Consider the following 72,089-nt stretch of genomic DNA (forward strand, 5'->3'; position numbering starts at 1 on the left):
GGAAAGGAAAATTGCCTGCGGAGTGCAGCTGAGGCACGAGCACAGTCGAGTGGCTCAAGAATAGCCACCATGCTCACTAACTTGCTATCCAATAGGCCTGCATATGGTTTTATCTGGCAGAAAATGCACTGGTACCTTGAGGTAGCTCATCCATCAAGAAAAGAGGTGGAGATGGGACTGCAGTCAAAAATATTTTATTAAACTACTGTTCTCTTTTCAGCAGATGGAGTTCCTGACTCTTGACTATAGAGTATGCCCCTGTCCCACCCCGGACACATCCACACACATGTATGCAGACGGTGTGTCAGACCCTTGCTAGGGCTTGAATGGCAGCAAGAACAGGATTTAGTTTCTGCGAGATTTTGTTGAACACAAGCTGAAGGTTCTGTGCTTTCCCTCCTGGGGAAGGGAATATTGTCTGTCTAGTCATGCGATGAGCAATGCTGCCCTCCTAACACATGACAGTCAGGAGCACTGTTTAGTTAAGCCTCTTCTGAGGATGAGGGCAAAGGGGAACTGAAAGAGTAAAACTAATAATAAAAAATGCTTCTTTCTCAAGGCTTTTGTGAAAAATCACAGGAATGCTCTTCTTACGGTCTGAAGAGGACTGTCAAGGAACTGACTGACATTCCCAAGGCTTCTCTCCTTACTGTGGTTAAATTTAATTCTCTTGGAATGGAACAGAAGAATTTAGGTTGGACAGGACCTCTGGAGGCCGTCTAGTCCAACCCTTGCTCATGGCACAACTAATCTCAAAGCAAGGTGAGGCTGCTCAGGCTCTTGTCCAGTTGAAGCACAGAGAGCCAACCTCCTCCCTCAGCAGCCTATTGCAGTGTTTCTCCACTCTCCACTCTTCCTGTGAGCAATTCAAGTCAATGTGGTGCTATTGCCTTTGGGCTTTCCAGCCTCAGACCAGCAGGCTTACATTTGGTTTAGGTTAACCAAAAGGTAGTGCTTCCCCTGTGAGATGCAAATTTAATTACGGCTCAACTATTAGGCTACTGCAAATAGGTTTTGTTTGTTTGACTAGGTTTTCTGATGAAGGTCACCTGGAAGCTCTATGTAGCAATATGCAGTTACCTGGGCTTCAGCAAGGTGCCCCTCAGCAGTGGATGCTAGTGCTGGCAACATACAATGTCATAACATGCCACCCCGCTACCTGCCCACCTTCTGACCCAGTGGCTACACCAGCGCTATCTGGCTGCATGCTGTATGGTTCTCTGCAAAGCGACCTGGCTAGAGGCTGCGGCATCAAATATTACTGTAGGATTTTAACATACCTCAAAGAAAGGAATTGGGATGTGGCTTTATTGAAACATACCTCATTTTTTTTTTTTCTTCTCCCTCCACTCCTTACAAATAAGAAACAGTTAGGACAGTTGGACTGATTAAAATTAGTTACATTCTAGTTAATGGGATTAGGAGTTGGTTATTGCCAGAAGCCCTATTTCTACAGGGGAGAAAAGTACTAAGGAGAAAAATGTTCTGCTACAAATATTCCCTGGTGATTTAGTGTGGTGGAACCAGCAGGCACAGCCCCAAACTACCTGTGCTGAGTGAGGACAGTACCAGACAAGATGGAGCATCCTATGCCCCAGCGTTGCTAGGCCTTCGTTTGACCACAACAGCCAGCAGAAAAAACACAGAGCAAGCTGAAAGGTGCTCAAACACCTCTTGTGGCTTTGCCACAAAGGGAGATAGTGTCATCTATTTCCCATATTATGAATTAAGTTAAAGATTTCTTGCCCAGCTTGTGTCCTGAGCCTTACTTTCGAAGGCATATAGTGTTCACTTCAGATCTTACTTGGCTGGCTGCAAATGAAAACAGATAGGGAGACCTAGGCATGCAAGTTAATTGTGCTTTCTTCTGTAAAGAGGATTATTATGAACTTTCTGTAACCCATTTTCCTAGATACCTTCTGTGGGTTCATACACAACAGGACATGAATATTTCAGGTGTAATCATCGTACCTGAAGATTAGGTAATCTTTGGTATCTATGGATACCTTCCCCATCCACAGGTGCAGGTTAAGGATTTTACAGCAGTCGGTGAAGACTCTTGCAGAAGTGCAGCACAGCAAATGACCTGCTTTATACCTGCCTGTGAGCTCTAAGAAAGGTTCGCTACAGCTCACCTCCTTTCTGTTTGTTGCACAGCCCTTCTCTTTCTGACAGTGGTTCAGCTCCTGATGGAAGAGCAAAACGTTATCACAGAGGTCCCGGCAGCCCTGAAGCGCCTGGCCAAATATATAGTGCGTGGTTTCTATGGAGTGGAGTACTCCCTGGCCCTCGACATACTGATCCGCTACCCCTGCGTGAAAGAGGATGACTTACTACAGTTGCTCAAGTATGAACGTAAGCAACTGCGTACCATCCTCAACACGCTCAAGGCAGACAAGTTTGTGAAGCTGCGTATGCGAGTTGAAACAGGGCCTAACGGGAAGAGCACAAGGCACAATTACTATTACATCAATTACAAGGTGCTTGTGGATGTGATAAAATACAAACTAGATCATGTACGCCGGAAAATAGAAGCGGATGAGCGGGATTCAACTACCAGGTCCTCTTTTAAATGTCCATCTTGCTCCAGCACTTACACAGACCTGGAAGTCAATCAGCTCTTTGATGTATTTACAGGTATGTTGCTGATACTGCTTATTTGCTCTTATCTTAAAGAGTACCTCTGATTGCACAGGAGCCAGTTTTGTGCTAACTTTGCAATAAAAGCGTGTTTGTTAGGATATACTTCTTGTTTGCTGGTGGGCAAGGGCCTGGGAGAGGAGAAGCTGGGAGGTGAGGAGGGTAAGAGAAAAAGCTGTCACTGCAGAACAGGCCAAGCAAGAGGAGTAATAATCTTGAGTATAAGAGCTGGGGTTGGGAATCGGATTCAGGCCTCAGTTTTGCTAGAAACAAGATGCTTAACCTGGTTTAAGAGTACTCATCTAAGTCTTGTGAGTCCCACTTCCTCATATGGAAATGAGAATACAGGACTATTTACTGTTTTGAATTTGTTAGTTAATCCATTTGTGTGTCCAATCCTTCTGATGGAAGAGTTGGACAAGATGGATAAAGCTGTTTGCAGCCACCTACCGCAATAAGCGTATTGCAGCTCGGCAGCAGAGGAGATGCGTTCTGTCACTCCTGTGCTGGAAACAGGGAAGTTCGGGCTCCTCCCAGGGAACATGACACATCCATAGCAGAAGTGGCATCAGAGCTTGCGGGTTTCTCTTCTCTAAAATCAAAATAACTAAATAGAGAGTATTCTGTCAAAATGAGTTAAAATGGCATCGTATTGCAACACAATGTGTTAACATCGGGGTCGTGGTATCTGCAAAGGATGCCAGAGCCAGGGAGAATGAACTTTATGTGTCTAACTTGAAATGTCAAAGGTGAAGTTGGTGTACTGTCAGTTAGCAAAAATCACCCCTTTGTTCTAAATGGAGGCACTTCATCAAGTTAGTAAAGGGCAAACATTGAGGCTGGTGATACATTTTGATAGAATATGCCTTTTTTTTTTTTTTTTGCTTAAGACATAAATATAGGTTTTTAGCATATGCTTTGACACTAAGTCTTTTTGAACTTTAGAACTCTGAACTAAAACCAGATGCTGTTTGTTTGCAAATGTCTTTTTTTCTTTTCATTATGAACTAAGAAAAAGATGAGATCAAAGAAAAAACCAAACCTTACTGTGTGATGATACTCCATGTCTAGCCAACTAAACTTCTTCTCCCAATATAGACATTTTGCTCTTGCACAGCAAGTGTGAGAACTACCAGTCCTCAAAAAAACCAAACCAACCAAAAAAAAAAAAACAACCCCAAAACTGGCTTGCTTTTATAACTTGAGTTCCCCTAGTTAGTGTGAACAAATGGATGCAGTCTAGTGAAGTCATAATGGTGCAGGCTGTGGATTTCTTAACAAGGTACTGCTCATCTTTTGCATCCTATGAACATGAGAATTTCCAATTTGGATAATGTTGCAGAGACTTTCCGCTGCACTTACTGCAACACTGAAGTAGAGGAAGATGCCTCAGCACTTCCAAAGCGCGATGCTCGAACCTTGCTAGCAAAATTCAATGAGCAGATTGAACCTATCTTTGTGCTACTGCGTGAGACTGAAGATGTTGTTCTCCCATATGACTTGCTGGAGCCTCAGCCAACAGAAATACCAGAATTATCAGAAAGGTATAAACATAACCCTAGAACTTCTGATCAATACAAAACTCCCCAACAACTTCCCTGTTGTAAAATGTTTGAAATGCTGAACTTGCAGCCTACTTTTCTACTCCATTCCGCTTTGTTCAGTAGTCAGCTGCTTAATGAAGAAGCCTGTCATATCTAAGCCATTCTATATTATTGTTATGCATTTATAGTTTTATTTTTGCTACATTTTTTAGGTAATTAATTTTCCAGACTTCTTCAGCAAATGCTCATAGCACTTTCTGTGAGAAAGTAACGTTTCTCTGTCAGTGTGCTTCATCCAGAGATGCACGACTCAACAGACCATGCAAAAATCAGTGGTTCAGAATCATTTGCCTCTGAGATGAGGTAACAGGGAATGCAAATTGTTTTCATGTAGAGCACTTGTTAAAGCCAGTCTGCTGACAAAATATGACTTTTTTTTTTTTTTTAAATGGGAACTGAGGGATTCTTGTCTGAATATGACCTGTCCAAAATTGGTGGCATTTCAGCTTTGATCAGAAGGTGGGTTCAAGGGTGCTGGAATCCTGTAGCCGACCTGAAAAATGGGCCAACAGAAGCTCCTCTTGCGGCAATATGTACACCCAAAACTTAGTTATTGATGTCCAAGACTCTGAGCCCAAGAAGAACACAAAAGAAAAAGCAACTAAAGAGCAACCTATCTGGATGTCACAGAGCACCGTGGAAGGACCAACAACAGCCACAAACGACAGCGTTGGTAAGTTTTAAACGCTGGCAAGTTTCATGCATTGGAAAATACTTTTAAGTTCAGCAGCCTTACTGTATTTAAATATAGCTTTCCTACGGAAAATGTAGCGAGTTTGGTTTAGAATATAGAGTAATGGCTCAATTCTGCACCAGTGGCTATCAGATCTTAGTTTCTAAAGACTAGTTTTTAGAAACTGACTTAGGTAGTATTCCTAAAGCCAGAGGGCAGGTACCAGGTCCTGAAATTTTTGCTCTGACACTACTGGTAATCTTTCCACTTTAAAGCTCTTGGAAATGCCTGCACTTTCAAGAGAATTCTGAAGTTGTGGGCAAAAAAGATCCAGAGTAGAAAAAATCATTTATGTAGGATGCCTGTGGTAACTGTAAGCTATTGATACTTCTAACACTTAGTATTATGTATTAGGAGTAAATGCTTCTGAAGAAACTGATGTAAGTGTTAAAGAAACTGTTGCTGATGACGAAATCATCAAGACTCTCCTCATCCATGAATCCAAGTCATCATCTAGCACAGACCAGGCTCCTGTTGTCAAAAGCAGACTACTGGAATCAGGCGGTGATACTAGTGAGTCTGAAGAAGATGCAAAGTGCTCAAGAAGAGCAGGAATGAAAGTAGCAGGCAGCAGCTTCGAACAAGAGGAGGAACAGGAAACACAAGGTCCTATTGTAATGGTAGCTGGTCAGCCTCATTCATATGGTGAAGTTAGTGAAAATCCAGAGCTGGTGTCTCTCATGACAAATGAAGAGAGAGAAACTTATATAAAAGTAGGACAAGAAATGTTCCAGTCTGTCTTTGAATAAATACAACTGTATGACTATGCAAACTTGTACTGCATGGGTGAGGGCTGCTTTTGAAATAAGACAATTTATTAGTTTAACCTGTGTTCTTCAAAGTTTACCACTGAAGGGTAAAGTTTTCTTTGAACTCCTTGCTGTTATGCAAAATAGTAATTTTGGGTTGTTTCTGCTGCAATGCTAGTATTTTCAACTGCAGTTACCTACTACAGGATTACTATGGATTTTCCATTGCCTTAATGCTTAGACTTTGTGAATGCTGTAACTAGTTTTGGAGCATGAATCATTTCAAGTTACAATGGAATACAACTGAGTAAAATAAAATTTCAAAAGCAATGATGCAATCTGTTGAAAGAAATCAACTATTCCACCTTCCTCCTAGAAGTAGCAGATACTTTCACTACTGGAAATGAGTCAAACTCCAATGTGATTTGGTTTCACTCCATACCACTGCAGTCCATTGTTTTGTTAGGTCACTCACTACACAACAGTGACAGGCAGGTCATATACAGCAACCTCCCTCTAAGGGAAGAGCTGTAACTAAATTGTGTTACAGGAGAGAACCAGCTATAGCCTCTTAACTGTCATCTTAAAAATTATCTGAATTCTTTGTACTCATGGCTCTATAGAATTGACTCTGAAGTGATGAGTTGTGCAATAGATATTGGACAGTAAAATGTAACATTAATTTTGGTCCAGATGAGTACAGAAGCAAGCACTGTATCAAGCAGAAGACTCTGCTTCTTATGTCTCATTCACACACTCTCCTGTAATCACTTTAAGCAAGATCTTCTCTACTACCATTGAAAAACACATTCTACTGGAGTAGAAGGACTGTCATCAGAATATAAGATACAGCTTAACTTCTTTCAGCAATTCTACTACTTGAGCAGTGGATAATGAAAGCAGACTACAAGGGCACAAACTGAAACACGGGAGCTTCCCTCTGAATGTTAGGAAACACTTTTTTACTGTAAGGGTGACTGAGCACTGGCACAGGTTGCCCAGAGAGGGTGTAGAGGCTCCCATGTCGGAGATGATCAAAACCCTCCTAGGCAACCAGCTCTGCATGGTCCTGCTTGAGCAGGGTGTTTGGACAAGATGACCTCTAGCAGTCCCTTCCAACCTCAACCATTCTGTGATTCTCTGAAGAAAAGGGTAGAGAGAAAGTATGGCCAAAGAAATACCATTTCAATGCATTGTTCATACACACCATTCCAGGGCAAGAATTCAGGAATGGTGTGGGCTCATGCTATTTCTTGAGCTTAGAGTTAAATGATTTACCATATAAACTAGACTTGTCTCAAATATGCACAAATCTTCTTATTCTACTTTAGGAAAATGTCCTCTGAATGATTCTTGTGTCAAGTTAGTGATTAAAAGCTTTCATTTGTTTCATTTTCACAATGTATTCCCTCTGTCCTCAAAATTCTAAGGTTTTTCCTGCATGCAGTATCACCAGGAGTTTAAAGCCTGCAGAGTAATTAAACTGTCTTCAAACCTTTTAATATACTTTTGCCTTTATGATCATACCTCTCATCTCCAATCTGCCATTTCAAAATTCACTCATAAAACCTGGACAGAGTCAAAACAACTAAAAAAAAAAAAAAAATCACAGTAGAATCACACTCTCATTTTATTCAAACTTCAGGCATATTTAGGCTTCACTGTCACTAGACTGTCTGCCACAGCATATAGCCATATTATACTAACCCCAAAATGAAGACGCTCCTGAATCTAAGATGACTTGGTGCTTTTTAACCACTTTGAGAAAAGCCTTGCCTTTTAAGGTAAACAGGACCTCTATAATGCAGCTGATATGCTGAATAAGCTATTTCTAACTCAATTTTATGACTTACTGTTATTAGCAACTCTGTTCTGAAAAAGTAAAGAAAACTTCTGGTTCAATCTACAATCCTAATTCCACCTTTGCCATGAGACTTCATTAGGTGCTGACTTTAACTGTTTTTTTTAAACATTAATTTCCTAAATTTCTCCCTTTCTACATGAAAACTCTTCAGAAAGTCAAATACTTTAGGAACACATTCTACAGGCTTTCAATTGCAGCATTCAATTTAAGTGTGAAAGGATACTAAAGTTTTCAGACAGGTTTATCCCTTTGCACATTGAAAGTGCAAACCGGAAAATGCAGAAAAATACAGGTGGTTTCTTCAGTTAACTACACAACCAGAGTATTCACTTCAGGTAAATGTGCTGACAGAAATGAATTCCACAGGCCATGAACACTTTTTTTTTTTTTTTTTAAAAACAGACTAGCTATACATAGGCTACAAAGGCAACATGTAGGTATGTACTGTGTCTACACCTCATACTGTAGGATGGAAAAGCTTAGTGGGACAAGAGTCTCTTGTCCCAGGAAAGTTAGCAGTGGTTCTCTGAAGAGGAGTAACAAACTGCTACAAGCATGCCAACACTTAAAGTCAGTTAACTTCCAACAACAAACTCTGCATACCGTTTTGTAAGTCAGAGGAAAATTTTTCAAAAGACGAATTTACAGACAAGTCAAAACTTTATTTAAAACTACAATTTTAAAATTACTAAACAAGTCACAATAAAAAATAAAAAAAGATTAAGACAGAAAAAGAACAGTGCAGCAAAACTGAATAGAAGAGGATTCAGTTCCAGCTGTTCAAACTGCCACAGGCAGAATTTAGCATACCTATCCTAAGATGCAGTGTGTCAAAAATTTTACATTTTTATACACTTCCAGAATTCTGGGAAATTAGTGCTGATCTTCTATATGCATTTGTATACATGGAGTTTATAAATGCAGATATCTTCAGGTTATTCTCATGCACTTTGAGCTCCAAAAGTTTCTGTAAAATAAGAGTATAATCATTATTGTCTAACAGCTGCAAGACGTCAAACAGCTCTCGAACACATTTCAGTTCCTTGTAAGTACCCATTAAAGCACCTTGATGAAATATTTCATCCTCACCTTTTCTTCACATGCATTTGGAGCCATGGCTTACTTGAACAGCTATGCACAGACAAAGAATGGCTTGGTTGCTAGCTACCGATTTTGTGTGCCATGGCATTCTTAGCCACTGTGCCCACACCAGGCATATGCATCAGTATTCACCAAACTGACACAACAGACTTCTGTTAACATAGCTATGACAAGCAGAATGGAGATGGGCAGTGAATGAAATGGAAGGAAAGATAGCACCTTCCTTCACACTCTACTCCGGAAAATCCTACACTGTCACTACAGCTGCATTAGAAAAAAGCATTTTCATCAGCTTATACGGTTTGAGGAATTGGAAATAGCTACACTAGCAGAAAACTACTGCCCTCAGAATACCCAGTTCATGCATTTATATATGCCATTACTATACCCTCCACTGGAGAACTATGAGCCTAACAATGGAACAGAAGCCTCTAATGTCATTACTTGTGTCACAATATCAACATTATATTAAAAAAAGGAAAGTTTCTTTGACCTGCATTAAGTTTTTGTAGCTGCATAAATACTGTTTCATGAAAGTGACAAATCTTTATTGCTGTCATACTTAAAAGTTTTTTCTACCTCATGGTATGCTTCATATGAAAAATAGTTTTCTTTTCCCTGAATAGATATTTTACTATTCTGAAAAGTCTCTTGACCTTTTCTATTACAAAACCACTGAAGAGTCTGCCAGCAAATTATATTGAGCATTATTAAATCAGCTAATAGCAATTAGAATTTACAATATCATTAAACCCAAGCTTGTGTAACAAGAAACAAAAATACTATTCCATTTTAATAAGTTTCAAAACCATTAAGTTATAACATGCATTTTACGTATGTTAACTTTTATGACTCTTAGCCACAGAAGTATATAGAAGAAACACGGAAGGCAAAAATCACTTCATATCAATACATCATTTTCAAATGCATGGTAACAAAAAAGGATATTCTTTCAGCACTGTGATAACTGCTTACTTCAGTAAGTGATAACAAGATATTTAAATTCTATGCCATTCCAGAGCATTTTCCAAGTAGGTGTAGAGGATTTAGAAAATAATCTTTACCAGGTTCTTTCAAAGTTTGGGCATCTCCTGCTAATTCTTGACCTTGAGCTCCACCTCCATCCAGTAATTCATGAGACAAACTGTTGGTTTGGGCCTCCATTGCCTTTTTCTTCATTAAATCTGCCTTTGTAACAGATAAAGCAAAACTCAAAATTCTGGATAATTCTTACTGCTGTCTAGATAATTAAGACATTTAGGGTGTGCACTTCTAAACAGCAACCCCACAAACAATAGCAAAATACCTCTGAATATACTGCAAGTTTAAGGGGCAAGTCTTCAACTTTCACAAAGTCATCTTCATCAGATTTTTGACTTACATTTCCAGAACCACCTTCCTGTTAATAAAAATAGTGACATTTAAGAGAATAATGCTACTTCAATTTATTTTCACTCCAAAACTACATTTTTTTACTATTACAATACAGTACATCATAAAACAATGCCCACATCAAATTTGCAGATGAAAACTGAACAAGACTGGAAGACAGAAATAACACTGAAATAGAACAAAGCTTCTCATTTCTCTTGCATGTATCTTAACTGAAATATACGCACATATTCATTCACTAACACAGGTGACTCCGTATCAGGGCTGCCAGCCATGGAGCTTTCAGAACTTGCAGCAGATTTGTTTCCTACACATGTTGTATCTAGTGTTTGAGTTTCATTTACTGGTAAAGATGAGCTTGATTCTTCTGTTTTCTTACTGGCTGTTGTAAAGGATTCTGGGGTACTGACTGTTAAAGGTGGTGTATTCTCCATGACATTGAGGTGATGAGGCAAAATTATGGCCACATCTTGTTCACCTAAAACCACAAAACTATTTTAGCTAGGTAAAGATAGAAAAAGATTCTGAACATAAAGCAATCCCAGATTTTTTTTTCACAAATTATGATCCAAAGCTACAAATGAACAACGCAAGTGAATTATAGTCTCTCAGATCAACACAAAGCTGATTGAAATAAAACATCAGTTATTCGTACTCTCATACACTTAAGTATCAGCAATTATCACAAGATAGTATGTGACTTAAAAATTTCTGACTTGATACAGCTTTCTTAGAAAGAAAACACCAAAAAACAACTTCCAGAACTGTATGACCTACTGTAAAATATTCATTCTAGGTATAAAGAGATATAACACAGAACAATAAATTCCTTAACATTTTGCCACGTTCTTGTGGCAACACAGGATCTACTCAACTACTGCTTTTAGACTACAAAAAATGACCAAGACCCAGTATTTGCATCAGAAAAAAAACCAGGAAGAGAAGGTGGTAACAGCATTTAGATTAGAAGTAACATTCATACCATCCGGTAGTGTTTCTGTCTTTTGACAGAACATGATTTCTCAGTTCTTAATCAGTTACAACACAGCATTACTCACAGAAATAGATCTTTAAAATATAAAGTGATTTCAATTGCTAGTAAATGGTAGTAGCAGAAAAAAAAATACTAGACAAATCTAAACATCAAAATACTGTAACAGAAAAATTAACTCTGCTACAGTTGTGTGCCAAGTGCTGCAAAAATAAACTGAAATTCATGCCATTGTCAAGCATCAAAACCACCTCTGTGTAGGTAAGATTATTCCAGGATTCCTCTTTAAAAGGTTTGCTGTGTCTGTATCAACACAGATGTTATCTAGTCAACTGACAATGGTTCCATGAAAAAAAACAGCCCAGTAAACTCTTGCAAATTTGATCATCTTCCTCTTAATTACTTATATCACAGGCACTGTCCAAGATAATTCTCACAGTATGCAAATTCATATAGAAGTGTTAATCTCTCAGTTACTGCATATGGGGCTTACCTTTAACAGATTCTTGTTCTGATGACAAAATCTCACTGCTTTTTGTCTTACTCAGTTCTTGGTTTGAAGCCTATTGGGGAAGGTGAAAACAAGTTAGAACAAATTCTACTAATCAGCTTCACAGCTTATTGCCTCATTTACTCTTCTTTGCTATACTAGAAACACACTGTACACTTGCTCCACGTCTTTGTCTTTTCACTAGTTTGAAATAAAGACAGCAAGTTCTACTCTCTATTCATCAGCTAGTTAATAAACACTTTAAGAAACTCAACACTGATATGTGTGTTTTATCTGAACATTTAATTTTCTTTTCACTATAGTAGTTCCCAGGTAAACTCTTCGGTTCCACTGAAAAGATCTGTTGTTTTAGCCTTTAAAGTAAAATGTTCTAGTTACATCTTGTGTAATGTTAATACCTGTTGAGTAAAGCAAAGTTTCAAAAGATTCAGAAGTCAATCTTATTTACTGAAATGTAAAGAACTGACAAGTCTCCAGAACCAGGTCACACCCATCCAAATGTTTGTAAGAAAACTAACAGTGACATGACAGTAGCAGCCAATAACATTTTACCATTGTTCTAGAAAAAAATATTATATGGTACAGAGGAAAGACAAATCAAAGACATTGCTAGAATACAAGAGTAAATGGCTTCTGCAAAGGAAAGCCCAATTAGAGCTCGATGTCAGCAAACAGAGGAAGAACCAGTTAACAGTTTAAAACATAATGCTTTTTTGAAAGTTTATCTTTTCTTCTGCAGCTTAACATTTTCTAATAGCAGATTTAAACATTAGTTTTGTCTGTGTCCATCCATTTTGGCATCAGCTATACCAATAATAAATTCAGGTGGGGAATGCTGCATTTTGTATGTAGCATCTATTGCTTTCATGTAATTTCTTGTATCATTCTTCTAGTTTTGTTAGTATGAAACCAGTGCAACAAGAAAAACTTAAGTACGTACAAATATCTGCTGAAAAGCTGTGCACTGGCTTAGGTTTGTTCTGCATTTACAACTGTGATGATACCTGTTCATTTTCAGTTGTTGTTTCACTGCTGGCTTGTAGTGATGTCTGCACATCAACAGGTCCTTCCTCAAATTCTATTTCTTCATCTTCATTCTCATCTTCTCCACTGCCATAGTTAGTCAGAGCTTGGGTTTCTGCTTTTGATAAACCTGAAGGCAAATCAATGTAAAACCACCTTCATATTGGATTTACATATTGACAGAAGCTGACAGAGTAAAAGTCAGGCTGCAAAATCCAAATCCCTTTTGGGAATTTACTGCAATGATCAGTTATAACTCTTATATCAAAACATTCTTTGAAATTAAGATAGAGTGATGACAACTTTCAAAGATCCATAAGCTCCACAAACTATATTATGAACAAACACCAGGGTGTTGGTATGAAATATCTAAGTTATTAAACAAGTTGGTGTGAAGAATGTAAATATAAGGGAAACCAAGCCATGAGTAGTTGGTGCAAGACAACAAACAGGACAAAAAAATTATTAAAAATTATGCAAGCTTAAGTAGAAGCATATTAAAAAAAATATCATCATTTAAATGAAAAACTGCATAAAATTTCAGCAGCTTTCACATCATTCAGGTTAAAGGTTGAGAAACTTCAAGTTTAGCTGAGACAGGGTATGTAACTTAAACAATGAATCTGATTCTAACGTGTTTTTACAGATCTACTTATTACAAAGAGAAAAAGCTCCTTTAATTGGAATGTTTAATCCTTGACACAATACTGGTAAATACTGTACTGGAAAACTTTCACTGGAAAAGACCTGTCTAGATAATCTGTGAGAGAAGGTGTTACACAGCAGTACTTCATGCAAACCCTGTTGTAAAATTAGTTGGTCAAAACTAGTGAAAGCATTGAGTAATGAGCTATATAAAAATCACTTACTTATTGCCACTGGACCGCTTTCACTTTCCTCATCTTCCTCTTGATCAGATGCATCAGACCTAATACTATCAGGAACTCCATTACCATCATACATTTCCGAGTTCTGTACTTGTTTAACAGTTTCAGTCTCATCCTTGTCCTAGGAAAACAAGGAATACTGTGCAATTCCATGTTTGTTTATCTAAAGACTAAGTTATGGTTTCTGCATCAAGGAGTCACCTTTGTTTTTCAAAAATAAAAAAAATCCACAGACTAAAAATTAATGTTTTACATAGTTCTTAAGGCCTTGAAATGAATACTGGAAAGCTACTCCTGAAACAGAGCATCAGAACCTGCTAGAAGAGATCATGCGCTGTTCAGACATAGCTATCAAGGGCATCATAACTGAGAATTTCATTATCTGAAAAGGTTCACACTGATCAGCATGCTAGCTTTAAAAAAAAAAAATTCTTTAAATGAGATTTGTTATTATTAAGAAGAAAGACACACCTGCATTATTACCTTCTAGCAACTTCCCTGCTTCTCCTAAATGATCTCTAGTAAAAATTAGGAATATTCCTAACTGCAGCTTCTCATTTCTTTAGCAATAGCTATTCAGCAGTTTCTCTGCTGAATGATTTGCTAAATACCTTGAGTGAGAAAATTCTGCTCAGTCTATATGAACACCAAGTAAAGCCCTGAGTTTGGCTCCAAATCTTGAAAGGACTCTTGTACACTACAGCAACCATAACTGATATATAGCTTCCCACTTGTACTTCCAAAGCAGTGTGACAGAAGCTCTAAGCCCTTGAACCAAGCACTGACTCTATGCCCATACATGCCTACACGTATGCCTATGCCCTTTTATGAAAGCATCCAACATTCTTAGTACATTACCTATATCTTTCCCTTGGTTGGAAAAAGCTGAACATTGCAGCAGAAAATACAAAACTTCATATACAACCCCTCTCCCCAAACACAATGATTTTAGTGGTTTTCAAAACAAAGAGAAAAGGGAGAATTTTTGGGCGCTAACATTTAACACTCAGACTTTGACTCTGAGGACCTCAAATACCATAGAATCCTAGAATCGTTTGGGTTGGAAAAGACCTGTGCCCCAACTCAGAACATCTGCCTGCTCCTTAAGATGAAAAGTAAAACAATTTACTCCATACCATTAAAAAAGAAAATCTTAATTGCTGAAATAGTTGAGCACCATCTCTATTTACTGTCCTTGTTATTTAATTCTTCAGTGTATGACTTCATTCTCAATGCTCTGAGCTGAGAATACAGGCACAGCCTCAGACCACATCCCACAAAAAATACGTTCAGAACAAGTCTTTTCTTTTTTCTTTAAAATACAGAAAACGAATACTAAAAGGAAAAGCAAGATCCTACCCTAAAGCTGCTCAGCAAGTATCACAAATTATTTCTTTTACATAAAGGTCACCAACAATAAGTAGAAAAGCATCTTTAATACTATCTTTGTTGATCTGAATGCACTTCTTGAAAGGTAACAAGATAATATTTTGTAAGAAATGCATCAAACAGTCTTTATGCTGGTAATGGCTCTGCAGTAGAAACAGGAATAAAAAACCAAGACCAACCAAGGAACTGATATCCAAGTCGTGTTTACTGAATGCATGTAATAGCAAAGACTTATTGATGAAGGCTGACTTTTTGGTAGTCATTTCCCAGACCATCAACTCAAATTGAAAAAAGGGAAATTATAATTTACTTTGTTACTTTGAGAAAGTAAATCACTGAAAATAACAAAACCCCATGATGTTTAATAAATCTATAAACATTAAGAAATGGGCTGCTTACAGATACGGGATTTATGACAGGCAACAGTAAGACTAAGTGATCTGTGAAATTATCTGAGGAGTAAAGACAGTTGAGAAGCATAAACATACTTTGTCCTCATCGACATCTTCAGCAGATGAACAAACATCCACCTGGAGACCTTTTTTTGCCTAGAAGAAACACAAACTGTCTTCAATTCTAAACTGAAGTAACTTTGAAATACTGAACCAAACTAGGGCTTCGTGAAAGCCTGGCCGAAATGCCAATCTTGCCAAGAATTGCTATCTCAAAACAGCAGTAAGCCACAGGGACTTCTATACTATAGAGGTGTTTACACAGATGTCTTCAAAATTTTAGAGATGCAAAACATTACAAAAAACTGTGCTAGCCCTTCTTATTTAAACAATTATGTTCACATGGGCTAATTCTCCAGTCTGTGGTTGAATCATATTTAACATACAGAATTAGATATACCAGCTCTGGTCAAGACAGAGCGCTATGTTTTACAGTGTGGAACCTAAAACCAGTTAGCTTACTGGACTCAAGATAGCCACAAAATCAAGCAAGATCAGATGTGCCTGCATCAGGATACCAGATCTGGAAGCTGTGAGAAGACCATAGATAATTACACGGGTCTGTACAAAGTAACCAGGACCTACCAGTTCTGGCTCATCTCTGGCTGTGTTGAACCTGAACTGATGCCACAGCAACAAGGCAAACATTGACCTTAACCCTAATTCTGTCTTCCAGGAGAAGAGAAGAAATGCCAGATCTAAGTTGGCTCCATGCATTCTCATAGCAGCATATAAACCAATCCTTTACATAACAAAGACCCAATGAGCAACTTCAGATAAAATAGGAAGTCATGTCCAAATCCTTCTGGATTCAGAGTGTTTCTCTAGACCTTTACAAGGCACTCCGCAGCCTCTCTCACACTAGCCATGTTACTGGTATATTTAAGTTGAACTATCTTGAAAATGTAGCTGATGATATGCTTAAAACTACTTACAGCACTGCACAAAGTATCTTCCATTGACATTTTAAAATAAGAATGAGTTATGGGTTTGCTTTGGTATTTATGTTTCTAAAAGAAAGCTGAAAGGACACTGAAGTCATAGCTGTACTATACAAGAAGAAACACTGAGGTAGATACTTGACCAATTTAAGTATATGAATATGATCTGGTTTAGTGTTTCTTTTGTAAACACTTCACATAACTTAAAAAAAGCTCTGTTCCTAAAAACTGCAATACTAAAATTAAAAATGGTGATGCAACATCTTTAATTATGTAAATGGTGGGAAAACCAAACAGAACTTGCTTTGTTAGAGCAGATGATGTACTACAGTCTCAAATATTCCTGAAAAGTTTATATATATTTTATACTCCAAGAAAGTAATACTTTCTACGTATGACAACAAGCCAACTATTTGATGACTTCATAGGACTTATTCAAGTTAGACAAAGATGGTGCCTAACTAAGGTACTGCAAGGAAAGCTGTAGGCATAACTGGAGAGATGATCAACTGGGACCCATGCATGTCAAAATATTTAGCTGGGATAGAGTTAAATTTCTGCACAGCAGCTGGTATGGGGCTATGTTTTGGTTTTGTGCTGACAACCCTGTTGATAATACAGGGGTGTTTTTGTTACTGCTGAGCAGTGCTTACACAGAGTCAAGGCCTTTCTGCTTCTCACACCACCCCACCAGTGAGTAGCCTGGGTGTGCACAAGAAGTTGGGAGGGGACACAGCTGGGACAGCTGACCCCAACTCACCAAAGGGATTCCATACCATATGACATCATGCTCAGCATATAAAGCTGGGGGAAGAAGAAGGAAGGCGGGGGAACATTTGGAGCGATGGCGTTTGCCTTCCCAAGTAACCATTTCACGTGATGGAGCCCTGCTTTCCTGGAGATGGCTGAACACCTGCCTGCCGATGGGAAGGTGGGAACGAATTCCTTGTTTTGCTTTGCTTGCATGTGTGGTTTTTCTTTTACCTGTTAAACTGTCTTTATCTCAACCCACGAGTTTTCTCACTTTTACCCTTCCAGTTCTCTCTCCCATCCCACTGAGGGGGAGTGAGCAAGTGGCTGTGTGGTGCTTAGCTGCTGGCTGGGGTTAAACCAAAGCAACTACTCAATGGCCCCAGATGTTAATACTGTTTCAACACTTGACTATTCTTTCCTATGTGCACATATAACCATTAAAACACATTTCCTCTGAATTACCAACATAAAGCCTACACAATTAGATATCTGTAACAGATACTCACCTTCCTGATGTCTCCCTTACTGAGGAAAACTAGTTCATGCTTCTACACAAGAAATACTGTGACTACACAGCACTAATTTATTAAAAAAAAACCCCAAACAACAAACCATATATACAACATATAACTAAGGTAATCAAAGTAGTGTAGGAAATGCAGGTATTTAGGAAACTCAGAAAAGCTACATGTTTTAAAAATAAAACAAACCTCTTTAGCGTAAGACTGTATCACTTCAGTAGTTTCTATTTTTCTTTTACATCTCTGTTTTACAGAAATACTGTTGTTGTCCAAGTCTTGCATGAGTTTAAAAAAGGCTAGTTCATTAAATAACACTTCAGAGATCTCCACAAGAAGATCCTCCCCACAATCTTTTAATTTTCTACCAGCAAATTTCGCCAGTGAATCCTGTGAAGAGAAATAGTTCTTCAGTTTTTCAAACAGGCTTTCAAACTTCCAAGACTAAGTACTTGTCATATTCCTAACAACTCAAAATTAGTTAGGTATACAATAGCTCATACTTTTTTAAAAAATATGGTTTAGTGTCTTGAACAGATTTTAAGTAGAATCTCCAGTCACACAACACAGAACTTATGAAGTTACTGATTTAAACTCTATGCTTGTAGAGAAAAAAAAAGAGGAAGAAAGAAAAGAGCAGCCTGTTGATTTTCAGGAATTTACAAAAAATGTCCACAAAGAGCACCACCAGAGCTCTCCTTGAAGACAGCCACAGGCAGGAGATACACCTCTCACTATCTGGCAGTGATGGAAACTAAGTTCTGTGTATGGTAAAGCTTTAATTTTAGGAAACAAGGTGATACCTCATTGCTGTATCAAAGCTGAAGGAGAACAGCAGCTATACTACTGAAATTGTAAAATATAACTTCAGGTAAGCTGGTTTATCTGTTGCTCATTGTTCAAGTTGCAATAGTGTTGCAAAACAACACTGAAAAACTACTAACCTGAAGTATACTGCCAAGCTGCTTATGAAAGAACTTCACAAATTCTTTACTTTCATCATTTTGTTGTGTAAGAGTCAAGACCATACGTCTTACTGATGTCAGTAATTGAGAAGAGCATACTTCATCCATGTGTTCCTAAACAAGTATCACAGAATAAGCTTAGTTACCACTTAAAATAGCCATCAACTCAAATACTGAAATTCATTTATAAAAAAATCACCTGTCCACTGAAGGAACAGCACTCCATGAACAAGTCCTAACCCACCTCGCGAAACAAACTAACACAGTTATAGCAGATACCATGCTTCATTAATGAATGATTGGCCACAACACACAAAGCTTTATCTCACTTTTCCAATACATTAGTACATGCCATCTTTTAACCTTTGGACAAACTAAGATATCTATCGTGGTTGTGTACTCAAGTGTATTAGGGTGCATGTTAAGATATCTACTGTTGTAAGCTTCCTTAAAACTGCAAACAAAACAGAAGCCTTCAGGCACTGAGACTGTGGCATGTCAACAATATACAGAGTCTTTAAAACTAGTATCAACCAAGTACCTTATTAAACAAACCTAAGCTTATATACTGGGCATACTATAAAAAGAAACAGGGAGATGACTTAAGCATCTTACAAGTCAATCTTCTCTGCTCTTTAACCTTGCAAAGAATGAACTGTGACTATTTCTCTTTCTTTAAAGTAGCACATTTCTCCTCTGTATTCACAGAAGTTTACAAGCTCTCAACAACTTTAAAGATACTTGTAAACAGGAGAAAATAATGCTAAAAATCAACAACTTGGAGCTAGTCTTCAAAAATACCTCAAGTTACATTGCATGTAACAGTTTTAATCAAAATTATCTCAGTTCTCTTTGCTGAGAGGCAGCAAATATTTCAGAAGTACATTCTCAAACATTTCTATTGGATTTGGTCAGCTCCAAAGAAAGAAATCTCTATTCTTCTTGATGTGAAGTCCCCAGCCCTATGCAATCTAGAAACCTTACCATTTTTCTCCTATTAAACTCCACAGAATCTTTCTGTTGGAGTATTTAATCCTTAGTTCATCCTCAGCAAGGTTGGCAACTTAACACATATTTATTGGCAGCTGTTGCTAAAATGCAAGTTATCCATTTTAAATAATGTTGTTCTATGCAATTATGCCGGTCCTCTCCCTATTCTCCTAATTCACACATTATTGAAAAGAGTTCTTACCTTCAGAAAAGGAATGACCTCTTTCATAATTGCTTTAATCTGCCGGTCAAGCTGCTGAGTATCTATACGAGGACATGGAACAGCAGAAACTTGATTTGACTGTGGTACAGGAAGACATTCACTAGTACTTGGACCTCATTGAAAAAAAAAAAAAAAAGACATTTAAGTCATTCAACATTACTATTAAAGAAATACCAGTTTCAAAACCATATATTTTGCTTTTTTAAAATAAAGCATATTTACTTAAGTACGTAAAGATCCTTTGTAACTTTGCTAAGTTTTCAATATAAATGAAGAGGAAAACAAGTCAGCCAATTCAGTAATTCTTGATATTTAGAATAATTATTTTCTAAAACTAAGCAAAATATGTATGTATGTGCATACCTTCTAATTTAGCAGCAGAAGCACCCTGAAAATTACTAGAGCAGCCCTCAGAGTCAAGGGTACTTTCAGCTTCAATTTTCATACGCTCATATTCCCTCATCCTAGCCAAAGCTTGATCTAAGTGAATCACTGTGTTGCCTATATTTAGAATAAAAATACCTTTTAATCTAAATAAAAAAGTTTAATTGATAGACAAGTAAACAACAATAGAAATTAATTCAAAGCCGCAAGTTTTAAAATCTACATACAACTGCAGTTGAGTTACGTTATTTTATTACACACTTTGATCAACTCAAAGTGTTTCACAAGTGGCAAATTTCCTTTAAGTGTTGTTTTACAAAACATGTGATTACGTGCTAAAAATCAAAGAATAGCATACTACTTAAGCATAGACAATTGCAGGCATTTTAGGAGGGAGGGAGTAACACTTAGAACATTGTAAATGACATGATTCTTACCAAGGTCATCAGTGGCAAAGGGTTCAAAATTTGAAGATGTAGACATAGTACTCCCATTGTCTGCATCATTTTGTTCACAATCTTGACATGCTTCTGTAGAAAAGTTCTTGCCAAAAGTTTCCTAAAAATCACCAAACAACTGAGTACAAAGCAGGAACACACCATCCTCTCAAAGATGTGTCAACAAGCCAGCAATTCTTTTCAGCCACAGGCTGTGGTATCAGGACTTGTCACCAGGCTGCCTGACTGGGGAACTACCTTACTTTCAGGATACAAATCCATCAGGTGATTCTACCATGTTTGTTTCAAATACTTCAACTATAAAACACTTAAGAAACTGTACAGAGGCATCAGTGATTCCTTACATACAAAAAAGCAAAAAATTTTGGGGAATCTTGTGATCAGTACTTGCCCTGACCTTACTCACAACATGATTTTGGCTCTTTTTGAGTATCAGTTTCCAATTTATGCCTCTCTCCATGTTCTATTCCTCCCTGACACATCACTTATTTCCAGCATCAAGAATCCTACCACATTTAATCACTTCTGCATTCTCTTGCATTTGTTTAGAAAAGTCCGTATAAATTGATATTAATTTTAGAAAATTCAGTCGCTAGTATGAATATTTCAGTACACAAGCACTCATGTAAATTGAAGAGATAGGAAAAGCTGACAGTAAGCTAGCTTCCGAACTTGAAAACTTACATCATCTGTAGAAGCAAGGCTTTCACTGGGAGTGAGTTCAGAATTTGATGCCATCCATGTTGCAGAATTCAGTGATTTTGTGCACTTCTGGTTTTCGTTGTTCTCAGATAAATGTCTGGTCACTATATCCTGGAAAAGATAGTAAATCTATACTGTAAAAAAGGATCTAAGACTTGTTTGATTCATACACAAGATCCACAATTTTGTGCATACCTGTAAAGCATATAGAGCCCGTTGCCTCAGGTAATCTGTATTTAGCAGCTGAAGCTCATGGAAAAGTTCAATAAGGAAGTGGGGACGAGACTCATTTTGAGAAATAAGAGTTGCCACTTCAGAATAAATTGTGTCTCGCAAAGTTTCAAACATAGAAAGATCACTACCGGTTTCTGCAGAAAAAAAAGGAACTTGTTAAGTTCTTGTCACGCATCCAGTTGAAAGACAGCTGCCTATTAGGTATGCAAGTTAGAGGTACACAAATTATATCTCAATCATTGTAGATTCCATTATATAGCTGGTTTTTTAAGGCTTACTAATTTTCTGAAGGGCAACAAAGATTTAAACATTCTGAAATAATACTTTATGCAATCGTTTATATATGAAATAAAATATAAAGCATTCATAGGAATAACTTTCTTTACAATTCTGAACAACACCTTTAGAAAGTGTTCTTTATTAAAGTATTGCGCACATCACAATGCTGCTTTCAGAATAGGTGTTCAATACGGAAAATGGAGTTCTAAGATATTTCAAACAAGACAGCCAGAGGTTTCAAGTTTATATAATACAAGTAGTCCACACTTTTACAACACAAGCAACAACATTAAGGAAGCTCTAGACTGAATTCAAGAAAGCAACTTCTTCCCACACAGGCATAAATCCTACATTCTCATAGATGCCTAGTATCACTTCTGAGGCTCACGGAAAACCTCTTACCCTTAAGCCCTACTACATACATATGAGAAGACAATGTGTTCCCTAATAAGTCTTCCATGCCTTTGAAAATTAAGGATTATCCTTGCATCACAACAGTTAAATTATTACATACATATTTTAGCAAGTGTTGAATGGAAAAAAAAGTTAAATTTGGAAAACTCAGCTTAGTTTAACAGATGCGTATTTGTTAGTATTCGAGTTAATGAAGTTATTAGCAATACAGCAAACGCTACTGTGCAATCTGATTATCAGCAAATAGTTTATGAGTATTTTTAAGCATACAGGCAAGCTTTTTCAACCTTTAATAAGCCACCAGAAATCGCTTCCCTCCCCCACTAGTAAAATGTAATAGTAGCTTTTAAACACACTAAAAATGCCTACTGAATTTTTTTGTGTTAGCATCTACCTGTGTATTTTCCATTTGTAACTGTGACTAGCCAAGAACATGATGAACACATCCTCCACAATTACAATTGAAAGTAGTTTGCATCATTGCACTTCATGCAAATTACAGGTAACTTCTCCTGCCTTGTTTATAGAGAAGGTGCTGCAATAGTACTAATTTTGAACATCTGTTAAACAGTCTGAGTTATAGGACCAAAGCTAAGAGAGCTAAAAAAAAATAGGACACTGTTGAAGCTAAGCAGTGAATGCATTACCTGGCGCTTCAGTGCATGCATTTCTGTTAGACTGCTGCAGAATTCTCCTAGCATGCGCTGTAGGAAAGTGGGGATAGACAGTGATAAACACAAAAATGCGCACCAGAAATAAAGACAGGGTCTATACAAAACAGCAGGAGGAAGACTGCTTAGTCATCCAAATGACATCGAAGCTGCTTATTGTGAGAACTTGACTGGTAAAAGTTTATTACATATACCAATAAACAGCTCTTAGTGTGGACACAGCTACATTGACAAAGCTGTACATCGTGCTACAATAACTAAAATTTCTGCATCTTTCAAACAAAACAAAGGTACTGGCAGAACCTAAAAAGACACAGAAGAGAATATTTTTACGATCTAGATGCAAGAAAAGCAGTGCAGATGGCAAAAATGTAAGCATTTATGTGATGTTATAAGATTGAATTTGAATGATATTTGATAGCGTTCCTTTAAGCATGACTAGAAAGAAAACATGTATGCAGTACAGGATGTAGTTTAAATGCTAAACAAAATTTCATCTGTTGTGCAGTTACTTTCCATAAAAAGACCAACAAATCAGTGAGGTTTTTGGTTGGCTAGGGTTTTTTTGTTTTACAGTAACAGGTTTGTTTCTAAATTGGTTTAATCAAGTACCTAATCTACAGAAAACACCCAAAAGCAATCAATACCTGATTTTTTACATACTTTTATGCTTACAGCATCCTTAGAAATTAAAAAGCAGAATCCACATGCTAAAAATACAGCATTGTTGTCTTGTCATAATACACTGCTTTTAAATAATACACTAGCAACTAAACATGGAGGTCCTTTACTCAGCGAAGTTCACAAAATAATTACTGACATTCAGAAAAGAATACCTGAAGACATTTCTGTAGATCTACTGTATTTAATTATTTTTTCCAATTGTTCCCGATTCCTTTTGCTGAACACCTTTGCATGAACAACCTCTTCAGAGTGTCTGCTTTTATTGCTCTTGCAGGGTTCACACACGCTAGAAGCGCTTGCACTTTCATAACCTTACGGGAGGGAATGAAAAGGAAGAAATAAAAAGAATAGCTTACAAAATGTTTTATTACTTTTAAAAATTTGAGGGCAATTGCAAAGATGCAAAACACCAGTGATGTTTCCTAGGCAAAAATTTTCCTCTGTAGACTGAATCCATACAGTAGCACTAAATCCTCTGACTGCAACAGTACTATGCAACAGTACTATACGTGCTAGTACTGTCCCTCTCTTCTCATTCAGTATTTTACTGAAGCACATCTTTCAGCAAGTCATCCACTTTGAACATGAAGACATAATGAAAAGGAAGATTCTCCTGGTGGCTCATTCCAAATCTGAGTGTATCTGCAGCCACTATCCATCCAAATCATGATGTCCTAATCAGTTATACTTTTTATTTACTGAAATACTAAAAAACCTGATGTAGTTATGTTATGTAAAATGAATTAATATTTCAATACCTTATTTTCATGATTATAGGTACTATTTATAGAGAGTAGATTCTCTGGAATGTAATGATTATAATTGAAGTTGAGTTTGCTATGGTATCTAAGAGTACTTTACAACATACCAACATTTTTAATTCTGCCTTTTAGCTGAGAAGAACTCTTCCTCTTATTCTTCGATTTGGGTGTTTTATCTTTTGATGCCAAGCTTGCTTGTGCTGATGCTTTTCTAGATTTAAATGTCTTTGTCACAGTAGTTGGGTCTACTGGATCAGGCATGCTACTAAAACTCTGCAAAGACTCTTCATCAAACTCTCTTCTCCTGCTTGTATCAGACTGATTTTTATGACCAGAAGCAACGTTTTGTACTGAAACTGCAAAACCTGCTTTCAGCTGAGACGGATCATCTTTTTTCACTTCCTGGCTATCATTAAGCCAAGTTGATCTTTTTTCCATTTCCTCTTCAGGTTGTCTATGACTTCTTCTGTCAGAAAGAAGGAAAGAAAGAAACACCACAATAGACCATAACCTAACCTCTTGGGTAGAAACAGCATGTATTACCAGGCAAATAGCTTTGTCCATAATGCAAGTTATCTGCCCTAGTTACTTAGTCATCAACATTAAAAAAACAAACATTGAAAAAAAAAAAAAATCTAGTGAGAACCCTTCCAAATGGAAAACAGAAGACGTCTGAAGAAATTTACATTTATCACTTATTTCAACCTTGATATACTTATGCAGCTATTGCTGTGCTCAAATAGTACTATAGGATAAAACATTTCTTAAAACAAAATTCAGTACAATCTACTGTAGCATAAAAAAATAAGCATTCACTGAAATTATATCCTCTAGTTATTCAAACAGCTCAGTTTCAAAAAACATAGAAATGAAATCTTCCTCCCCTTACAAAATCTATCACAAAACCACTTCAACACTGTATTTGATCTTAAAATACTCATTATATGGTACATTAATTAATATACAAAAAAGCAGAACGCTTCAGTGGAAAAAAAGTTAAAAAATTAAACTGGAAACTCCAAAAGTAAGCTCATCTTGTAATTCTGTTATTTACCTGGAAGATAAATTCCCTAAAAGAACAATGAATTCCCACAAGCCTCAGAAAAGTGAGGAGAGAGGGAGGAAAAATGATTAAAGGAGAATTGCACTGTGACATTCAATACCTTTGTTTTTCTGCTCCAGTAGAGGAACTGCTTTCAAAAGGTTTGGGGAATGCCATATACTCAGTTTTCCCAGAAGCATTATGATCTAGGGGATGTTGCTGCTGCTGCTCACTGCTGTGCGGGGAAATATTGTGTGCGAAGTCTCCAAAACCAGAAGGGAATACTGGATTATAGTTAATACCTACGAATTAAACAAGACAGTCTGAAGACACTACCTCATTTATCTGTGTGATAAAAGTCAAATTTGAGACATATTGTGTGGCAACATAACATTATGAAGCAAACATTATAACATAACATTACGAAGCAACATAACATTATGAAGCAAAAATACAGCGAGGAAGTAAACAAAAACTGTTTTGGTCTTGGAAGCACTGCAATAATCAGTATTTATCTTAAATGCAGGTTTCAAACATTACTGGATACTGCACATGCCACTACAATCCCATCAGTGGAGAGATTAATGTACTTCAAAAACCCCAGTAAAGAGCTCCTACAAGTGAAGGTAAAAAAGTTTAAAAAAAGGCAGAGTTCTGTCTGCATGAAGACTTTATCAATACTTCAACTACCAAACTGACAAGAAAATTCCAATGGTACAAGTATTCATAGGGCCAAAGTAGTCATAAATTCATAATACTTATTTTAACTTTAGAATTTTTATAGTAGTGGCAAATTGAACATAGCTATTCTTCTGTGCAGGTTCCGTAATATTTAAAATATACCCTTAAACAGAAAGAGACTTTAGAATCTGAAAGCTACAATCTCGGTCTATGCCTATTTCCTGGTTTCCTGAAAAAAATGAAATATATTATTAAGACAGCTTTAACAACTTCTAATGATACAGTAAAATACCTCCATTTTTTTCCATTTCAAATTCAATAGTAAAAGTAGATTTGGTAATGAGATTAGGAACACTTTATCCAAGTCAACAGTTACTCTGTACCTCTGATGGGAACAAAAGTTAGTAACATGCTCCATTTACAAGCATTTCAAACAAAAATGAGTGCTAGAAGTTCTAAGAAAAAGAGAAATAATTACCAAGTGCCACTTAAAATTGGAGGGTTCACTTAGCCAGAACACTATTAAAAGACTGTTGAAGGTACGTAAAAGTTTCAAACATTGCTTTTCACATGCTGGATGAAGAACATTAAAAATGTTGACTTTATGGAGTGGGTATTTTTGACTATAACCAACTTATTGAGAAAGTCTTGCTTTTCATACTGAAGTAAAAATATACAAATGTTCAGCAATACACATTAACAAACTTCTGCTAGTATAATAGGGACTCATTCAAGTGCTGTTTAAGACCATTTCACTATAAAGGGAAAGTCACAGAGTTTCAGCAAGTTCACATTAAGATTTCAATTAAGTAAGGAAACAAAGTTTTGAAATTCATATTACTTTTCACACCTGTAGTAATACTCACCTGGAGCAAAGGAAGAAAAGTTAGTAAATCCTGGTACATTAAACAGGTTCACAGGTTGTGGAGGAAAGCTGAACGGACAGAAAACAGGAGATGGAGGTGGTGGTGCACTACTGCTGCTCTCCTTTCTCAATGGCTTCTCTTGACACTGTTGTTCTTGCTGGCGCATAAGATCATTTAACATTTGTTTCAACCTTGAAAACAAGGAAAAATAAGCATTTGGGGAAAAAAAATGAATGCTAAGGGAAAGCTGTAAATTTGTACTCTAGTAATTTGAGATTCATATTATTTCACCTGCCTCATGTAATGTACATAAAGAACGAACTGCTCCATTTAGCTAGTAAAAAAACTTCAGGAAAAAAACCAACTTCTATTTAATCCTGAGTGACAGACAGGAATGGTTTTAAAAATCAACCGCTCTGTACTAGTGGTCCTGTTTACAGAAGTTAAACAACCTTGCAAGAACAATAAAAAAATGACTAGGTACTAAAAAAAATAAGCAGGTTGAAAAGGAAACTTAAATAGCAACAACCAAAGTTAAAAAATATTTGCAGAAGTGGCATTAAAACTACTTTAAAATACTATATAAGAGGCCAGTAACTATGCATCACTTACCAAATACAGAACAGAGATGAAGAGCTTGAACTTTCATGCAATTAATTAAAATGACTATTACATCTTTTTGTAAAAAAGATCATTGTTCAGAAGGTAAAAGTAGTACATCCAAACGGAGCATAAGCATAAATTCTGACTGACAACATTAAGAAAGGACAAAAAGCTTTTCCACCAACTTTCCATAACCATTAGAATCCAGAATCTCGCCACATAGTGTAGCAAAGACTACAGACATAGAAACATATTCAAGGAAAGCAAGTCTAAACCAAAAAAGCCAAATAAAGCTACCGCAACAGATTTTTGGAAGAGGTGCCAACTTTTGGTTCTCTTCACTAAAGATTACTCAAAAAGAGTCATCGCAAAGGCGTTAAAGCAGTGGTGAAAAAAACAACCAAAAACGCTGTATATGATTTCAAAAGCTTGTAATCAACTCAGAAGTTCAACAGACTCATATTTAACCATTATCTGCAATCTTTTATGTTCTCTGTTACTGAATCATTTCAAATTCTACAGTCAAACACTAATACAGCCAACAAACCTTTGGACATTATTCTGCTGCCAAGTCAGTTGAGTGTAACACTGGTTCAACTGATGCATAATAAGATGTACTTGTGAAGATGCAACATTATTGGGCATCATACTGTAAGGGCCTGTAAGCAAAGTCTGTAGAAGACAAGAGAGGGTCTGTGGAAAAAAAATACACGACAGCGACCAAATTACCAAAACCAGAAGTTATTGCTGGAAAGACAAAGTAAGAAGAGCAAAATAACTGTTCTTCATAGCTACCTGCTGATCCTGCATCAAGGTTTGACAAATGCTGACACTAAATTCATGCTGTTTCTTCAATTGATTGATCTGCTCTTGCCATTGTTCCTTTTCTTCCACATATGAAAGTTCAGACATCCACCGAAGGTTTTCCTGACGTCGCATACTTATGTTTTGCTGTTGCCTGGCCTTAGACAATGGACGATAATTCCCATCTGCTGAAAGAGGACGGCAATTTTTCCACCTGGGTGGGGAAAAAAAAGGAAGAATGAGGACAAAACCTGACATTTCAAACAACTTCTTCTAATGGTACTCCCATTATTCAAATTATGTTTCAGCTGTACAACAACAACTCACTCAGCACAGGCCATTTCAGCGTGCCAACTAATCACCCATGCGATCTTGTCAATCTAACTTCATCCTAAACAAATGGAAAATAAAAGCCACCCAACTAACAATCACTGTCAAAAAAGAATTGCTAAGGATGTTTCTGGATCTTGTTTTTAGTATCGTCCATTACTGATATATAATATGTACTCAGATGAAAATAGAAGCCACCAACATCATACACTAAGAATTAACAGGTCCAGCTCCTGGCTAGAAGGCCACTATCTACTAAAATTATTTTGGTATCAAAAACAGAGGAAATCAATTGAAGAGGTATACATTACTTTTAACACTGCATTTTCATTTAGTCACACAAAGCTTATTAAGGAAATCAATCAGGTAAGCAAAAGTTAAAAATATTCATGTTAATTAAAAAAATCTAATAAGAAATAGTTTTCAAAGCTGCAAAAGCCAACAATTTGAAAGCAAAAGTGTCAGTTTAATTCTCTGAATTACTTTTTTTGAAGAGACTGATCTATATCACGGCAAAAATTTCGTGTGGGTTATCTTTTAAGCTGATTAAAACAACATGGGAAGATAAGGAGCTACTGCAACACAACTGGATAGCTCAATGGCAGACAGTTAATATGACTGAAAACAGAACACATAATTAAATTATACACATTGCAGCTACAGAGACTCAGACAAGAAAGCGCCACTGCACACATCACCCTAGCCAGCAGAAATAAAGATCACTTTGCTGTAAAAGGATGCCTTTTAGTTAATGCAATGCTTCTTCCACCCCTTCCAAATACACTCTGACATGCATCAGATTAACAAGTAATGCCACTAACCTGTCCTTGTTCTCTTTAACAAAATATGCATTTTCTGGTATGTTGTTATTGGGGTAAACAGAGAAACTGTCATTCAAACTTGACGCGTCTTCTTCCTCTTCTTCTGCCTGACCAACTCCATCGGAGAGATAACCATCTTCATCTCCATCCTCTTCATCCAGTGCACACTGGGTAGAACCTCCCCAGGTAGCCATTGTCCTAGTAAACATTGGATGGGCAAGAGAGGGGGCATTTGGGAAGGGAGGAGTATTTTTAGTTTATGACAAATTATTAAAACAACCTGTTAACAATTACAAGTCTGTATCTTCAATTAATCAAGCTGCACCAAAATTAATTTAAACATTATCTCACCAATGCAAAATGTAACTAGTATTCTTCTGATACTGGGACAGTTAAATAAAATTACTCTCTGTTTTGGAAAATTGTTACTTTACTATTGTTACAAATGGTGTAGAGATGAAGAAAAATGACTGAGCATTTGGCATTTTCCACACATTCTCCTCTCCTTAGGTGATTTTTCACCATTTATGGAGCAGGGGAGACAAAATACACTGGGAAGACCCATAAAATTGGCAAGTTGCCAACTAATAGTCGCTTTAGAAGTAAAGGAATTAATTTATTGCTCTGTTATTTCATCACATTCAGTGCTCAGATGAAAACAGAAAACTGCCCTAAGACTGACATCTCGCTAAACAGAAGCGCCCGCTAACACAGAGTGACTCCTAGTCTTACTTTTCAGTCCTACTCTGCTGTGGAGTACGCTGAGCTTCTGATCCTTCACTTTTAACAGATGCAGCAACAGTAGATATTGTTTCTGCGAGCTCTCTCCTCCTTTGATGTTCAGCCATTAAAGCTTCAAGTTGCTTTCTTCTCTGTCGCAATTCTTCTCTTAGGATCTCATGTCTTCTCATCTCAGACCACAACTGTTTACAGTAAAATAGAAGACATTAGAATATAAGCAAAATAAAATCTAAACAATAGATCTATATAATATCATAAAATAATAATATAAATCTAAATAATAAATAAATAAATAAAAATTCTAGAATAAATACAATCTAAACTAAAGCACATTAAAACTTCAATATCTGATACTACACTGATACCTTTCTGTTCAGGCATTGGTATTATACTGTAACTGAAGCCACACCCCAGAAAGCTGCAAAATACATCCCATATTTACTACTTATCCCAAATACTGCAAAATCTAAGAAGGTAATTAAACATTACAGTACAGAATTTTTAAAGAAAAACAGCGCATATTTCACTCAACACTGTTTTTATCACATCATTTATGCATTCGAGTTAGCTCTAAGTAGCATGATGGAATACTACCCTCTGGAGAAACCTGAAAATTGTGCCAAGTACTTCTTTGATAACTAAGTAGTGCATACAACAAAAAGATTTTCTGCAACCTGCAGAAACTTGCAGTGTTTGTTTGAATAAGACAGTGTATGCAGTGTATGTTTGAATAAGACTTAATGAAGCTGTGATTTACAAAGAAGAGCACATAAAGGGAAAGGTACAGGTAGAAAGAGGCCATTGTCTACCTTAAATTAGATATAGTAAAAGCATAAATGGCAAGATACTTTTACAAACACATAAACAGCATAACATAATAGCAAAACATGCAAAAACAATTGTGCATGTGAACTAGACTGGACAACTTGACAATGTACTCAAGCCTGAAAGGAACCAAACTAGTCGGTGGTGCTGGCGGTAAGAAGCTTTCCAACAAAAATCCATATTTATTTTGATAATTAATAACCCAACCTGTTTGTAGAATTTTAGCAATTGCACCAGCACATTCATTTTAGAGACAGTTTCTTTTCAGCAGGAAGAATTCAGACCTTTTATTTAGTGAAAAGAGACAAGTTGTCCTATAATACTTATTTGGAAGATGCCAAAGTTCTGAAATTATCTTCTTGGAAAAGGAAAATTTGGCTTTTAATGACAACAGAACAGGCATTGCCCAATCAGACTCACCTAAACTGTTACAGGAAAATTTACAAGAACACTGATACAACTCACAGAGAAAGTCTATTAACAGAGGTACTTTTCAGATACTCGTTTCTGATGTCTAATCTAGCCAGGAAACACTTTTCATCACATATCCCTCCAACCCTACAAATGCTAGCATAATTTTCAGAAAGACTAAGTAATATCCAGATTATTATCTGAGACATGAATTTTAGGGAAAAAGGGGAAGGAAGATGTGTAGAAGATAAACTAAGTTTCAAATCCTGCCATCATTTTCTTCATGAATGACTTGCCTGTGGTATACACTATCAAATGTACACAGTACAAATTCAAAATTCATTCAACTTCTGCATTAATATTTGGCAACAACTGCTGTATTTAGGGTAAGATCTCTTGCCAGTTCAGGTCAACATTTACTTCTTTCCAGAAATGAAACAAAGAAGTTATATACACACTTTGTTAAAGTGGCTACTACTCCACTCCCCAGCCCAAGTACTTAAAAATGTGTCCAAGTTACCTGGTACTTTTTTCATTTTAAACCTTTTTTAAGTCACAGAATATCAAGTATGAAATACCTCATTGCCTACTGGTACAGAATCATCAAATTCAAGTAAAGGCTTGCCAGCTGTGTTACACTCATTCATGGCTGGAGTTGAGGTTGCTGGTGAAGTCTGCCTGTTTGCTGGGCAGTTACCCAGGCCAGCTGACAACTGAAAGAGAAAGCAAAATGGCAAAATAGAGTAGAGTAGCTTTCTAAAACTTACCTGCTGTTAAAACCCAACACAGTTCTGGCTTTATGAGATAGGATTAGTATTCAGTGAAAAGGGATTTTTCCAATCAAGGCTAAATACTTATCTCAGAACTTAGCCAGGAATCAACAAAACTTACTTTTATATAATACAGTATTACAATGTATTGTGTTTGTGTGGCAAGGCTTTGGTAGCAGGGGCTACAGGGAGGGCTTCTGCAAGAAGCTGCCAGAAGCTTCCCCTATGTCTGATAGGGCCAATGCCAGCCATCTCCAAGATGGACCCACCACTGGCCAAGGCCGAGCCCATCAGCAACAGTGGTATTGCCTCTCTGATAACATATTCAAGAATGGGGAAAAACACATATGCAATTGCAGCCAGAGAGAGAGAAGTGAGAATATGTGAGAAACAACCCTGCAGACACCAAGGTCACTGAAGAAGCAGGGGGAGGAGGTGCTCCAGGCACCGGAGCAGAGATTCCCCTGCAGCCTGTGCTTAAGACCATGGTGAGGCAGGCTGTGCCCCTGCAGCCCATGGAGGTTAATGGTGGAGCAGATCTCCACCTGCAGCCTGGGGAGGACCCCAAGCCCTGTGGGAAGCCCACGCTGGAGCAGGCTCCTGGCAGGACCTGTGGAGAGAGGAGCCCATGCTGGAGCAGGTTTGCTGGCAGGACTTGTGATCCTGTGGGGGACCCACGCTGGAGCAGTCTGCTCCTGAAGGACTGCACCCTGTGGAAGGGACCCACACTGGAGCAGTTCATGAAGAACTGTAGCCCATGGGAAGGACCCACATTGCAGAACTTCATGGAGAACTGTCTCTTGTGGGAGGGACCCCACGCTGGAGCAGGGGAAGAATGTGAGGAGTCCTCCCCCCGAGGAGGAAGGAGCAGCAGAGACAACACGTGATGAACTGACCACAACCCCCATTCCCCGTCCCCCTGTGCTGCTGAGGAGGAGGTAGCGAATTTGGGAATAAAGTTAAGCCCAGGAAGAAGGAAGCAGTGGGGGGAAAGTGTTTTAAGATTTAGTTTTTATTTTCTCATTACCTTACTATGATTTTGATTGGCAAAAAATTAAATTAATTTTGCACAAGTCTAGTCTGTTTTGCCTATGACAGTAATTGGTGAATGATCTCTCCCTGCCCTTATCTTGACCCACAAGACTTACGTTATATTTTCTCTCTCCTGTCCAGCTGAGGATGGGGAGTGATAGAGCAGTTTTGGTGGGCACCTAGCATCCAGCCAGGGTCACCCCCACCACATATACAACGCTGTAGATGCACAGTATTGATAATTTACTGCTCACTTCACAGAAAAAAAGTTCATCTTCAAAGAGTATGAGAAACAGTACAGCACTGTGAAGTTTGAATACAAAGTGTTGATCATGCTTACAGGACACAATATATTATTTCAAAATAGAAGACCCTGTAAATGACTACTAAGAGGAGTGAAGATGCAGTGACTAGCAGGTATGAACAGACAAATTTCAGGCTAAAAATAAGATAGAAGGTTCTCTATCTTTCAAGACTTTAAATCAAGGCTTTTGAGGACAAACTACAGTAAAATTAGAGCTTGATACAGCAATCACTGAGCAAGAACCTACAGTGGAATGAGATAACCGGACTCTAGGCTTAGAAGTCCAGCTGCTTACAGTATACAAGTATTACCAATTTTAATTTTTTTCCCAATTTTATAGTGAAAAAATGGTGTGAAAGATACTTTATGTTTCCTTGCTCAACAGCTTAAGAAAACAAAGAAATACATTCTACCTACTTGAAGGTCAGGACAAGCTTTCTGTAACACTTGGATTTTTTCTTGAATTTCAATCAGTTTTCTTCTTTCTTCTTGTAACTGCTTAAGCTCCTGCTGCTGCTGCTGAAGTTTAGCTTCATAAAACTTCTCTCTGTGTAAATAAGTTATCCACATATTAGTTGGCAAGAAGTTGCCTAAAGGATGATTCTACTATCCTTTGAGAAAGTCATACCTTGCTTTTTCATTCAGTCCTACATCTTTTTGTAACTTGTTGGTACTAGCTCGGACATTATTTGGTTGTTGCTTTGTCTCTTCCATCTCACCCAAAAACAAGTCACCTATATTAGATGCATTTGCAATTGTTGCTTGAGCTTCCGGATCATCATCCTAAAAGAATGTCAGAAGGGCAGTTAGACTATTTTCAAGTTGACACACAAAATGTAACGAGTTTATTTTGCCAAACTAATTTTTCAAAACTAAACACTCTGAATAGCATTATCTTTAGTTCAGATGATAAACCGAGACATCATCATCCTCACGGCATCCTGACTTTAAGATAAATTAAGTTAATGAGAGAATTTAAAGTTATAAAGCTCACACTATTGAAACTTCCACTGTAAATGCAAGATAACTTGTCTGATTCTGGAAGCATAAACCACTTGTATTGTATTTTATGCATATGACTGAGTGGAGAGAAACACACAGGCATGTCAAGAAACAAAGGGGGAGGTGAAAAGAGGAATAGAAGGAGACTGAGGTGAACAAGATTGCTTAATTACTGTAGTCATGAAGTTAAATATTACTATTAACAGCTTAAACCAAAACTACTCTTGAAAGTTAAATCTAAAATATTTTAGAAACAGTCTTCTACATGGTTCTCTATTCCACTTTTCTTGTTTTCCTAATTTTTGTATTTTCAGTTCTCAACTTAAATTGAAAATATTAAAGCTGTAGCCACTGCTTCTTTTGTTTTCCTACATGATCGTTCTTAATACAGAACCTGCTGAACAGGAGAGATCATCATCAGTGACAGCTACGCAAACCTACAGTACCATTACTGAGTACATACAGATACAAGCCTTGTAAATACGAAGGAAAGACTGAAGACATGCCATTAATTAGATTATTTATTAAGGAAGCTGCTGTATCATCTCTAATTCTGATTTATACCACTGTACAGTTAACATCTCTATAGTGATGATAAAAAACCAGGTCTGATCTAAATGCTGAGAAATTTGATAGCAGTACAATCTTGCAATAACAACATAGCATTTATGCTGTTGCTATTGCAAAATAATGTTCTAATTAAGATTGACTTTAGAGTTCTCACATAAAGCCTTTACATTTCTGATACATCTATGTGTATTCAGTATGCAGACATTACATTAGAAGGTACTCAAATGTGAGCATTCTGTAGGGACATTAGATTAATGAAAATGTTTTTAATAAACATCACTAAATTAGCAGCAGGTATTCAAAACCAAAAACACTGTCAGTTCATGGCTGGCCCTCAAGATTCTAAAAAACCAAAACCATCCCCCCAGCCCCAAAGCAAAATACCCCAACTTGAACATGTTGCAACATCTGAAGATTTTAAATCGAACACAAGTAGTTTTTCCTCACTGATTGAATGAAGTTGCAAAACCTAAGGTTCAGAAACTAAAATTGATGACTATTCATTATAAGCTTAAAAATGCAGATCAATATTATTTAAAAAAAAATCAGACCTCTTGGTTCATATTTTTTAATCCAGTGCTAAGGTTAAGTATTAAGGCCATTCTTCTGTTAGGTTAGCATTCCCCAAGAAAATTTCCCATTTGAACTTCGTAATTATCACCCCTGACTTCAGAAAAATCAAACAGTATCTTTTTCCCAGCCTAAAAATGAGCATTTTAAATGTAACACTAAGCAGAGTGTTTTTCCCTACTGAAAGTTACACATTACATGAAATAAGCAATGCTACATTTTTGTGCACAGATTATATTCATAAAATACCTGCACCATAGCAGCAAGGTTTTGTAACTGTCTAAGTTTCTGTTTTGCAGCTATAAGCCTATTGATCTTCTGCTCAAACTCGGCATCTCCAGCAGCATCACCCAGGCTGCTTCTGTGACTAGATATGGAATCTTCACTAACTCTATCTTCTTCCACTTCATCATCTTCACCCTGGGGTAGGTCGGTATCTTTGCCATCTTCCCTATTATGACAGTCTGCAGGCAGGGAGAGGAGGAAACAAAACAGTACCAATGACATGTTATTGAAATTCTGAAGTCCACTGTAGTTACTGGACATTAGAAAAAGATCAGCTTAATGATTAGACTCTTGAACATTTTGCTCATCAAACAAGGTTCTCCCAAATTCTGTGTGGCCATCAGAATTATTTGCATTAAGACTTAACATTACAAAAGGGTTTAGAACATACCTAGAGTAGAAGACATTTTGAGAGTCCTGATATTAGCAGCAGATCGGTTATTTATTTCACAGTCTGTATTAAGATGTCTTCCATCTCTGTTATTAGTTCCACACTGTACATTGGAGTTGCTATTTATTTCACTCCAACTACTGATTCCTTGAGGGTTTCTACGGTAAAATGCATTACTCATGTTAACTTTTTAAGAACTGGTATCGATGGAATTTTATTTCAGCAATTTTATTACCTGGCTTTTATGGGAATGTGTCCCGGCCCTTTTTTTAAAAAAAAATTCAACCCCATACAAAATCAGTCCAGACATTTGGAATTTCTCAATATCCATCTCTCCAATAATATTTTTTTTTTTTTTTTAAGCAATCAGAAGCAGATAAGAATTATCACTTGCTAGATCAACAACAATACAAGAGGCTTTCAAGGTATGTCTGTATTATAAAAGCTTTATATGATCCATAGCTAAATTAGTATTAATTTCTGCACAGTGAAGATCCTTGATGCACAGTTTCCCTGTTAGACTATAGCTCTAAATGCATCTCTAAATTGAAGTTTGTTTTTATTCCAATTCTCTAGTCTAGGCCTGTTAACCTTCCAGTGGAATTCTACACACATAATTCAGTGCTTAAAGCCAAAGGAGTTAAGGATTTTGAAGTCTCTTATAGTGATTTTCTAAATTTCCAATCTAATCTACATTTGCTATATCACTAAGTTACCAAGCACAAGATTATTATTAGGCATCTGCATAAGAAAACTACTTAAAATTAAAAATTTTGGAAAGTTAATGTAATCACAGAATTAAGGTACTTCTGGTTACTGAAATAATGTATTGCTTCCAGAAACCTGTAACAACTTAGCCACAAAGATTTAGGATGACAAAAAATACAACAACCTAATATTTGTAACAGGCTGTGGATCCTCATGTTCAGAATCACTTTCTGATTCTTCTGTTTCTTCCTCTTCCTTAGTGTTTTCGTTCACAGCATCTGTCATCATATCAGATGTTTGCTCATAGTAGTGAACTAATTCGCGTAACTCATTCAGCCTCTTACGAACTTCATTTAGCTTCCTAAGGAAAAAAAAAAGAATATGCTATGTGTTTTGTCATACTAATCAAATCTATGTAGAGTTGAAAAGTATATATATAATTTATAGTTCTTAAAGTTTACTGCCATCTTCCTAGCTCTAAGAACCTTCTGCTTGAAGGTCTGAACTCATTTAACTGTCTTGGACCATTTACTAAATGGTCTCTAATACTAAACTAAGCAGATTAAAATATGAAATGGTTTCTTAACACAGAACTTATTAAAAAAGTAACACTCAGAACCACTAAAGCACATTATGAAAAAAATTAAAGAACTTTTACTGAAGCTTTTCTGTTGGATTTAGATTGTCATCCTCTTCACTCTCATTCTGAGAAACCAGGGAATCAGGAGGATAGGGAGCAGATGCCAGGCTATTTGATTCGCCATTGACAACAGTTACTATGCCTACAGGACCGGAAGCAGCTGAAGTTGTACTTCTTTGATCAATACTCCTTTGAGGAGAACCTGAAGCAGGAAAAACTACAGAGAAAAAATATAGCTCATATGAACAACTTGCAAAAAAGGAACCCACTTAACTGAATTATATTAAAATTTAACTACAGAAAACATTACCAACATACAAAACAGCATTTAGTAACTTCTTTTCTTAGAAGAACAGTATCTTTTGTCTTAAGTTTCATGGCATGCAATGCCAATAGGCAGAGAGTAATAAGCAGCTTTCGTAAACAAGACTTCAGTTGGTTCCTTTTAGCATTATCAAACTTCAAAAGTGGAAGCTTTCATGCTGTGAATCTGCCCAAAGAGTTCTTTTAAGGGTTTATTTATGGCCAAATTGCTTTTTCTGAAATTTAACATAAAAAAGAAAAATCCTATCAATTTTTTTCCTCTACTAAGCTCTTCTATCCATATGCTGTAGAACGTAGATTTGACATTTGCTTTTTCCAGCTACATGAAATCACATCCAAGTATGTTCATATTATATGCATTAAGTACATGTAGAAAGATGGGGGTATAGTAATGTAACTATTAAATCAATCTGCTCTTCTCCAGGAGCATGCTTCAAGTGCCTCATTTCTTAACCAGAATACACTGTGATCACCCCTCAGAAGTTTCCAGCTATAGGACAAACTTCACCAGTACAAAAATATTTCTAAAAACAAGAAAGCAAGAGCAGCAAGTAGGCCCACAGCAAGACTTTAAGGAGAAGAAAAAGCCATCTCAGGAACAGGCCAAAACTCTAGTCTGTTCAGACAGTTAAGTTCCTCTGGTATGGCCTATGATCAAAGTCCCTGCAACTAGCGCATGAGAAAGTCTTTTGACAGTAGACAAGCAAATCCCATAAGGCCATAAAGCTACTAACTATCTGAAGTGCCGAGTACATAAACACAGATGTACTGTCATAAAAATACAAAAACTTCAAGTTCATATCATACACTCCACAAGTCAGATGTGTCACAGACAAGCCTTGAAGAAAAAAATCCCATCATCACATCCTCACATTAGTCAACTTTGATAATGTTATAAACCGAAGTGCTACTAGCAAAACCACTCATCATCATTACTTCATTACACCATTATGCAGATGACACCAAACTGGGTGGGAGTGTCGATCTGCTGGAGGGTAGGATGGCCCTGCAAAGGGATCTGGACAGGCTGGATCGATGGGCCAAGGCCAACTGTATGAGGTTCAACAAGGCCAAGGGCCAGGTCCTGCACTTGGGTCACAACAACCCCATGCAACGCTACAGGCTTGGGGAAGAGTGGCTGGAAAGCTGCCTGGCCAAAAAGGACCTGGGGGGCATTGGTCCACAGCCAGCTGAAGATGAGCCAGCAGTGTGCCCAGGTGTCCAAGAAGGCCAACAGCATCCTGGCTTGTATCAGGAATAGTGTGGCCAGCAGGAGCAGGGAGGTGATTGTGCCCCTGTACTCAGTACTGGTGAGGCCACACCTCGAATACTGTGTCCAGTTCTGGGCCCCTCACTACAAGAAAGACATTGAGGAGCTGGAGCGTGTTCAGAGAAGGGCAATGAAGCTGGTGAAGGGTCTGGAGCACAGGCCTTATGAGGAGCGGCTGAGGGAACTGGGGTTGTTTAGTGTGGAGAAGAGGAGGCTGAGGGGAGACCTTATCGCTCTCTACAACTACCTGAAAGGAGGTTGTAGTGAGGTGGGTGTTGGTCTCTTCTCCCAAGTAGTTAGTGATAGGATGAGAGGAAATGGGCTCAAGCTGCGCCAGGGAAGGTTTAGGTTGGATATTAGGAAAAATTTCTTCACAGAAAGGGTAGTCAAGCATTGGAACAGGCTGCCCAGAGAGGGGGCGGAGTCACCATCCCTGGAAGTGTTCAGAAAACGGGCAGACGTGCACTTCGGGACATGCTTTAAAGGCATGGTGGTCTTGGGTTAACGGTTGGACTGATGATCTTAGAGGTCCTTTCCAACCTTAGTAATTCCTAGTTTTCTACTTTCATTAAAAAATAATCCATCCACCAAGCCAGGAAACATGAAATTAATTATTACTTTACCCTTAATAGGTTTAGTGATGGAGTTGTTAGTGTTAGGTTAATGGACTGGATGATCTTACAGGTTTGTAGAGCTCTCCATTAAGCCAGAAACTTATACAGCATTAACATACATTTACATAATATTGCCCCAGCACAGCTTTATCACCTGCATTTCATTAACCAGTTGCAAGTTGAAAGACCATATTACAAACATGCACATTAGAAAAGTCGTATTGTTGAAAAGACACAATTCTGCCTATATTTACTTACAAGAGGAGTTATTTAGATGTTGGTCACGAAGCGTATGAAGTTCTCCTAACAGTTTGTCCATTTTTTGCTTTTTACCCTGCAACATTCGCATCTTGTTAAAAAGCTGCGCTTTCTCATCTGACAGGTGTTCAGACACTGAAGAGTTTCTGCTTTGTGAAATCTCTCTGGTAAGTGAAAGACTTTCTGCTTGTCTTCTATTGTCTGGCACAGACTGGGTCTAAAAAGAGTAATTTCATTTCATTCAGAGTACTATGAAAAAAGCCAAATAAACTGCAAGAAACAAAAAGCCATCTTACAGGCTTGCTAGGCTCAACACCAGAACAAAGAACATTATAAAAGGAAACTGATACTGAAAACACTCTCACAATATCCCAATTATATATTGAGTTCATATATAATTATGTTGCAATATAGAAACTACTCCTCTGGATTTTCATGGAAAACTGAGACAGAAAGCACAGATCAGTCACCTAACAACTCTTAAGAACACAAAGATGCTGAGCTTTCAAGTTTGTGGGAACCCTAATCACTCCACTAGCAAATACACACAAATAAGCAAAACGAACATTTAACTGCACTGTTCAACAGAATAAGAAAAATAGACACGGGCAAAACTTATACAGTGCAATCCAAGGACTGACCTGAGAATCATGAAGTTGGTTGTGAAAGCGCTGAATTAAGTCATTCAATTCTTCATTCAGTTCTGATGTAAGGCTTACTCCTGAAACGCTACCTGTAGTCTCTGTGACAACTGGGCATGCAGAAGGAGTAAAAAATGTAAATACTTTTCCATAGCTATGAAATAAAGGCTATTTGATGAAAATATTTGGTTTAACAGGAACATCAATATACTGCATCTCTTAAAATACTGCAATTATTTTTAATGTTGTGTCCTTCCCACCAACTTTACTCTTGAAAGATTACTTCCATCACAGAAATACTAACAAGCCAGCTCACAGCTCCTTTGTGAAGAACCATACAAAAGGACTTTATAAGTCTGTTCTGTTTTTTGCTAAAAAGGTCAGAGCAAAATGAAAACAACCAAGTTCTCTAGGGTTGATTGAAACATTTTGCTTGTTAGAAACAAACTTTTTATTACTTAGTACAGCCAAACTAAGAACAGCACATATAATTTTACTTCCTTAAAACAATAAATTAACAGGACACCAAGCCTTCATCTTGGTGTAAGTTGTAATCTTTAGAGCTGTAGAGTCTTGGGGTTTGTCCTTCAAAAAGCTTTACAAGTGGCATAGGTTAAAAATAAAGCTTTTTTCCCCCCCCTGAAAGTTCAGATTAAAACAGTGCTTAGATATGGAACTGGCAGTTGAGAGATCCAGATTAACTTCCTTTTTCCCCAAGTATGAACTAACACCTCATAAGGAAAAATCAAGCACAAATACTATTTATTTCCCCCCTAGATCATTACTTTGTCACCTGCACAATAAAGTTTTACTATTTTCAAATTTAAAAACATTTATTTTGCCCTATGTTGAATCTGAATCTTTACATTTCCTACCCTACAGTTCTGACATATGCCACATCTTTAAATAAGTCAACACAAACAGCAGTAGAAAACTGTTAAGAGTCACATAAGTGGAAATGCAAAACATAGAAACACCAGCGAAGAATTAAAAAAAATGAAGTTCTAATCTATCATAAGTAAACCTATCTTCTACCCATTTCGTCTACCCACTCTTCATCAAGATGGAGTTTTGTATATTTGAGGAAAGAAGAGAAAGCAGATTCCATCACAGGTCTACTGCTGTGGAACAGACAGGAGAAAAGCAATTACTGAAAACCATTTAAGAAACAAGGAAACACCTTTCGAAGGCACTTGCTTCTCTTGCTCCTGTGGCAGCTTTCTAAAAGCTCTTTGCCTACCAACTTCCCTGCTTCAATTCCTGCACTAAAATCTAGGGGTTTTTTAACTAGTTCCACCTTCTCTCCTATAGCCTATTGTCGTGGTTTAGCACCAGCCAGCAACTAAGCACCACACAGCCGCTCGCTCACTCCCCCTACCCCGATGGGATGGGGGAGAGAATTGGAGGAGTAAGAGTGAGAAACACTCCTGGGTTGAGATAAGAACAGTTTAATAATGGAAATAAAGTAAAATAGTAATGATAATAATAACAATATAATAATGATAATAATAACAATATAATAATGATAATAATAATAACAACAATATACAAAGCAAGTGATGCACAATGCAATTGCTCACCACCCGCCGACCGATACCCAGACAGTTCCCGAGCAGCGATCGCTGCTCCCCGGCCAACCTCCCCCAGTTTCTATACTGAGCATGACGTCATATGGTATGGAATAGCCCTTTGGTCAGTTTGGATCAACTATTCTGGCTGTGGCCCCTCCCAGTTTCTTGTGCACCTGGCAGAGCATGGGAAGCTGCAAAGTCCTTGACTAGCATAAGCAGTACTCAGCAACAACTAAAAACATCAGCATGTTATCAACATTCTTCTACTAAATCCAAAACACAGCACTATGCCTGCTACTAGGAAGAAAATTAACTCTATCCCAGCCGAAACCAGGGCACCTATCAAATCAAGGACAGGAGAAAAAGCAAGAAGAGGAGCTCATCAGAGCAAAGAACCTTGAAGAGAGACTTTTTGTAACATGTAGAAACCAATGCTTGTATTTCTACAAATTAAGCTATTTTAAATACAAAAACTAACTGTAGTAAGAACTACTATCCCATATATTCTCTAATCAAGCGTAATGGCTTATTATGGGGAAGAGTCATGGAACAGTAACACAGATTGAACCTGAACTTCTCAGTGCAAAAATGTCATTCCCTATGACTGCACACATAACTGTACCCCATTTCCAAGGAAAACTGAACAGGGTTTAGGGAGGGGTGGGGGCAGGATGAGTTTCCAACAAAAGATAATTCACATGTCAATAATGCAGAAATCAAGGACAACTGTCACCCTTTTAAGATTGAGCTCTTGAGAAAACAACTCTGCTGACAACCTTTAAGCAGATACCAAAAAGAAGTCTTTGTCCCAAACATATTTTTTGAAAAGTTGGGAATATATGAAAACAAATCAGAGGAATGCTTTTAAACAGAAGGTTCTAACATAATGGTGGTACTATATTATCAGAACCATGCCCCCAATTTACATGCCATAGAATTTCAGAGTTCTAGTTTCCTATTTACTTATGTAACTGCTTTAGCAACTTCCTCCTTTCTTTTATTGGATAAACCATTCGGCTACCAATGGCTATTAAACTGTCAAGCAACCAGCCACCAAAAAAAAAAACCCCCACGAAAAAGCAAACAAAAACTCAAACTACCAACTGCCTGTAGCCAGAAGGATGCAGAAAGGGAGAGAACACTATCTCCCAGTGCAATTCTTTCCTTCAAAGACCTGGTACAATGATGAAGAGGAGAGGCAGACTCCTAATCTGACGCAGTAGACCAACTCTTAGGAGAAAAACCCACACTTTTAGGATTTTACAAGTAAACCACAGAAATCAGCTGTGTGGTTTTTAACTGCCATGTCATTTTACAATGTTACATTGTCAACTCTTTTCAGAAATAGAAGCCTTGCAGTAAATTTTTTCAAAAGTGCATTATAAAAAAAAAAGGACTTTTTAATGTGTATTCCACAATTCCAGCTTTAATCATTCAATCAGCACGCTAACATGCTATCAAAGATACCATCATTCCACATACCAGAATCATCCATGACAGCAATTGCTTGCTCTGCTTTATGCTGCAAAGCAAGAAGAGCTGCCTGTCTTCCTTGAAGAGCCTTCAATTGCTCCTGCTGTTGTAGCATCCTTTTCAATAAATCATGCTGCTTCTTCAAGTTCTCCAACTCCTCTTTAGCTTCCTGTTGAGGATCTCTAGCCTGAAAGATACAGAACATTACCATAATCATGACAATTTATTTGCTGAGTACAAGTGACAGAAGTGTCAAAACAAGCAGGACTTCAATAGAATCAAACAGCCTGGTTAGTGTAAAAAGGTGAAAATGAGGCTTCACCCTTCCAGTAGTTCTTTTCAGTCTAAAAATTTTAGACATCCAATAGGGAGAAGCCTGTACCACCAAGACATGCTTACCACTCCTGGGGGTTAAGTTTTCTTTAGAAATCCAGTCAACCACCCTAATGCATCCCAAAGACTAACCCAAGCATCCCTCTGTCTCTTGAATCATAAAAGAGGGCTAAGCAAGTAAGGCATAGTGTCATGGCACTACATATAATACAAGATCTAGGTTGAGTTACTGGCCTAAAATCTCAGCAGAACGTTTTGGGCAGGTATTCTCTAACCTATAATGTGTTTAGTTTTGTATGCTATATTTACGCCATAGATACTAGAATAGATCAGATTTAGGTAAACCAATTTCAAAACAAAAACACACACAGAACCCCCTCTATACCATATTTTCAAACACATGGAAACAGACCTGAAGGAATGAAAGCACGCTGGGCAGTTAAAATGTATTAAAACTAAGTTCTTTTCCTCATCCTATCCTAATGAAAAGCTGGAGATTTGCCTCAACACTTTTACTGAAGGATTGTCAGCAAATTAAGTATTTTAATGAGACATCCACAGTTGAGATCCTGATCCTGTTTGAAGTTGGATTATTACACTATGCAGATGAAACCATGGAAAAACTTGGCTCCTTTTTGTTAGGAGTTGACAAATATTTGAAAAGAACATTACTAACTTAAAAGCATCATCTTCTCTCCACATAGTGCCGAGTTCCTGAAGTACAAAATTCTCTCACTCCAAAAATTCCAAAACAAATGTCAGAATAGAAGCAGGCATATTATTAAGTAGTTCTAGGTATCAGGGAATGCTCAACTTTCCAGCAGAGAAAGGAGAACACATCCAGAATTCTAAGCTTCTCAAAAGAAGCATCACTAAAGCACACACTGCAACTGGCACTGATCATTCCTGTTAAATTTTCATCTTGTATATTAAAAGCAGAGTAGAGGCAAAATAGAGTACACAATGAAATCAACACAGGAAGCAATGGGGGAAGAAAGGGAAAAAAGGAATGCGTCTCAGTCTTGCTCACCTGTTAAATAATCCAAGATTTAGATAAAGTACCAGATTTGCTTAAGTTCATTACAATCACATAAATTTGTCAAGCTTAGTTCTACATTTAGACTAATAAGCTTGACAAAACATTTAAGCTTTTCATTTCACAGAAAAGAAAACCCCAAACTTAAGACTTTGTTTTTAAAATCAGAGCAAGAGACAAAGCCACAGAAAAGCTGGTAACAGGTAACAAAAGAAGTTTTAGACTCCAAGCCCCTTAGTCCTCCCCCTTCCAACCAAATATTTATATAAATAGCTATACAAAAGCATTTGTCGAACAAGTTAAGGCTAATTATTCTCTAATTTATTTTCTCTTTATGGTACTAGCTTAAATTTGCATTGGCAGACTATTGGTGTAAACATGACAAGTATGTGAAAGTCACATTTACAATGTTTTCCCAGAAAGAGAAGAGCAAAACTGGAATGATCATCTACATAAAACTGGAACACCTGCTGTACAGTTACATGTAGTACTTTCTCTATCAATGTTGACATTTCAGAAGAGAAACTTGTCAAACACCTCTATTTAAAGGGGAAAAAAAAAACCCTCTAGGCAAAGAAGTTTCATTCAATGAAAAGACAGCTGAATACAGATAAGCAGGCCAAATGGGAACATTCACTGTAAGTAACAAATACATTTGAAGCAGTAACAAGAGAAAGGAGGGAAAAAAAAAAAAAGATCAGCATGTATAAGCCCTATTTATTTGAGGCTAAAATAATATTTTTAAGTGTACCTTTGAAGGCAATCCACGTTCTTGGCTATTAATCCTACAATGCCAGATTTCCCTGTCATTCAGAGCAGCTCTGTCACTTTTCCCTTTAGGGCTTGCTGTAACATCAATGTCTGTAACCTGTTCTTGTGAAGCCGAATTCCCTAGTTTGTCCTCAATGCGGGGCCGAATGCTCAAACTAAAAGATACCTCCTTTATTAAATAGTTTAGTATGTTAGATTTTGAACACGTGCTCCAACTTAGCATGCATTTTTAAGTTACAAATCTACCCACTTGTATCTTGTCAAATAATGAAAACTCATATCAAATAAAATCTATTAAAGAGCAAAGACATTTTTAGTAATTCTTAGAATTTTCATAACAATAAGGCTCCATACAGCAATCAACCTGATACGACTAGAAGTATGCATGTAATATATTCAAGCTGCATGTAAGGAGAAATTAGATGCAAAATGAAGAGCCAAACATAAAACTAATCCCCATTTTGTAAAGATGAAGAAAAACAGAAGTTTACATGCACACTTCTTAAAAACTGTACTGGTCTTTTTCTGCATTTTTCAAGTTTTTTTAAATTAAATGTACATCTTCTGTGTCTATCATTTTATTTCTTTACAGGGATAGAAAGAGTTCTTACAAAGCTAAAAATAATTACAAAAACTTCTTAATGTTTTAACTGCTGTTTTACTTCCAAGCATGTAAATTCTCCTCATCTGGAGAACATTCAGAGTACTAACTGGCTAAAAGAGTATCAGCTCTCTAGTACTTTTCCTCAGTGTATCAGAACCAAATTCAGAACACATTTTCTAAAAGGTGCTCAACTCTCCAAAAAAGGAGAGAAAATTCTGTTAGGTCAATACTTCCATCATATTACTAGAAATATGCTTTGTCAATGGCCCACTAATGACTTATTTCTAACCCTCTCCTCACCCAACACCAGCAAGTTTTTCCCACTAACAGAAACAAACTTACAGATGAAAAATTGTATACAAAACTATTCCTTCCTACATCAATCCAGTGCATGCTCTGCCAAAGTAAACATTTAACCCTTCACTCTACCTTGAAGAAAGACTAAATATTTTAAAAAACTAATCAAGATACATTGTTGTTGTGACAGGATAATCTTTTTTCCCCATATTTAAAAAAAAAAAAAATCCACACGTGCACGAACACCTCCTGAACAGAGTGTTTGGGGATTTACTATTTTTAATTGAACTGCAGATTACAACACTATCACAACAATCATGACAAAAACAAAACAAAGTCTTCATTTCTAGCACCTTAATTACTAGAAGGCAGCTTACCGTGGTATCTGAAGCCTCAGACTGCACATCAATGTTTAGCGATGTGCTCTCACCTACAGAACCAGATCCCACAGCTGAATCTATAGTCCGAACATCATCCTCCTCATTTTCTCTAGCCTGAAATATTTCATTGGCATAAATCAAAAGCTACATAAGGGGGCAGTAAAAATGAATTATGGAAGGTACTACATAACAAAACCAACACCCCCAGTAGCACCATCAAAACATCAATGGTCAACTCCTAAAAAAGCTTACAGTGCAGAAACAAATATATTATGTTCTCAAACTTACAAGCATCTTTTGCAAAAATTTCAGATAGGATTTCTCCTGCTCTTTAAGGTGATCTATAAGGTGTGATAAACGCTCAACATTGGCCGATCTTTCATTTTTCTCTACAAGATCATCCCGCATGGAGCTGGCCTTAGCAATATAGTCGCGAATTTGAACTAGTCTGCTCACAATCTGTAAAGACACTGAAATTACTGAATGCATTCAGCTACAGCTTTAACGTATTTAATGCACAAGACACAGTGACAGCAACAGCAAAGTAGTAATTAAAGGGGTGACATGCTAGTACTTTCAATCCTATAAGCACACTTCTGCAAGTGGTTAAAAGTCAACGGCTTTTATAAGGATAGATTTATGCATGCGCAAAGTTGCAAGGCTGAAGCACAGGCCTTCTTGTCAACACAGGCTAAAACAGAATTGAACTTACGAAAACATTAAACTGTGAGAGTATTTTCTGGACTGTATAACAAAGAACCAACCTCTAAGATGAAAATTAATACTGCTTCTGTTACCAATAAGCAGATTTCTAAATAACAATACATGATTCAGTTTGGTTTCACATTTTCCTCAAGTTGCCTTTTAGAACAGTGGGAAGGTAAGTATTTCCAATAAAGATTTAACAGTTATGCTTTTCAGAAATTTAGAAAGATGCACTGAAAAGTAACAAGGTAATTAAAACCTAAGAGTCAATATTCTGTAGACTTTATAGGCTATGTAAATACCTGGCTACTATCCATAGCTGGTTCTCCCCTTCCATCTTCTTGAGCAGAGACATGACAATTTTGCAAGAAATCCTTACTTAGAGCAGCTCCAAACAACTCTTTACATTGCACTGATACCCCACTTTCCTTTTTTTGGGAACCTGAGGCAGGATCTTTGCTTTTGTTAGTGTTTATCTGCAGTGACAGGAAGTTGAAGGGTTTTTTGTTTTCATTAAGTTGACGTTTGTTGTTAGCAGCTGTTGCCCTGCCTTGAGAATCACTTCCAATGCTTCTCTATAAACAAACAAAAAAACAGAACAATTGCTTTACTTTTTTCCTCCAATATATTCTCAACACTGATTAGTTTCACTGCTTGGATTACCAGTTCTGCAGTATTATGAGACTGATTTTAAAGTTACCTTATTAGTCACTGACTAGCCAAAAGCTAGCTAAAGACAGTGCTGGCGATTTTTGCCATATAGTTTTCAGAAAGCAAGCCCACCCTCCCACAACAGCTGAGAAGCAAAAGGGTTCTGCAGTTCCTCAGAGCCTAGTTCCTCATCCTTGCTGTGTCCTCCACCTTTACTACAGTGAAAGGCACCCTACTTCTCCAGGTACATTTGAGAGACTAACGATAATAAAAGAGCAATATATTCACTTGCAGAATATGATACCTCATAACTTCAGCTTTTCTTTAGAACCTTCTGAATAGCAACTTGTTGCCGTAACGTACATTTGGGAAGTTATGCCCAGTCTTCATATTCTAAGTCAAAGCAATGAATCGCATTTGAAAGCATCTTCATAACCCAAACAAGTTAACAACAAACTTTGACAAAGATTAACAAGCCTCTATTCTGAAACTGTTGGCACAAATTTATGTCTTGTTACCAAAGAATTAATCCCTCATACTTTTCATTGTTTTGGACAAGGGAAGGGTGAATGTGCCATATTCCCAAAGAAGCAGTTATGGCTCAAGAATTCATGCTATGCATTTCTCTACACTCTACTGAGAAGCAGTTTTTAACACTACTCTTCTGCTTAATCCACAAGGATAACAATGTTCAGAATCATAAACTGGCACTTCAAGAACACACTTTCAAAATAAGGTAACAGATATTTTCAAGTGGCAGACAAGTATGACAAGTAATACTCATTTGAGGACACAGGAATTTATTAATGATTGAGAGGAAGAAAGTGGAGGCAGCTAGCATACTGTCAAGCATAGGAAAGCCATGGTCCTGAACTTCCCATGATTTTCTAAAGTTCAAAACCAGAATTTTGATTTGGCTCCCATGGTGCCTATAAGCTTTTTTTTAATCTTAACTGCTTATAAAAGCTTTCTTTATTCATCGGTCAAATTATTAAGAGATTGCTGAGTAAATTTTGTAGTCACATTTGTAGTGGGTGCTAGCATTCACACCAACCTGATCCAGATCACTGAAGTTTATTCTTTGTTTAAGCCTTTCCAGCTCAGCCTGCTCTGGAACAGACATCTGTGTCATGTATCGAGCATGAGGAAAACTATGAGGAGTTCTGGTTTTCCGTCGTCCCATTCCAGGTGAGGATTCTGGAGATATATCATTAGTAAGCCTTGTTTCAGCTTCCCCACCAAGCTTTTTCTTGTTTTTTTCTGAAGATCTGTTTGCTTTCTTCTGTTGACTTCCCCAGTCCTTAAGGGGAAGGAGAGGGAATTAAAAAAAGCCACATTTGTTATTCACATAGATGAAAAGTAAATGTATTAATTCAGTGAAAGAGAGTTTACTTCCATTTTAGAAGTAAAAATAAAAAGCGGTATCAAAATATGCACTAAGTTTCCTAGAGCAAATGTCACATTACAGAATATAATTTTCTCCACTGCATAAATTAAAAATGGCTTGTCAGGAAATTTTAAACCCATTTCATCCTACAATGCATTAAATTAATTTCAAATGAAGCTAAAATTGTATTTTTCTTCTTTGCTGAACTCTTCAGCAGTTGAGAACTTTTGAAATTAGAGTTTTCACTTACATGACACCAACAATGCTTCTGTGTCTAGCTACTTTATTTACCCCAAACACTTCCCATAAATAAATTTACAGACTTCACAACCTCTGAACTACACTCATTGCTTGCTTGCATCTACCTCAATTATTTTTAGTGGTTTTGTGGATACTTACCTGTAAAGCTGTACTGACAAGGCTTAGGGTTTTGCATTGTTACCTGCCACTAACAGAATCCACCTGGTAATTTAAACATACAGCATAAAATGGCAACTGAAAGATAAGGTTAATTATACCGTGTTGTTCAGCCGGTCATCAAGGCTCTCATTGCTCCAGCTAGGTAAGTCCTGATCATTCATGCCTTCTTCAAAGGGACCACCTCCTGTTGCCATGACAAGCAATCAATAAAAAGAATCTAAAAGAAATAGCTGAAAGAAACACGCTGTATTAAAATATTTTAGAATTTTTTAATTTAGAATTTTTAAAATTTAGAGTATTTTAAAGAGTCATAATCTGAGATCACAACTCCATAGTCATTATAAAATGCAAACTCAAGGCTGTTTTAGGAAAACCTAAACCCCTGTTTACTAAACCATGTTACTAAAAATGTAACAGTGAGAAGAACACAGATACTTGCATTAAAAATTAAACAAGTAGTTGTGTGTTTGGCTTTTTTTTTTTTTAACCTCCCCCCTCCCCCCCACCCCAATCCTTGCTCTTGGAAAGTAAAGAATTTTTTTTTTTGAGGCTCTCAATTTGCCTCACTTAAAAATACACTATACAGTGCTTGGAAAGACTGGTTTATGATTCATAAAGCCTGCACTTTCAAGTCCAGGGTGATGTCTATTCGATACAATAAGTAACTTTGGAGACCTAGTACGTCAAACTTTCGCATTTATTTCCATACTAAGATGTTGACAGAGCACTGAAGGGGATACTTGATACCATACACGGAAAATAGCCTTCAATAAAAGGCTTTTTACTTTCTTTACTACAGGTTAAGTTATTTAACTAGTAAATGCTGTGCCACTTACATTATAGTTTCTAGCAAAACCACAGTAATTTGGGTTTCCTAGAGCTTTGCTAGGAAACACTAGAAATAGTGTCATTCTGTGCAGTATAAAGCAATCTATACGTTAAAGTTTTCATTTTCCCTTCTAGTTTTGACATTAGTAATAAAAAAGTTGTTAAAGCTGAAAGATCAGAAACAAAGTATTCTTTTATAGCAGTAAAATTAGATTAGCCTGTTCAAAAAGGTGAAGAATACATAACTGTATATACTCTCAGGCTGCAATAAAAACTGTGTAGCCTAAGTGCTGCTGGCACAGTTCCACTGCACAAAGCTACAAATTTTCCCTTTATAACAGCTATGAAGTTCCCTTACACATGTAGAAGAAAAACAGTCTTGCAGAGAATTACTTTTTCCAGCCAGTTTTAACTGCTATGGTAGGACATGATCCTAGCTTTAACAAAACAAAACAAAACAAAAAAATCAAAAAGGACCATTTATTTCTAAATGTTTTACTGCAAACTACCTACTATTAATTTTCATACCAAGATTTCACACAGTGCAGGTGAAGAAATCACCTAAAACTCAAGATTAAGAAGTGTCTAAGATTTTTTTTTTTTTTAAATTATCAGCTCCAGAAAAAAAATTATTAATCCTGAACTAAATTTAAAAGCTGTATTAGTACACCTATCTTGCTTAGGTATAGTATTCAATCAAAATCACACCGTACAGCCCTCTCAGTAGGTGCACCTGCACAAAGCAATATTTTTATGCAAACACAGCCTATTACTGTACCATTACAGAAATCGGATCTATCAGGTATGCTTATTACACCATAACCACCTCTCCACTCGGCAGCGTACCAACCTAAGTCACAATAACACAGTTAGGAGTAATTCAGCTTCTACATCTCACAATCAGAACCATAACACAAGTATAATTAAGTGCCTGCTACTTCGGGAACTGGCAGATCTGTGCCCTACTGTCTTTGTACATTCATTCATGCTCCCTTCTTCGTCCCAACAGAAGCATCCACTAGGCCATACAATCAGAGAGTACCGTCTACAAACTAGCTAGCCCACAAACAAAACTGAAATTAAAAAAACAGTTGAGTTCTCAACTGGATAAGCTCCCTGATCTGGCTAACCTTATGACTATAGAACTACCTGTAGGCTCAATGAAGGCAAATAAAAGCCACATCACCAGGAGGAACGAAACCCAGACAGATCAACTGTAAAAACACACCTTCTGTGCAACTTTCACCCAGGTGAACTGTCAGATTTATTTAAAAAATAAGAACACAACACCCTTTCACATTTTCTTTGGTTTTTTTGCACAAGCACCCTATAAAAAGTTCACAGGGAAGCTCTCTTGCCAAGTCAAGGCAAATTTGAAAAGCATTCAAAACAAATGCAGTTATCAGTTTAGCTTATTTTAGAAAACAGCTATGTTTTGTAAGAACTTTCTTCAGTTACAGATAAACTGTTCAGCTTTGTAGATGTGCAAGATGCAACATTTCAACTGGCACTCTATCCTGACCTGTACCACTAAGCATAATGAGTTCATCTCAACACGATTAGAGGCCATCTGGGTTTACAGTCCAATTCAGTAAGCTGTTTCCTCATCATCATGTTATATAATTCTACTAAAACCATAGCAAAAGAAGTTTTTCCCTACCTTCCACTGTAAAAACAAGAAGTGGCAGTATTCATGTATATAACTAACTATTCACATTTATTTCATTTAAAACTCTCACAAAAGCTATCTTCAACTATCTTTGCTGTAGGAGCCTCTGATTACCTCTGAAGTAAGTTCACTGCCACAGACGGAATATTCTGAATAATATTCTCGAACAAGGACACTAGGCGTATACCAATGCACTCTAACAAACAGAGTTCAAAAATAACAATATCTGATTACTTCCAGCGAGCAGATTTTAAAGTGTCCTAACAGAACTGTGCCCTTCCCAGAAAGCAAGTTCCTAAACATTCATATTACAGTCTTTGATATTTCCAAATGAGTTATATTCAAGTAAGCTTAAGATCACAAAGCTATGCTGATATTTAATCCCCTCAACTCAGTTAAAAAACACAAAGAGGTTCAGCCAGCTTTTTTCTTGGAGATTAAACTCTCCCATATAAAGCTGTGTTTTTCACCTCCCCCCACACACTTCACTAATTTGTATTTTTTCTTACTTTTCATTCTACCAGCTACTGCCAGAAGAAATCCTCTTATAAAAGCTTTGGTATCCTCCCATTTACATTACTTCTGCATCCAGCAATCCATTACCAATCTCAGCTTCTTGCACGTTATAGAATCTGTATAAAAGCTCTATTTGAGCATGTGCACACTACCTTACAACATTTACTAGGGACTTGGAAAAAAAAAAAAACAACTTTCAAATATACTTCCTACAGAAATAGTAACTGAAGATGTAAGATTGTAGTCAGAACATATTTTGTACATATATCACTACAAAACATGCTAGCAAACCAAAGATACATCTTTTAAAAGGCTTTTTTTTCTACAGTGGAGTTAGTTTTGACATTTTTTTTCCTATAGCGTTCACGTGAACGGGAAGAGCTCTGAAGAGCACTTAATCCTGCACACAGAAACTTTTGAAAATTAAAACAAAAAGTTGTAAAAAGCCATCATAGAGCCACAAGGACTGAAAACGGGATCAAATATTTCTTCAGGTTTAGCTTTTTAAGACATGCACTCCTCCCTGAGCATTAATTTAGCATGAACTCATTGAATGCCCACGGAGTATTGCCAACCATACAGTATCATCAAATAGGAGCAAGTCCTCTCTTGTTGCACTGGACAGCCCTCACACGAGCTAAGGCGCTGAGAGAACTGCAAACTCAAACACCCGGACCAAGGGAGGGATGCCCAGCAGCACCCGCCTGCAGGGTCAGGGTCGGGGCCGAGCCGCGCACCTCAGCCCTTCCCGCCGCCTCGCAGGCTGCCGTCCCGACCCGGCCCACTTCCACGGAGGGCGCCGAGCCCAGGCCCGGCGGGCCTCGTCGCCGCCAACGAGATCGCAGATCGAGCGATCCCCCGGCGGCTCTGCCCGGGCCGGGGGCGGTGAGGAGCCGCGCGGAGAGCCCGCTCCCGCCCGGCGCCAAAGCCTGGGGGGGGGCGGGGGCGGTAGGCGGGCTCTGCTCGAAGCGCCTCAGGCGAAAGCGCGGCCCTTGCCGCTGCCCCGCCAGCGCCTCCTTAGGGAGCGGGCAACGCGCCCGTCCCCGGGGCGGCGGGGAGCGACCCGCCCCACCTTGCTGGCACCGCACGGCTTCGCTGGGCCTGCCGGCCCCGGCCCCCCCTCCCCGCCGCGCCGGGCAGCGAGCCTCGCCGCCTCTCCTGGCCGGCCGGCCGCCCACCCACACGGGCCCCCAGGGGCGCGAAGGCCGCGCCAGGCGGCCCTGCCCCGCCAGCGGCGGCCCCCGCCTCCCCCTCCCCGCGCTCGGCTGCCAGCGAGAGCAGGGGGGCTGCCCGCCGCGCTGAGGGGGGCAGAAGGCGGCTCACCCCGCGGCGGAGGGGGGGGGGGGGGTGGGGTTAGCCAGGCCTGGTTTCTCCTCCAGCGCCGTTCACTACGCGCGGGGCCCGGGCTGCCCGGCCGAGCGCTTCACCTCCCGGCAGCGCAGAAGAGCAGCGGCCTCGCTTCGCTCAACGCCGCGGAACAGCGCTGGCGGAGGGGCTCACTCACAGCCCTGCCTCAACGGCCGCCGCCGCCGCCATCTTGGCCGCCGCTCGGTGCGGGAGGCGGGCTCCAGCGGACGGATACACACCGTTACCTAGTAACCTCCGCCCAGCCGTGCCCTTCCGCGCTGCGCAAGCACCGCCCGCCGCGGGCCACGTGACGGGAGGGCGGCCCTTCCCGCCCTTCGCGGCGGCCGCCGGGAGAGGGTCCCTGCCCGCCGCCCCGGCAGCCGGGGGCGGCCGAAACTCCCGATCCCAGCGTGCACTGCGCGAGGAGCGGGCCGGCGCCTCCCCGCCTGGCGCGCAGTGCCTCCTGGGAACGGTAGTTCTGCCGCCGGGGCCCCGCCCAGCCCCGTGACAGGATTCGCGCGCGGGCTCTGCTGGCCCGAGGCGGGCTGCGAAGCGTCGGGCTCCCCTTGCTCGTCAAATAAAATACGAAAGCGATGATAAACTCTATAAATGACTTTACGTGACTGGAAGGCTGGTAAAATCCCGTCACGGCCCTGAGGGCGGAGGAGGACCAGATCCTGTCCTCACTGGGGCAGTGACCAGTCCAACGGTACCAACTGTCTACGGGCCGGCCTCCCCTGAGAAGTCGAGGCTGAAAACGCAGCGGTGAAAAGGTGGAAATCATTGTAGGCTGCCCTACCTTTTCCCCTTCTTTTTCTGCAGTGCCATTATTCGTGTTTTGCTGCTTGCTTCAGGGCTTGGCGGTTTTCAGATCTGGGTTCTTTAAAACCTCCCTTTGGGGAAGAAAAATAGAGAAAAAAAAATAGAAGGATTTGGCGTTTAAAAAAATAGTTGTGGGTATAGTCGTGCTGTGCTTTACTGTTACACTCCTATCACCTGGTTGTTCCAGGCAGATAAACTTGTATTTAGCAGAAGTTCTTGTTAGTCCTCCGGCGGCTGGACTTGCATAATATACTCAGGATTTTCAATTTCTGTTTCAGTAAAGCTGATACCATTTATATTTCTCTCATTTGAGGGGACTGTCCCTCATCAGAATGGGCGAAAAGAGTTACCATTTTCAGCATGTCCATTACACTGAGTTTCTAAAGCAGAAGCATTAAATACTTACATAGGCCTCACAATTCATCCTGGGCAAGAAACATTCTACTGGTACTACATGGAAATGTAGTTAACACCCCATCTCTCTCATATTAGTACTTATACCAATGCATTTTGCTCCACAAAAAAAAAAAAAAAAGACACATGAATCCTTTTCAATGACACATTATTCTATCTGTAATTCAGAAAAGGAACTAAATGATTGGAAAACCTGTGAAATAAGAATGTTTCCATAAAAATATCGTTTTCTCCAGCAGATGCCCCAGCATCAAAGGAATAGTTCTGGACAACACGTAGTGCGTGAAAGAGGTGAGCATTAGACTGCCTGTTACAGCAGCATTTTTCTCCCATTTCTACCATGGGCTACATGGCTGTATATCCATAACTGAAATAATTTTAAAAAGAATCTGCAACAACTTGATGGAAGCTCTCTATGTAATGAATAGGTATTATTCATCTGTATTGCAGTTCTGCAGCTAATAAAGAAATTAATTTATCAGCTTTTTTTTAATTATCCTTTTAACTAATGTCCTTTTAGCCTGGCCTCAGGTACCATGTCTGGATATTCAGCACAATATTGGCAGTATTGCTGTTGGCAAGACACTTTATATTGTCACAGTGGCATACCTCCCACTGCCCGGCAGGTGGAGGCAGAATTTAAGAGCAAATAGTGCCTTAATATAATGACTATCATTATTTTTGTTGCTGTAGTTTATTCTTAAAATACAGCTCCCTCATTCCTATTGTTTCCTGCAGGAAAAAAAAATCTTACATAAAAAATATAATACACTGTTAAGGAAAAGCAATAAATTAAATAGATTTTAGTGTGTTTTAGTAACAATGTGTTTACTATAGTCCTCTATATGTCATAACTGCATATTTTCCTTACTACAGGATGTCATATATTGGTAGTATATCTATCATAGGAGCTTACAGCATCATTACTCTGATTCCTGCTTGACATTTGCAGGATGATTTTTCTCTTTATTTTCTGTCCCTCTTCTTGAATGGGCTGCAAACTTGTTCTTTTCTTAAAAAAAAAAAAAAAAAGGTGCTCTACAGAAATAAAACAGTACCAGCTCCTCAGAGCCATTTTTCATTGGGGACGGGGACTGAAAAAAGATAAAATAAGCATTGAGGAATCATGGACTGCACTGCAAGAAGCATTATTTCCAGTAGGTGGTTCTCCACTACTATTATAAAATAACATCTCAGGATTTGTGAATGACTGTGAGCCAAAACTAATATGGCTTAAAGATTGTGCTGTTAATTAAAAAAAAAAAAATCTTTTGGGGGAAGTCCTATATCAACACTAATGAGCCTCTAGACGGACAGTAACTAATTCCTCCTACAAAGATCTCTGTTGTAAGTGCTTCCATCAGCAGACATGCTAATGAATGCACCCTCACAGAAACTAAATGGATTATCTTTGAGATAGCCCAGTTCAGTTAGGATTGAAAGCTATGTCAGAGCCATGTGATGATTTTTTCCTTGCACATCTGCTGGCTGTATCTTGTTAATTTTACTTTATTATTCCAGAATGAAAGGAAAGAAAGCAAACAAAATACAGGCATGTAAGGACTAGAGACTAGAATAAGTGAAGGATTAAAGTTTTACTGAGACAGAGATGTGAGTAGTAGTTGCGGAGAGAGATTTTTAAAGGCCTTGAAACAAAGATGGTAATTAATAGGGCATTCGGTTCAAATAGTAATTGTCCACTTTTTTTCTGATTTTGTGACAAAGAGGTTTTTGCTGAAAAAATGAAACTGGCCAAAAAATGATTAGTCTACCATAATGTGGCTTCACAGTGACTATCAGGCTACTATACTAAAGGTAGTTTTTCTTCCTTTGCATAACATTAGATTGGAAAGATCTTGTAAGGCAATAACAAAGAGTTTTGAGTTGATTTATACAGGAAGATAAAGTGTCAACTTATCCCTGTGGGGTCTGATAATAAGTTAAGCAGGTGTAGGGCAGAGGCACAGGCATTTAAGACCCCAAAGCCAAGTGTTAGGCTGCTCAAGGATTAGCCAATTCACTACCAGTGAAGAAGAAAGCAATTTTTCATGATCCACTCAAGCGTAATAGCCATCAGAAGCAATAAAGGAAAGAAGAGTAATGGGGAGATAGGTATTAGCTAACCTGGTCAGACCCCAGAAAAGCGCCTGAATCTGAGCTGAAGAATGAACAAGATCCCTGTTGTAAACCTTCTCCACATCTGTAGGGGTGGGGAAAGTAATCCTCTTGATACTGCTATTATCTCACCAGTCTGTAATATTTGCTGTTATACGCGCTTGAGGTATTATGTTCTGGTAAAATATTAGTGACTGGTATCAAACCTAGTGCTAAAAAGTGATGGGATGGAGCCACAAGGCATAACCAGTTTTGTTTTATTAAGCATGCTTATTTCACACAACTAAAACACATCAGGAGCACCACTGTTGCCCTGCCTAGAAGCCCTAGGATCACATTTTTCTCATTGTCCCCTTTAAAGTCAGGGTCTGTTAAAACCTATTTTGAAAACCATTCTAAAAGAGGTGTCTATAGCACTGAAGTTAGCATATTTCACTCTTGAGAAATTAAGATCCACTTTCACAACCAACCTACAAATACGGTGCTTAATCTGGATGTCCTTTGTTGTTTAGTTCAGCAATATATTTCATACACTCTACTCTTAGTTATGTAGTCTCATCTGTTTCATTTTTTCCTATTTCCAGTCCAGTAGCAACATCTTCAGTTTATTCTTTGGCTAACAACAAGAAGAAACAAAATACTTTGCTTGTTCTGAAATGACAGATTTGAGTTAAACAGGCATATCTGCAGATTCCTCAGAAAAGTGAGTAGGAACAACCTTTGATTCATAATATCTTGGATGGTCATTCTATATCATGATATTGTCTAGCCACTTCCACATTATTTAGATTTCTGGAATCAAAATCTAAATACATGCTACACTGAAACAAACAAACAAAAAAAGTGAGCAGGAGAAAGATAAAATTACTACATAGCTTAGAAATACAACATACATTTCTCCCTCTGAAGTGAATCAAAGGACAAGAATATGAAAGAAATAAGCAACCCCACCACATGTTATAACAAAAAGTTTGGAACCAGTTCATGCCTCTCTGCCTAGCCCCCAATTTTTTTTTCCATTTTGCAATTAAATAATTTTTTATTTTTTATTTTCCTTGGTTCTGAGTGTACAGAATCACAAATACTGTACAACTATTTGAGAGTTCATTCTAAGAGGAAAAAGTTGTAGATACTTTCTACTTTTTTCTTTTGTAGTTGGAAACTAAAATGTATCTGATAGCAGTCATTCCTGCATATTCATAACTAAGTGCTTTCTCTACCCTGTATGGCTTCAGTTATGTTGAAAACGTATCAGCATTAGAACAGTTAGCATATAAAAGCTACAGTGAGTTCTTCAAAGCCAACTAATTTTTATTTTCATATGTGTTCATATTTCTTTAAATGGAAAAAAATCTGCCAAAGTTGTAGGTCATTTTATAGCCACTGTGCGTTTGATAGTGAACATCTGACCCAGAAAAATAAAAAAAATCCTAATAATTACATGGCTTTACATTCATAATCTAGTATGTGTTGACTTTTTATAAAAAAGTTATCATAAGGAGTTCCACTGTAGCTACACAGGGTTGATTAATTATATGATATACTGCATTTCATCATCTGGCAATAATTTTTTTAAATAGATATTTGCTTTTCTGATACAGGAGGTTTTGCAAATATAGAAGTACTCAGTAAAGTACAATGACCTGGCATGTCCAATGACTATATATATATATGTGCAAGGATTTAAATTAAAGTAACTTTGAAGTGTGTTAAATAACTTTGTAATCTAAATCTTTCTGTCACTTTTCTAATAAAATTGCTTTTGTGGTTACTTTTTTTTTTTTACCCCTGATGATAAGAGGGGTAGTAGATATTTGGTGCTAAGTGGTGTCAGTTATACTATTGATTAGGGTTGATATAGATGGATAACAACACTAAAGTGATAAATACCGAGGAAGAGAGATTAGTTGGCTCACCTTTACAAAGAGATTACATACTTTTTATAAAGTAGAATATAGAAGCAGGATGTCTTCGGAGAGAACAAAAGGAAAACAGGGGCCAGCAGGAAGCAAGGAAAACAGGTGCCAGCAGGAAGCTTCATGGGTAAAGGAGGCAGTCAGGAGAAGACAGGGTATGCAAGCTGTTCTTGTGAGGAAGGCAGAAGATTATGGACCACGTTCTCTTCTTGGCTCTCGCACGAAGATCTTGAGCAAGTTACTTGTCTGCCATGTGCATTTCCTCACAACATAGCTTAATTCATGTTTGTTATCATCTTGGGGTTAATGAATAGAAGACAAACACCAGCAGTGGAACTTATTGTGATCATTTTTTAAAAAATTACCCTGGACCTTCACCAAATCCACCATTTTTCTATATTCTGCAAAGGACATATGTACAGATCTAGATGTCTGTTAGATCTTTAACTTCTGTGATGTGTTCCATCTATGCTATTAATACTGTCTTTGCTACTGTCTATTGAAAAAAATGGGAGGGACTGCTCATTTTATATTTCTAATAAGAATTGGGAGGGGTTTTCATATTTGGAATGTGATAAAATAACATCTAAATATGCTGAATTTGCTGATCTTATCATCCATGCTGATGAAGGTGTGTTGCTGATTTCTGTATCATATATCTGAAATGACAGATTATGAAATGACTGAAATGACTAAATTATGCACCTGCTAGAATACTACACAAAAATGAGGTGAATTATTTAAAAACTGGATTTTATTGTTGCATATTATATCCATACACCAAAAAATAAAGTGCATTCATTCTGTCATTTCAGCATAAGTAGGAAGTTCTTTTCTGCTTATTTCTTGGCCTTACAGGGAATTATATTTATTGCCCTAACATTTCAAATTCATCATGCAATTGTGCAGGTTTCAGAGATCTGTTATTCATATGCTTCAGGTTGCAGTCGTAGGCCCTGGTCACACTGTGCATTGGACTTACATAGTAGGTGAACTCTTCATAAGTTTTTAGATGGGCTTCTGTATTTTTGGCATAATTTGTTTCTACCACTGCTTTCATTAGGATTGTGGCAAGCATTTTGAAGACAGCATGTTAACAGAATCAAAAGTTTTAAAATATTCTGAAGTTTCTTATTTGTCCAAAAATAAGCAAAGTATTGTCTTGTAGCACTCTAACTCATCTGACATTGAAAAGGTAAAATATTACTAATAAATTGTATGAGAGAGATGGCTAACTGTTACGCATAGGCAAGTGCACAATATTCCTTAAAGGACTAGGCAAGTGAAACATTAATGGACACTTAAAACTTAATGGACACTTCAAAGACTGAAGCCTGTGGCGGATCAGATACACTAAGGTAGCTTGCCTGAAGCGTGAAGACTACTCCAGTGACACTGGATATTACCTCATGGAACTATGCATGTCAGTGGAATGAAAGAAGCAGAAAACTGAAATACGGGAAGAAGGCAACAATGTCCTAGAGAGAGACAAAAAAATCAGCAACCCTCAGAAAAAGGTAGTACTGAGTAAGTAGTGAATTGGAATAGTGAACAATGATGCTGCTTCCTTTTGTTGATTTCTGTTGTGTTCGGTACAACAGGACTTCCTCATATGCTTCCCTGTGAATAACCAGAATTGCATCAAGGAGGTCCATCATCAACATCTCATGATCTTCAGTGATTTGTACTGCCAAAAGCATGTCACTTTAATTTGATCTTATTTTGTAGCTATTACACTTTGGTGCAAGCTTCTTGTATATAAATGAGACAGTCTACGAAAGAGAGCTGTTGTCATTTGACAAAGTAGGAGTCATATTAAACTGGTATAGATTATTCCAAAGGAATGCTGAAATGCCAAATGGCTTTAATAAGAAGGGACCTTGAGAATCTATTAATGCAGATGTATGACATACTCTGTTTTTTGACGTCTCCAAATAAACATAAAATATTAACAGCTAATAACTATATTTAACTTTCAAAAGCTTTGTGGATATAGTTTTTTACAGCACTCCAAACTGATGACTAAATCCAGTGTAGCTTTTTTTCTCTTTTTTATTCTCTTGAATATGTGGGCCACCTCTTATGTAAATATAAAGTGAACTGTTGAACAATCTAAAGCAACTCCACTGAAGCAGATAGAGTTGTACTTGCTTTCATCAGTAGTCTGCCCTGGAACGTTGGAAGCCATTTAACATGTCAGTCAGCTCTGCAAACACCCACAGCGTTATGTGTGTGAAGCTCTTATTCAATGCTTCTATTTGTGGAATACACTTACAATAGGAAGATATAATAGTATTCTGGTAACTGGCACATTGTCAATTATGATAACTGCTTAATCAGATTTTCTTGTAAACGCACCATGCAATTCTTAAGTCAGTCTATAAAAAAAAATACACTTGCTTTTGGAAAGGAGGCTACCTTTAAAAACATAAACATACAGAGACTTTTAGTCATAAAGCTGAGTTTGGCTTATCTTTGATTTCACCTCTGTTCTGTTTCAGTAACAAAATATTATTATGGAAGTAACACATTGCTACTACTTTATATGTTAAAAAATAAAAAAACCCCAAAGTTAAATTTACTCAGACATCATAATCTTGATGGAGTTAGTCAGGTTGGGTTTTGGGGGGTTTTTTGGTTATGGGATTTTTTTTCCCCTCAGAAAAAAGCTTAGTGTCTAAGTTATGAAATGAAGCAGCATATTCCATTTTAAAGTATTTTCAATTTATTATTGTTACTGTTTAGCATATGTGAAAGACCATTTAAGTATCATCTTGTTGGATATACAATGCTGAATGCACATTTTCAAATATGTGATTTCAGCCAATCCTAGAATTGAGTCCATTACATGTTTTCTACTTTATCCTCAGCATTACACGAACTAAAACAATGCAGAGAAGAGCATAAACAAATTAATTTGTAACAGGTGGAATGAAAGTGCATTTTGACAATTGCAGAGTTACCATGTTGTGGTTATACAATCTTTGACCCTTCCATATTTCTATGTGGCAGCTGAGGGTGATTTAAAACTTTCCTGGATAAAAATTGTACACATGAGAAAAAAGTAAAGTTTTATATTTTATAAATGGTGCTTAACACCTGTGTTACAGCTTATCAGCAAAAAAAATGTCGTTCCTTATACTATGAAAGCCTCTTGTGTGCTTGCAACTTCTTCTGAGTCTGAATGATAAAAGGTTGATACTATGAACGCATTATCTTGTGTTTGCTGATTTTAGAATCATAGAATGGTTTGGGTTGGAAGGCACCTCAAAGTTCATCCCTCCTGCCACGGGCAGGGACACCTTCCACTAGACCAGGTTGCTCAAAGCCCCATCCAGCCTGACCTTCAACACTTCCAGGGATGGGGTATCCGCAGCTTCTCTGGGCAACCTGTTCCAGTACCTCACCACTGTCATAGTGAAGAATTTCTCCCTTAGATCTAATCTAAATCGACCCTCTTTCAGTTTAAAGCCATTACCCCTTGTCCTATGACTACATACCCTTGTAAAAGGGTTAAGGTTTATGACATTTGCCAGTTTTCAGTATTGGATGTATCCAACAGGTCTAAGACAGACCTTTCTGTCTTCCTTTTGTGCTTATACAACTTCCATGTATATACTCTTTGAGAGTCTTCTATTTAGTATGTTTATTCTTGCAAAATCATTCTGATGATGGGTAGCCTGTAGACATCTTGAATAACACAAATCTCTGACTTGACCCTGTATGTAATTCTTGTTTATCTGAACCACAGCCATACATTTTAGCCATCTGGTCTTTGTTTAAAGACTTCAAGTGACGGAGAATCTACTTGTAACCCTCAATAAATTGTTTAAATGGTTAATAAATCCGAGTTTAAAACACCATGCTTTTATTCCAATTTCTAAATTCAGAGCCCACCCACTGAGTAACAATCAGTTAAGAGTCATGCTATGAGCAGGTATCTCCCTCCTTGCAAAAGTCATTAGCTGTAGTAAGATTCCCAGTAAAAATGACTTGCTGAATGATTTTGAATTTTTGAATGATTCTTAGTGTAAGCTACCCATGAGAAATTTATTGCAATTACTAAATATTTGAAATTCAGAATATGAAGTTAATTAGTTGATGTAATGTAATTAGTAAAGAGAAATACTGCCAGGTAAACAGATTCCAAATAATACACCAGAAATTATTCAGAGGAAGTGTGCAATAAGTATTAGTCTCCAAAAGGAAGCTGATGGTGTGAATATTCATACTGTGGAATGTAAAACTCCTTTTACTGCTTTTGTTCAATATTTCCTTAAGAGCTCACTTCTTCCAGAAGCACTCCTTTAAGCATACTCATTTATTGAACTTTTTGGGAAGAGCCAACATAGAAGGAGGACAAACACTCAAAACAAATTGCGTTTTAAAACATTCTTTGATGTATTCATCGGGCTCTAAAAAGCTTATATAGAAAGTGATTTTGTCAAATCAAGTCACTGAGACCATGTGCTTCTGCCGTCCAATCTTGCTAAAAAATACTGACTTACATCAAACAAGATTCTTTGTCCTTTTTCTGTTGTTCCCTTTGGCTTTGTCTGTACTATGTTACTTTGGGTTTGGTTTTTTTTTTTTTAGCAGATTTTATTTTATCACCTCTAATGTGTAACTTCTAGTCTGAGTGATTATATTTTATTTCTAAATCAGTTGAGTCAGTTATGCTCTCTGTATACCTCTGAAGCCTAAGAGATTTAGGCTCTGGTTCAGGAAAGCACTGGAGTATATGTCTGAATACGATGCTGAAAGCAATTTCCTGGATTGGAGCAGCGAAAGGGAATGGATGATCCTTTGTTATTTTTGGTCTATTTTTATTTCAGAAGTGTTGTGTTAGGCACAGAATTACCGTCTTCTCCCTCTTATGTTGCAATTTAGTCTTGATAACTGCAACTTCTCAGTAACATTCCTGCCCTGTGACTCATAGCAGATGTAAGCCTCAACTCTACAGAATTTAATAGCAAAAACAATCGCAGCCTGGGAAGGGCTCTGGAATTCTTTGCATCAGCTTAAGAAGATTTAACAACTTTGAGTTCTGTCCAGAGGGTAAAGGTAAACATTTTAGGTACCTGTGAGGGAAGAAGGAAGAATTTGGGGTAATTGCTATAGTTACGGTTTAAAAGTAATATGTTTTTGTAAGGCCACGTGACTGGTGCAATGTTGCTAATGGTGTATGAATGTTTTAGCAGGATCTAGCTATTTTGCTGCGATATCTATTAGTTAATAAACCTCATATTCAAATGTGTAGTTTCTAAATTTATAATAGTGTATGGCTGTATGAACAAGGCTGCTTTTTAAGACTAAAAGTAGATCAAATAATGAATTATTGTCCATTTTTTAGATGAGGAGAATGGGGCAATTTTTGTAATACTACCTAATTAAAGCAAAATTTGTGCATGAGTTTAACCATGAAACCAGTTTGAATTTTAAGAAAGCAAACAAAAGTCTTTCAAGTCATTATCTGTCCTTTTGGCAGATTCTCTCTTATTATTATTGTATTTATTAGCAGTGCAATTCTTATTGACACTGTACAAAGAGAAATAGGCATCTGAATTCCATCTAGTTTGCTGTCTCCAGAATTCAAGAGCAAGAAAACAGGCTGGCAGTTCAAAATTTTCATAGCATAGAGTTGCTCTAATGTCATAAGATCTATTTAGTAACTTGTTATTGAAAGACTTGGAAAAACATCAGATTTAGGGGAAATTTGAACATAGAACTGATTGTCTGAGTAGCCTGTAAAGAAAGCCCAGGCACAGAGAAAGAGAAAGGTATCTTTCTAGAATTTTTATGCCATAACCTTGGAGAAATCTTTCTGCACAGCTGTGCAAGTGCACATTCTAGGTGTAATCTTTGAATAGTAAATGAGTAATCTCATATGGATAAAATTTCAAGGTTTTAAAGGAGTTGCCCTTAAAGTTCAATTTTATTAAAACAGAAAGTGACTCTTTTTTTTCAGCTAACTGTTAAGGCCTTGTGTTTTCAACTTGAAAATATTACACTTAAGTTTTTCTCACTCTGTCATGATTTGTGATAATTAGTCCACATGTCTACTGTCTGAGATTAAGACTTTCCTGGAAAGGAATCTCCCCTGCACAAATTTGGTTTTTTGATTTTGTTAAACTGACACGGGTGTTATAATAAAAGCCTTGGAAGTCTCTCAGCACTTACTAACTCTTTGGATTCACTAGCATCAACAACACAAAAATATTTGCTAGGTTATGCAATTGTTTTTGTCTGTGACATGGATTAAGATTTGTAATTTTTTTTGCAGTGTTTTGGAGTGAATGTTTTTATTGCATTGTGTGTGAACGTTTATCAGTGGTTGTATTCTTTCCCTACATTTTTAATTATTTTACCCTCCATGTACATTTCTGGATAATGCATTTTAAATAGCTATATAACAACCAGGGTAAATATTTAAATGAATGGAGAAATTAGTTTAAGAAACTGACTTTCAAAGCAGTCTTCCTAGAGCAAGATTTTAAGCTTCCCTTGAGCAGAACTTTAGCTTTATGTATTAGAGGACGGATGTACTTTTTCAGAGAACTGTTACTAATACAACCTTTTCTGAAACTTTTTGTAGGAAAGTAGAAAACTAAGTAAACTGTTACCCACATTAATTCCAAGACTGGACCTGTTGATTCAGTTAGTGTATGCAAAGCGCTTTGAACATATGTGGGGTTTGACCCTATTTACCACTTTTCTTATCACTGTAGGGTTGACCACTCAGTGAATCTCATGTCACTGCAACTGTGGGATCAGATAAACTACGGGAGTTTATACCTGCTGAGAAATTGCCTCAAAGGTACAAGGTACTGCCCCTTCCAGGATCAGCACTGCTTGCTGTCCTCTGCCTTGTCTGGGTCTCCCTGCTGGGCAGTGGGAGAAGCAGAGAAGCACCGTTAGGTCAGCCATTTCCCTTCACAGCTTCAGTTTTCATGTCTCTTCCTAGTCTTCTTGACCTTTCTCCTTTTTTGGGAGGACAACAGCACAAAGATTTTGGTCTCCCAACCCATGTGCCTACTGCAGGTCCACTTTATGGTTTTGTTTCTGTGTCCTGCCTGTTTCAATGTCTCCCCTGTTTCTGACTGACAGGTCTGCCAAGCAGAGCTCTCGGTTTCTCCCTCTTTATACACCTCAATTCTTTTATGATCATAGTGAGCTCACACTGTGACTACAGGATCAGTAATCCATCTTGGGTTTACTGTCAACTTTCTTTCTTAAAAATTAAACTCCAGGATTAAAATGTCTTGAGCAACGTATTTACTTCATCATATTTAGAATTTTATTTATGAGACTATTCCTATACTTTGGTATGTCTTTTGAGCATATCTTAGTTCAGTGCTAAAGCTGATACACACAAAGTTGTTTTCCAAGTGCAACCCTTATGAAGTTCCCCACAACAGGAACGTGCTTTAGAAAGAGACACCCTTTAAATAGAAAGGTGACTTCATCTGAAGGTGACAAACCAAACCAACTGCACACACTCTACACTCCTCAGCTCTTCGTTCCTTTTGTGCAGGTTGCTCATAGTAGCTCACACATGCTGTAAGGGACGTGATCTGCCTTGATTGTGCCTTACAGTCTTCTATTTTTTTTTTTTACTAACATAAATTTCTCTGAACAGTATGCAAGATTTACTTGATAGTGCTTTACAAAAAAAAAAGAATACTGTAGTTGTAAAGCTGTGCAACCCTTTTAAGACTGATTGTGGTATTCAGGCATTCACAGTCATTGCAATCATGATAGAACAGTTTGAATATTAAGACTAATGTGAGGGAGAACTGTGTGCTTTTATAATGAAAATAACAGAGAATGAAGCAGAACAGTTAAATATGAATCTTCCAGTGAAAAAATATAGTCCCTTCTCTCCTAGAAAACATATTTAAGATATGCATGGAGTCGGGAAAGCAATTATCAGAGACAGATAATCTGTGGGTTGTCCAGACAGCTAACATACTCTTTGGTCACTCCTCTCCCACAACAGACAGTGTCATTGCAACAGATGGCAACAGCTGCTTTCAAAACACTAGTGGCTACAATAGCCATAGTTACTACTGTTGTACGGTGAAAGTGCATGTTTCATCATGGCAGAAACCTGTGAAATCTAAATTAGTAACAGAATTCAATGCCAGGCAATTCTTGCAGATTCTGTGTCCCCCCTGCCTTTTTTTTTAAGCCTGAAATACATAGAATTCACCACTTCAAACAGTAGCAGAACTTGTTGCATTGAATTATGGTAAAGTTTCTAAATCAGATGGTATAACATTTATTTGGTTAGAATGAAGAACAACTTACAGCTTAGAAATCAGAAATTTTATGGCATAGAAATAACTTAGCCTAAGATCTTTCAGTTCACCCTTTCTACTCAAGAAACATTTTATAGGTAATTTTTAATGGATTCCTTTGGAATCGTTAGAGAAAGACATCAGCTTAGTATAGTGCTTCGCAGCTTAATGGTAGATGTTGTGTATGTCCAAAATGCTCAGAAAACCCTTCTGAGCTGTCTGTAACATGAGTCAGTGGGTACAGAGTACCCTCAACACCTTGTGTCTGCATCACTCCAGTGCAGGAAGTGGTATAATGAGCTTTATACAGATATACTTGGGCCTCACAACTCTATGCTTTCAAATATGATGCTTTCAAACCAGCAAAACTCAGAACTAAAAATAAAAAAAAAAAAAGTTGCTTACTTAAGATAACTGTAATTTAAAAAAGCATCGTAAGTATTTTAGAGGTAGGTGTTGAAAATCTGAAATTTGGTTGGGCTGTGATTTGTGTTCTTGTATGAGGTTTTCAGAGACTGGTGAAAATAAAGTTGGACTTCTCCAATTTTACAAGAACTTAAAAACATACTTCACATAATCACCTTGCTTATCTTTGTACAGTAAAAATCACAGTCTGCCAAAGTTCCACTGGTGTTTTATATTAATTCCTGTAGAAACATGAGTGGAAGTTTCCATAAAGTTGGTATTTCAATAAGCACATGCCGACATTGAATCGTTAATCTCTATTATAGGTCTTATGCTTTGTCTAACCACAAATGTTTTAACATGTAGTTAGCTGATTTAGTTTAATAAGTAGAAAAAGCAGAGTGGACACATATTTTGGTTTAAACAGGTGTTAGCATATACTAAATGAAAATATTTTAAGTTAAAAAAAGAGAAACATTCCTCAGTTGAAAGCTTGCAGCAGTTTAACTAATCAATTTAGAATTGCTTCTTGTATAATCTACGTAAATATTTTAGTAATTGGAGGCCTTGGTTTCTCATCTGTGAGCTGAAAAGCACACATCTACCTTACAGAAAATTGTGAAGTTGTATCAGCTAATGTCTGCAAGGCAGAGAGATAGAATGGGGATTGTTTTGGCATATGAAATAATTTTCATATAAAATAATGGGATGTAAAATGCTATGGGTCATACAGTACAAAATATGCATAGCTGTCAGTTGAAAGATGTCATCCTTGTCACCGTTAGAATAAAAGCTGATAACTTACACATTTTTCCCAAAAATTACTCTATAACAGTAAAATGATTTCCATCCTCTCCTGGCACACAGAAGTTGCACAAATCTCCTTTAGTTCAAAGACAGCTAGCCCAATTCAGATTTTAATTACTTGAATACAATAGAGAGCTTTGTCCCAACTTTAAAGGGCCAACAAGGAATATTGCCCTGCTTTTCAGAGCATTTTAAAATGTTATTTTGCTTTTGTCTTGTTTCACAATAAAATGAGTGGGTTTGAATCTTGAATAGCTGTCCTAAAATACATGGAAAGCTCTGATACAAAGTGGCCTAAAAGGATAAACTCTGTTTTTACTGGATTTTGGAGTTGTACTTGATCAGGCTATTTCAGACATTTGTAATGAAGCCTAAATATACATTATATTTCCAATATGTAACAAAATGATTATAGGTTAAATAGATTATTTAGAATAAAATTTAAGATGTCAGGTATAAATATTTAGTTTTAATGTTTAATTTAACTAGTATTTCGTTTGTTCCTCTATTTCACAGCTTCCAAAGGATGAAGATTTTGATAATGATTGATTTTGTCCTTGCAGCTAGCTTGATGGATGCCATTGGCTGCTCTGTAAGTCCTAGTAATTAAATTTGCCTATAGAGTTTCTTCTAAATATTACATACTTTGTCCTCCGTAGTGCTTACAATGTATCTCAGCTGCCTGGGGTGGCAGAACCTTTGATGGAAAAGATTAGAATTCAGAACAAAACTGAAAGACTGGGGAAATAACCTCAAAAGATGTTCAGTGGGGACAAGTTTCCGATAAGCAAAGAGGCAACAAACGCATAAATATACAATGGAAGATAAAAGACTGGGCAATAGCACTGAAGAAAGTAATCCAGTCAGTTTGTTACTGGATCCAACATGAAATAGGAGGCAATAGAATATCTTTGCTAAAAAAGGTATTGTATGGTGCATTAACAGGCACATTGTACAGAAGGCACACAAGACAGTTATACTACCATTCAGGGGTAATGCTATCTCAGAATAACACCTTTAGTGTTGAGCAGCATACTTACAGGAAGGCAAAACCCAGGATCTCCTAAAGCGGTGGCTGCAGCAGTAGTATTCCTGGTCATTGACACTCAGGATGAAAAATGTTGCTTTTCTACCTTGTCCATTTGCCACACAACTTTTTCTCAAATAAGATCCACAGCTTCATATTCCTCCTTGTTCCCATGTTACTATGTTATAATTCACACGCAGAAGCAATGATCAAAGCTCCTTCATTTCTAGCTCCCAAAACCTTCTGCTATGTATTCTGACTCTCCTAACAAAAACCCTAAAACACACAAACGCTTACTCCACTGTTTAAAATACTTATAACCTCACCAGTCCCGTACTGCCTGTCTTGGCTGTCCTTCCTAGTTTGATATTCAGGTCCTAACTAGCAGGGACCTGAGAGACTGAATTGTTGATTCACAATTGCCTAGGTGGAAGTGGTTGCTGAATTTACAACTAGGTGAACATCATTGTTTGTGGCTTACATAATCTTATGGAAGCCTTTTGTTCAGGTAAGTAGCTCTGTAGGGGCAGAATAGGAAGCGCCTGCCTCTGTAATCACTTCTGCTCAGTGGAAAAAAAAAAAGTACTAATTTTTATAGAAGCCTACTGAGAAAAAGGCATTAGAATGAAATGCCTTTGCTTTCTTTTGATTTTTCATTTGGAATATTATGGGCTTTGGCCGACCCCATGACTAAAAACTGGAAACATTCTGAAATTTATCTCTAAGTTTTCACATTTTAATCTCATTAAAACACTAATCTTATTAGAGATTTTCTGGAGCTCATTTAAATTAAAAAAATATAGGAAATAGCACCTCAAGTCAAAATTTTTTATTTTTATAGTCTTCTTCAAGTAGTCTAAGTTATAGAATCAATTTTAATGGAAGGTCACTAGCTGCTAAATAATCCACACAATAATAAAATACTGATTGTGAATGCACATTAATTACAGCAGCTGGTTAAATATGGGACCACATGTCCAAGAGCAGAGCTGTCAGCAGTTGTTAGATAATTGCTTCTCAATGTGTAGTACAAACAGTTGCTTCACTGAAACAGACAGAACAGGTTATGTTCAGTCTGGTTTCAGTCAGTGGACACTACTGTTCGCTGCAGACAGACACAATCAAATTCACATTTTTTTAGTATTTCAATATTGTAATAGTTTAACTTTGGTCCATATGTAATGAAAAGAATAGCAGTATGTTACACCTGCTGACTCTTATAACCCTAGGTTACATTTTGCTTCTATACTACTGTAGCTGTGCACTGGTTTAACTCCAATGATTTTAAAAGAGTTATCCTGTGGAAAAGTGTAGTAGTACATTAAAAGAACAGTCTGGTAACCTGCAGATCTAAAAGCCACGTTGATCCACCTTGAAGTTACACAGCTAACTTGTGATTGTCCCATGGGAAAAATAGGTGTGGAATTCCAAATATGAGAATTGTGGTTTTGCTGTTTGGCAGCAAAATGTAATGAGATT

General features: G+C 37.6%; 3 protein-coding genes across 14 annotated transcripts in view; 2 read left to right on the plus strand and 1 right to left on the minus strand.

The window, feature by feature from the left end:
• Positions 1–2,174: 2,174 nt before the first annotated feature.
• LOC104029006 (general transcription factor IIE subunit 1) lies at positions 2,175–5,726 on the plus strand. Its single transcript, XM_075709684.1, has 4 exons — positions 2,175–2,637; positions 3,983–4,184; positions 4,691–4,917; positions 5,332–5,726. Exons 1-4 carry the CDS (start codon positions 2,190–2,192, stop codon positions 5,724–5,726), a joined length of 1,272 nt encoding a protein of 423 aa, XP_075565799.1. The 5' UTR covers positions 2,175–2,189.
• Positions 5,727–8,160: 2,434 nt separating this feature from the next.
• On the minus strand, positions 8,161–55,080 carry PCM1 (pericentriolar material 1). 12 transcript variants are annotated; one of them, XM_075709673.1, is made up of 40 exons: positions 55,050–55,080; positions 50,543–50,674; positions 49,692–49,937; positions 48,289–48,561; positions 47,570–47,740; positions 47,279–47,395; positions 43,870–44,047; positions 40,817–40,926; positions 40,176–40,392; positions 37,728–37,926; positions 37,251–37,430; positions 36,362–36,519; positions 35,935–36,149; positions 34,172–34,326; positions 33,961–34,090; positions 32,016–32,150; positions 30,193–30,383; positions 29,461–29,658; positions 28,301–28,523; positions 28,053–28,198; positions 26,903–27,093; positions 25,477–25,657; positions 24,421–24,776; positions 23,705–23,863; positions 22,845–22,901; positions 21,466–21,638; positions 21,253–21,381; positions 20,548–20,668; positions 20,090–20,227; positions 19,706–19,839; positions 18,493–18,627; positions 17,741–17,938; positions 15,373–15,432; positions 13,478–13,616; positions 12,590–12,738; positions 11,568–11,637; positions 10,311–10,561; positions 9,998–10,090; positions 9,756–9,879; positions 8,161–8,557 (listed from the first exon to the last, which is right to left on the minus strand). In XM_075709673.1, the coding sequence occupies exons 2-40, from the start codon at positions 50,636–50,638 to the stop codon at positions 8,532–8,534; spliced, it is 6,222 nt and encodes a 2,073-aa protein (XP_075565788.1). In that variant the 5' UTR covers positions 50,639–50,674; positions 55,050–55,080; the 3' UTR covers positions 8,161–8,531. The 12 variants fall into 12 exon arrangements, with proteins under 12 accessions (XP_075565788.1, XP_075565786.1, XP_075565791.1 ...); XM_075709671.1 differs by having other exon boundaries at positions 24,421–24,779; XM_075709676.1 differs by lacking the exon at positions 47,279–47,395 and having other exon boundaries at positions 24,421–24,779.
• A 15,026-nt stretch (positions 55,081–70,106) lies between these two features.
• Positions 70,107–72,089, plus strand: part of FGL1 (fibrinogen like 1) — a 17,697-nt gene continuing 15,714 nt past the window's right edge. The window contains exon 1 of the mRNA XM_009486629.2: positions 70,107–70,175. Coding sequence (XP_009484904.1) covers positions 70,110–70,175 — 66 coding nt within the window. The 5' untranslated portion in view covers positions 70,107–70,109. The remainder of the gene's footprint in view (positions 70,176–72,089) is intronic.

Source organism: Pelecanus crispus, chromosome 4 (genome assembly GCF_030463565.1).
Source record: "Pelecanus crispus isolate bPelCri1 chromosome 4, bPelCri1.pri, whole genome shotgun sequence".
Lineage (NCBI taxonomy): Eukaryota > Metazoa > Chordata > Aves > Pelecaniformes > Pelecanidae > Pelecanus > Pelecanus crispus.

Excerpts from the sequence above, each read along its gene's own strand:
- LOC104029006 (XM_075709684.1), top strand. The coding sequence starts at position 2,190 with ATGGAAGAGCAAAACGTTATCACAGAGGTCCCGGCAGCCCTGAAGCGC. Across the intron at positions 4,185-4,690 it reads ATACCAGAATTATCAGAAAG|CTTTGATCAGAAGGTGGGTT; the intron begins GTATAAACATAA and ends GTGGCATTTCAG. Across the intron at positions 4,918-5,331 it reads AGCCACAAACGACAGCGTTG|GAGTAAATGCTTCTGAAGAA; the intron begins GTAAGTTTTAAA and ends ATTATGTATTAG.
- PCM1 (XM_075709671.1), bottom strand. The coding sequence starts at position 50,638 with ATGGCAACAGGAGGTGGTCCCTTTGAAGAAGGCATGAATGATCAGGAC. Across the intron at positions 21,639-22,844 it reads TGCATGCACTGAAGCGCCAG|AAACCGGTAGTGATCTTTCT; the intron begins GTAATGCATTCA and ends TTTTTTCTGCAG. Across the intron at positions 12,739-13,477 it reads AAGCGGTCCAGTGGCAATAA|GTTTATCAAAAGCAGAAACC; the intron begins GTAAGTGATTTT and ends ATTTGCCTTCAG.